The sequence below is a fragment of the Mixophyes fleayi genome, chromosome 3, assembly GCF_038048845.1.
Source record: "Mixophyes fleayi isolate aMixFle1 chromosome 3, aMixFle1.hap1, whole genome shotgun sequence".
Classification (NCBI taxonomy): Eukaryota; Metazoa; Chordata; class Amphibia; order Anura; family Limnodynastidae; genus Mixophyes; species Mixophyes fleayi.
The window spans coordinates 240770065-240842153 of NC_134404.1; the positions used below are offsets into that span (position 1 = coordinate 240770065).

General features: G+C 40.2%; 3 long non-coding RNA genes across 4 annotated transcripts; 2 read left to right on the forward strand and 1 right to left on the reverse strand.

Moving 5' to 3' along the window:
• Positions 1-30358: 30358 nt before the first annotated feature.
• Positions 30359-31317, forward strand: LOC142142916 (uncharacterized). Its single transcript, XR_012689397.1, has 4 exons — positions 30359-30423; positions 30718-30780; positions 30974-31042; positions 31225-31317. It is a non-coding gene; the product is annotated as an uncharacterized LOC142142916 (long non-coding RNA).
• On the reverse strand, positions 31255-35202 carry LOC142142917 (uncharacterized). Its single transcript, XR_012689398.1, has 3 exons — positions 34771-35202; positions 32193-32231; positions 31255-31862 (listed from the first exon to the last, which is right to left on the reverse strand). It is a non-coding gene; the product is annotated as an uncharacterized LOC142142917 (long non-coding RNA).
• On the forward strand, positions 31734-32819 carry LOC142142915 (uncharacterized). Of its 2 annotated transcripts, none has more exons than XR_012689395.1 (3): positions 31734-32244; positions 32438-32526; positions 32739-32819. It is a non-coding gene; the product is annotated as an uncharacterized LOC142142915 (long non-coding RNA). The 2 variants fall into 2 exon arrangements; XR_012689396.1 differs by having other exon boundaries at positions 32734-32803.
• Positions 35203-72089: the final 36887 nt, after the last annotated feature.

Here is a 72089-nt window from a genome sequence, read left to right on the forward strand (position 1 = left end):
TTTTTAAATGTGTTCCAAGAATATTAGGAAAGTTGTGCAAGGTTGGGACAAATGCTTTACAAATAAATGTAGTCTAGGATTCACAAAGGAATGTTTCTATTGTATTAAAGAATGTCAAGGAGAATAGAATATTTGTACCACAACTTAAATGAACATTTGATAGTTAGTTTTATAATAGAAGATGTTAATGTCTCTCTTTTTATATTTTTTTTTAGTTGATATGTTTTTTTTAGTTAAAGGTTATAGTGTGTGAATAGTTTTCACAAAGAGGGGAATGTAATGGAATAATTAATGGTACAAATATATGTTGGATAAAACAATGTTGATGTGTGTAAAATCTGTATGCTCAAATGGTTTCTTTCTATTTTCTGCGCAATGGGTTAAGTTCTTCTTTGTATGTTATACCTCACAATGAGCCACTATTAAAAGGATGTTAAAATAGTTAACAGTTGCCATGCTATATAGAGAGAAGAGTGTAAGAGGTCACATATGCCCCTTGACCTGCTTAGGCATAGAATTCTATGTACAATGATGAGGTTGTAAAAAATATATATAACCAACTTTGTCCTTATGAGGTATATTCTTTAGTATGTGAAGTGATTAGTGACGTATGTAAGAGTGGTGGGGTTATTTCTTTATAACCTGTGTCTTACATAGAGAAGATTGCCTGTTTCATGTTGAATACAAGCCATTGCATATGCAATTTGTAAGAATAAAGATAACCTTTGCTTTTTCAAATATTTATATAATTTTTTAATCATTTATACGTCAACAAAGCCTTATGTATCCCGACCAAGATGAGGAGGATCTAGCTATAGCAAGCCTGTTATTATCACACTTCAATGCTGGAAGTTGGAAATGACAGCTCTGGAGCCAGGGATATGATGAAAACATATAATATTTATTTGAACAGGTATGAACCAGAGAAAGCAGGAAATGATATGAACCGAGTATTGCAGACAATAAACAAGGATTTCTGGTGATGCTGAGAACTGATAACAAGGAATACAACTAGTACAGGTAAACTGGCTGAATGGAGATAAATTAGATACAGAGATGACGGCAGCAGCTTGCAGGAGTCCAGAGAACAGTAGAAACAGGAGAGCATAACAATGAGGAACAGCAACATAAACAACTATGACCAACAAAGGTAACTGGGAGAGGCAGGCTTAAATTGGAGACAATCAGGTGGGAATGATTAGCTTAGTGCAGCAAGTTAACCCCTGGGAGTGAGCAGAAAAACACGAGATAGCAGCACTTCTGGTGGTTCACAGGTACTGTAGGATAAACACAATAATAAAATCCAATATAGTCCCAGAGGCAGGAGTTGCTGAGATGAAGCAGCATCCTGAGGCGATGCTGCAGAGGAAGCGAGGCAGATCCTAACAGTCATCAGGAACTATGATTCCATTAGATGACATTGGTCCCCTGAAAGACTCTATGGATATAAAGATTAAGAGGTGTTTCAAAAAGTTTCACTTAAATGTAGCTCAAACTTCCTGATTACTGCTCCATTAAAGAGTTGTAAATCAGACAGGATGGGATGATTAGTTTCGACAAAGGGGTTTGCCCATTCCAAGGCCTCTACTCTAAAATTTGATAACAGAAACAATACCTGCCTCTTTGGGATGTTGACAAGGCTAGGTACGGAGGAAAAAAATGAAGCACAAAACCTTAGAAGGACACTAAGTTGAGAAACGATCCCATCAAAGGTAGGTGACAGTGGCAGGAGACGGCTTGGATGGGACACCCTTGGAAGGAGATGGCTCAGCTGGGCACCGTCAGCAGGAGACGGCTCGGCTGGGCACCCTCAGCAGGAAATGGCTGGGACTGTACACCCTCGGACACAGACGGCCCGGACTGGACCCGCTTGGAAGAAGGTCCGTACTGGGCACACTTGCAAGAAGGCCTGGACTGGGCACACTTGGAGGAAAGTCCGAACTGGGCACACTTGGTCTGGACAACACTGAGAGAAGCCTTGCACTGGACAGTACTGGGAGAAGCCTCAGACTGGAAAGCACTAAGAAAAGCCTCGGACCGGTCAGCACCAATTGTTAAGTAGGGCTGCACCACCTTAAGTGACGACTCGGGCTGAACTGTAACTAGTGACAACTGGTGCTGAACTGTAACTAGTGGTAACTTGGGCTGAACCGTATTAAGTGGCCATTTGGGATGAACCGCATGACTTGGCAACTTGGGCTGAACCGCATGGAGTGACAACCCGGACTGAACCGTATTAAGCTGCGGTGTCTCTGTAGCAGGCTGTAGGGACTGCACCATTTCTCGAGCAAGGGAAGTCACTGCAGCGGAGATGGAGGCTGGCAGCTTAGTACTGGAGATGGAGGCTGGCAGCTTGGAAGTGGAAACGGAGACTGGCAACTTAGAACTGGAGAGAGAGGCTGGCACTGGGAAGCTGGAGGCAGAGGCTGGCACCTCGAAACAGGAGGCAGAGGTTGGCGACTCGGAACAGGGGGTAGAGGCTGGCGACTCGGAACAGGAGGCAGAGTGTGCCGACTCAGAACAGGAGGCAGAGGCTGGGATCTCGGAGCATGAAGCAGAGGCTGGGACCTCAGAAAAAGGGGCATAGACAGGGCCCTCAGAACAGGAGGCAGGAGCTGGTGCCTCAGGACAGGCGATGCAGCAGAGGAAGCGAGGCAGTCATCAGGAACTCTAGAGAAAGAAAGATTGAGAGGTGTTTCAAACAGTTTCACTTAAATCTGAAATAGCAGTGGCCTAGGTCTTTAGAGCACTTTTATGGGCTAGTACCTTATAAATACAGAAATTGAAGAGAAGATCAGTAGGCAATATCTCCTGAAATGTGTAGAATGCTAAAAAGCATTGATTTTATTTTTTAAGCCTTGCTGGATACTATTGCATTCTCTACTAGGAACATGACTTCAGCAGTGGTAGCGAGAAGAACTCTTGGCTACATTCATGGACTGCAGACCTGCAACCAAAAAAATCATCTGGCTATGATTATGTTTTAAATTATATTTCTATTTGGTCAGATACTGGACTCCAAAAGACTGCTGGAGCTAGGTCTAATCATCTGCCTCAAGATAGAAGAGCAAGACGTTTTCCTTATTTTTCCACTAGACAGCAATTTAAGAAAGCTCACACTTATAGACATAGGAACAAAATGCTAGGCAGTTTGACTACTCAGCTAGACAGTTTTTTTGGGCCCTTTAAATCAAGAAGAGGCAGTCAAGGAGAACAAAGACCATAATAACTTACTTCAAGTCCAACTTCTGTTTGTTCCTGAAGGGGGCATATATGCATCCTTTGCAGAGGTTTGAAAACTCACCACTCAGGATCAGTGGGTAAAATAGTTTGTCAGCAAGGGCTACAGCATTCATTTAATTTTCTGTCCCAAGAGAATCATTTTATTATGTTCCAAAATCATCTTTATTCTTGGAGACACATGCTTTAAAAGAAAGCCTTCAGAACCCGTTGGAAGCTAAAGCCATCAAGGGATGACTCTTTGAAAGCCAGACTGGATGGTGCTTGCAACGTATTCAATTTCCATAGCTCATCTGGATACAAATATAATACAAGACATGTGGCTAAAAAAGAAAAGACATCCCCAAGGGAATGTTCTAGAAATAATAGCTTTTTGGCATGCAATTTAGCACATCCAGTTTTGTCTACAGCACAAGTATATTTTCCAACCACAGAACAATAGTTGGTTTCATAAAAAGTAAGGAGCACCTAGAGCTAGGCATGAAAGAGTTGACAGCTCTAATGTCATTCACAGAAGACAATCTGAAATCTCTTTCAGCCCTTCATGGTGCTGGGAAATACAATGTCATACCAGATATTATCAGCAGGTGTTAGATCTACCCAGGGGAATGGGCCTTACATGAAGTAGTCTTTTTTTCTGCTATGCCAAAAATTCAGGTTTCCCAATATATACCTTATGGTAGCAGTCCAAAATGCCAAGGTGCTCTAGTTGTGTTCCCATCACAGAATCAACTGGACACTTGGAATAGACATCCTATCAGTACCATGGAACTTTAAACTGGTATATGTGTTCCTTCCTTTTTCCATCATTTTACCATCATCACCTTTCTTTTTATCATTTTAACATTACCTATTAGATGTCTCATTTGCTGCTGATGCACAGTTTTCACATTCAATAAATAGCCCTCCTCCCTAATCTCAGCCCCACATTCAATTAATAGCCCCAAATCACCCCAGCATTAAATTAAAGGTCCTGTCACCCCATCTTAATTTAAAAGGCCCCACCAATAAATTAAATTGCCCCAACATCATCCCACAAAAAAATAGCACCCATTAAATAATTAGCCCCCACCTAAACGTCACCATTATATTAATAGCCTACCTCTCGCGGAAATGCTATTAAGACAGCCCCCCTTCCTTCCCTCATATCACACAATTTATTAATACCCCCAACTCCCTCACACATTATAGCAACATACACCCCTTATCTCCTATAGTTTTGTATGGCAGCCCCCTCCCTCACTAAAGTTTTTTATGACAGCCCTCACCTCTCTTCATTTAGTTTTGTATGACAGCTCCCACCTCTCTTCATTTAGTTTTGTATGACAGAACCCACCTCTCTCCCTATAGTTTTGTATGACAGCCCCCACTTCTCTCCCTATAGTTTTGTATGACAGCCCCCTCCCTATAGTTTAGTATAGGCAGCCCTCCTATTGCTTAATATAGGCAGCCCCATTCTATAGTTTAATATAGGCAGCCCCCTACAGTTTAGTATAGACAGACCCCCTATAATTTAGAATAGGCAGCCCCCCCATAGTTTAGAATAGGCACCTCCCCATAGTTTCATAGAGGCAGGCCCCCTTTGCTCACTTACCTTTAGTTGAGCTCATCTGCATCGTTTCTCACATCAGGCAGACAGGAAGTGAAGTGAGACTTCATGTCTGCCACATAGCACTCTGGGACCCTATACAGCAACAGGCAGCCTAGCAATTAGCTGCCTGTTGCTGTCCACTGACCACCAATGTTTTTGATCGCCCCCGCACCCCCTACCACCAACACCCCTTCACCCACGCCAGCCCTTGCGCTGACCCCTCCCACTGTTACCACGGGGAGAAAAATTAGAATAAGAAAAAACAGTGATATTCGAAGCGGCCTTGTTAGGCCACCGGCCTACCGGGAAACTTCCTGGTAAGGCCTATGCCCAATCCGCCCCTGGTGCAGAGTGATGAAAAGAGAGCAACCATAGACAATGTGGCAAATGTATCAAGCTGCGATTCTTGAAATCCTCTGGTTTTCGGCTGCTTTTCGAGTAGTTGGAAGCCGAAGATATATTAATGAGTGAACTGAGAGAAATTCACTGGAAAAATGTAGTTTTCAAATGCACCACAGTATAAATTGCTATCCCGACTTTTAGTCATGTTAAGAATACAAAGAATAAGATGTATCAAGCAGCGATTTTGCCAACCAGAATACGACAGAAATATCACCAGGTGGTTCAGAGAGGTGAGATTGATAAATATGCCAGCCAGCCAATGTCCTATGTAGGCCTATGATGCCTATAAAATGGCCTCAAACCTGTTTGATACTGTAGGTGTAACATCAAGGCTATTGTAGGAATTCTCTTTGAAGCTTTGGTTGTTGAGCAAATGTTGCTAAGCATTTGGAGGATGAGGAAGTTGTATCACTATCACCAGGGTCCGTGTATACTCCGCAACCATCTATTTGGACATGTACTTTGTTTTATATGCTTAACATGTGCTTACTAAAATATTTGTATAGTAAATATAAAGCTGAAGAATACATTTCATTATTTCTGATCTTTACGACTGAAACCAACTATTTCTGTGCAGAGTGATCTTGCTGATACGTTATTTATGCCTACAGAGAATTTTTAGTAAGCCATATTTTATTCCACTTTGTACCATATACTTATATGTTCTATGTATGCAGCCTTAATGTAAGTATTATTATCATGCACATATCTGTGTAATATTTGATGATGTTATTTGAATTATTTAGCGTTGTGAAGACTGCATGTCCTAGTGGATTCTTTCAAATCAAATAGGCAGATTGTTGCAATCAAAGCACAATTTATTCTGTAGATGGCAGTACAGACGTGAGAATATACAATCACCAGACAGATGCAATTATTTGCAGGTACAGCACACACATGTGACCAGGGCCTGATTAAGGGTTCTGGCCGCCCAAGGCTAATACGGCTGCAGTGCCCCCCCCCCCCCCCCCCCCGAATATATATAGGTGTATAGGAACACTCCTGAATATGAATGTTCAGGTGTATTTTCCAGCATTCAAATTTAGACAAATTGTGCCATTGTCTCTTACCTGTTCTTGCTCCTCTCTCTTGCAACTTTGTTATCTTCTCGCTGGCTTCTGGAAAGTTGGCGTCCTGTTTTGAAAATGCAAAAGTTTATTATAATGCAGAATGTTAACAAATCCTGAATGATTGGGCCCTTTAGTTAAAACAAAACACTCCATTATGGCCAGCTAAAAGTACACCATTGTACAGGCATATATAAGCAATATCTGAATATTTGTGGTCACTAATATTTAGTATTCTAGTGATTGCTGAGACCACAGAGAGCATCCATGTGACCACCACACAATCATGAGATTATGCCCCCCAAAGCTGCTCAATATTTTAAATATCCCCTGCAGCCATTTTCCTTAACCCCCCCGCAGCCATTTTCCTTAACCCCTACTGCAGCCATTTTCTTTAACCCCCCCTGCAGCCATTCTCCTTACCTTCCACCCTGCATCCATCCCCCCTGCAGCTATTTTCCTTTCCTCCACTCTGTAGCTATCCCCCCGTCACATCAAAACTCCCCCAGTCACATATATCAGCCCCCCTCCTCTGCCCTCCTTCACACATAACAACCTCTCTCCCTCCCTATAGATTTTCATGGCAGCCCGTCCCCCCTCCGACCCTATACATATGCATGAGTCCCCCCTCTCCCTCCCTATACATATGCATGGCAGTCCCCCCCCCTCCCCCTCCCTATAGATATGCATGGCAGTCCCCCCCTTCCCTTACCTGTAGTTGTGCTGGCCAGTGTCGCTCCTCGCTCCTCAGATCAGCAGACAGGAAGTAAAGACTGCTTCCTGTCTGCTGCACAGCAACAGGCAGCCTAGCGATTGGCTGCCTGTTGCTGACCGCTGACCACCAATGCTTTTGATCGTCGCCACCTCCACCCTCCGCCCCCCGCACGGTGACCATCTCTCCCCACCCCTGCGGCGACCCCCTTCCCCCACCCTGAAAAAAAAAATGAATGAAAAAAAAAAAACAGCGACGCCACGCCACCAGGGACCCTGATCAGCCTAGTGGTTGATCAGGCCCTGCATGTGACAGAAGCATAGTTTCTAGTCACCAATCCACAAACACTACAATACTCCCAAACACAGGTTGTGACACACTCCTGGTATTACAAACGGAACCCAATAGCCAGGTAGTACTGTAGTAAACAGGATTTATTTTGATACAGAGATAAATCTTAAATGTCCAGAAAGCAAGTCCAAAGTATCAACAGGATAAATATCCTGTAGAGGTACCAAGTAATTGCATTCCACATCACAAGGGAGCAAGGTTCTGTGGAAGCATCTGGTTCAGACACAAACACAATACTCGAGCAAAGGCTGCATAAAAGGAAGTGCCTTTTCTAGGCCCAAACAGGAAATGAGATCCAAGATGGAATCTTCCTGAGACAGTTCTGGCCATCTTGAATGAGGGCAAATCTAAGGGCAAGAACATAACAGGTTGTTTCCTCCTTAATATTCCCACTGTGGTTGAGCTAATGGTGGGCGCATTAGGATCGGTAACCAGATTGTGATAGGTGGGAAATGATAAGACTTAAACCTGAGTGTCCTCTTCTGTGGTGGTTTAATCGAGTGTGCAAGTATAACAATGACCTCGTTGGCTAAGCATGAAAAGTTTGATAGCATTATATCTGCATAATTGTTTAACCAAGACATCTTGTTCTCTATTATGCCTGATTAAACCCTCCTCCTGGTAATATTTAAGAATAACTTGTCTAAGTTATATATAACAATTAACATGATTACGCATGAAATTTAATAACACATGTTAACCAAACACATAGGAACTACAAATGACAATAAGCTGTAAGGCAGCGAGATGATGACAATTCAGATTACACAGAAGGGGTGATAGATATCTCTATGCTACAAGTCCAAAATTCGCACAGCATGGTTTCACAACCGTTACTTCAACAAAACACGCTCCTCTACATTCTCTACTCCTATAGTTCTGCATAACTGCATCAACTAATATAAGAAGGTAGCATGGATTTTATAGTGGTGGTCAGGTCAAAATTGTGCATGTTTACAGTCGATAAAAATCAGAAACATGATTACTTCAACTACTCCACTTTTCCCCTACACTGCCGCCGGTTTTGGGGTATGCAAATATTGCGGGCAGTTTGAATTTTGACACTCCAAAATGCTGGATAATACATCAGGTGATTTGGAGGTGAAAACTGATAGTTTCAAAATCATCAAAAAAACTTAGCTTGATACAATTCCTCCAATGAGTCTGTGATTAAATGTTTTTTTTTGTTGGATCCAACATTCATATCCATTTAGAGCAGGCATGTCCAACCTGCGGCCCTCCAGGTGTTGTGAAACTACAAGTCCCATCCAGGGCTGCCAAGAGGAATTCAGGGCCTCGGTACAACAAATTCATAAGGCCCCCCTTATAGTCAAGTATGCTAAAAAAAAATTGCGCCGCCTTACGGTAGTGCAAAATTTTTCGGAGGTGTGGTCATGCATTTGGGGGGCATGGCAAATGCGCCATTGGGGCGTGGCTAACACATAAAAATCACTAGGCTCTGAATTCGTCGGATCGTCACATATATCCAAGCAATCCTGACTTTCAGGACATCTAGCATCACAGTGTAGAATAGAAAGAATGCAGTGTGTACACAAAGAGTTTAATCTTGGCCTGCACCTTACATTGGGAAGAACAATCACCAAAAATTGGCATTGTCCCTACTAGAATCCCAACATTTCACATACTGTCCTGCTCTCTCCTACCTGTTCTTCTCACTTTCACCACCTGTGGCTGCAGGTTTCTTTAGTTGCGGCTTGTCTGGATCTTGGAATGCTGGGGGCCCTATTTGGAAAAAAATGGCTACATTTAGATAATTCCAAACAACCCTAGCGCTAAATTAATACCATCCACGATTAATATTTAGGCCTTCCTCCAGCTCCAACATTACAATAATGTGCCCCTTCATCATCGCCATGCCTTATGATCACACTGTGCCCTCCATGCTGCTTTTGCCCCCTTCACCTGGCTCCTCTTCATCACACTATACTATGCTGCTACCCCCCCGTTTTTTAACCCCTCTGTGCCATGCTGCCCCCCTGTTTTTTAACCCCACTGTGCCATGCTGCCCCCTGGCATGCCCGGGTAATTAGTATCTCGGCGGCCCTAGTCCCAGCATGCCCTTCCAGCTATCAACTGGTTGTCTACAGGCAAAGCATGCTGGGGCTTGTAGTTTTACAACACCTGGAGGGCCGCAGGTCGGACAGGCCTAATTTAGAGCATTGGACCTGATTTTTCTTGCTAAAGTTCTAGAAACAGGGAACTAGATGACAACCCCTGTTGTCTTGATATACACAAATTGGTCCAAAAGGAATGGTCACATATTAAAATAAAATCTTGATCTTCTGAAATGATCTAAACTTCATCAATTAGAATTTAATAAGGTTTTCTCTTTTTTCCCAAATGAATATCTCCCCAAAAATCATCTTTCATATATAGTACACACAATATTCCAAAATTATGTTGTTTACACAAATAAAAACATAAACCCAATGAGTAAGCAATGGTATAAAATGTAAAGTTTCACTGGTACATCACTTGCTTTCTCAGTGGTAATATACATGTATAAATGTAGAAAGGACATTTTTTATACATATTTGAGATGGTACTCTATTTTATTGTTTACTTATAATTTTTTGTATTTCATTAAAAATGTCTTTAATTATTCAGCACAGAATTTTTTAGCAGTTTGTTAAGAGTACTTTTACTCCCTAAATTGGGTTATTAAACCCCATTTGGATCCTGCTTTATCACCAAGCACCCCTAAGAGGAAAAAAGTTTGACAGGTACACTATTATGATAAGACAACCTTTACTATTGTGAGTATCATTTTCCTTTTTTACCCTCTGGTTCACCTGTGATAAGGGTCTTATTGCTACATTGTATAAATAGAAATTTTCTTCACATTCTGCCTATCCAATCCCAGGCGTCCTGCAAACAGTTTGCCTCTGCTGCTTGCCTATTGTTATCAAGCGTTTTATCATTTAAACATTTTAAGTATACTAAATCACCTTTATTCATAACAAATTTAAGACACCGTAATAACTTAATCTTTCCTCTGTAGACCTGATGCAGTCTTAGAAGTGTTTGAAGAAGCTCTAGTGGAACTTTCTAACCCCTTACACCATCCCATTACCCATCGGATACAACCATAAATATTTATCCACAAGACAATATTCTTTTACTATTAGGTTTTAGTTTAAAATAGAACTTTCTATTGATTCCATAAATAGGACTAATGCTATACTCAGTGTTCATTATCTCACATAAATTACTAATCATTTTATCTTACTTACTCCTATATAGCATATCTAATCTAAGTTTTTTTTTATATATAATTCCATTTTTGCTGTATTTGTTACCATTTACATTTAACTTCTGCTACCCACTTCTGATTCATGATATATTTTCCTGCCCTATTTCCACCCTGTTGACTCCCTCAACCTAAATTATAGAGCACTAGATAGTAATCGATAATAGAACCATCAGATTCAGTCAAAGTACCATAACTTCTGGCTTTGTTTTTCTTTTCCATTTTACCAAACAGCAGATTTTAAAGATTTCTGAATTTACTAATTCATCTACCAATGGTCAGGACTAAGCAAGCACAAATGAGCCTCAAAGCCTAACCAGTAAGCACATCACTTTCAATCCTGAAATTATGGATTTCATTGATCCACCAATGAAGAATTACAAGCAATGTAAAAATCTCATATGACTTCAGAGCATCAGAATTTATCTGGTGATTAATATTACAGCACTGCTGCTAAGAGCTCATTTGTGCCGTGTCTCCCGCGTGAGCAAAAGTTTATTCTTAAAGTGAAACTTCTTTTTTTCTGCACCTATTTAAAATATTTCATGGAAATTAAAATATGTAGCAAAAGTAAGGCAACCCAGCTCAGTTTGAAATCCTTACAGCCATCTGAACAGTCACACTGATAGATGTTGAGGTCTTTGCTTAAATCCTCCCTGGCTGAGGTGCCTGTGCTGTCTCCCCTCCTCACAACAGCCAGTGTATGCTTGAACACGACGGCAGACATGCTTGTGTAGGAAGAGCCAGATGCACCATAATCATCATCAGTGAGTCGCATGAGGGAAGCCAATCAGCCACTGGCAAAAGTGCTGTCTATGAGATAAGAATGCTAAGATTTTGCTGGTTAGGTACTGAGGCAAGACACACCTGGAAGGAGTGGGGAAAATGGCTACCACAGCAGCTGTCCCCTGACCACTCTGCTACCCCCAATGATTGCAAACGTCAGGGCCAGGAGTGGAGGGACAGGCCTGTATGTATGTGTCCGGAGGCCTGTTGGGAAGATGTCAGGGTCTGTTATGATGTAGAGCCTGGTCATTGTATCTGCCACACCACTGACCTTAGCAGTCATTGACCCCGCTCTGTGATTTTACGTGGTCTTCCACTTCGTGGTTGAGTTGCTGTTGTTCCTAAACGCTTCCACTTTCTAATAATATCACTTACAGTTGACCATGGAATATCCAGCAGGGATGATATTTCATGAACCATTCATTGCAAAGGTGGCATCCTATCCCAGCACCACGCTTGAAATCACTGAGCTCTTCAGAAAGACCCATTTTGTATCACAAATGTTTTGAAATGGAGTCTGCATGGCTAGGTGCTTGATTTTATACAGCTCTGGCAATGGGTCTGATTGAAACACCTCAATTTAATAATTAACAGGTGCAGCCAAATATTTTTGTCTATATAGTGTACCTGGGTCCACTTTCTCTTCATCTACCAGCTGGTGTACTACAAGCAGGGCCGGACAGGGACTAGAAATCAGCCCTGGCATTTAAAGCACACAGGCCCACCTCTGTTGACGAGCAGGAAAAAAAATGTGTTCCGCAGCGCATTTGTGGCGTAGCTACATTATGTTGGGGGCGTGGTCAAAATGCTGCGTTGGTACATTCATTATAAAAAACATTACATTTATCAGGCCCTCCCCATCCACATTACATCACCCCCCAGACACATTATGACACCCCTAGCCCATTGTACTTATCTATGCTTCTAATGCTGCTGACATCTCTGTAGAGTGAGCAGGGAAGCTCTTAGTCTCACGAGATTAATAAATCTCATGAAACTTAGAGCTCCTCGGCTTGCTCTGCAGTCTGTGCAGGACTGGGAGCACAGATTCCTCCTGCTGACCAGAACTGGATTAAGCCTCGTGGGAGCCCGGGCACTTAAGTCAGGAGGGCTCCTATGATGTAATTTGGCCATTAGACACATTTTTGACAAATACACAGGCAATACTGTGTGCACTACTGTTATGTGCACGCAGTTCTGCCTTAACAAGCAGTACAGTGTGAAGCAGCACATATCTCCCAACTGTTCTTGTAGTCAGACCAAATCCTGAATAAGCGGGATAGTCACCCACCAAATTCAGAGCAGTTGGCAGACTGTCCTGGTCTCTTCTACCTATCTTGTCATGGTCACCACTTTTGGCTGCTGGTGTCTTTATATCAGTTGCTGCTTGTCTGGATCCTGGAATGTTGGATGTCCTATTTGGAGAAAAAAAATTAATACATAAAATTTAGCCCCGGTGTTAAATCAATATAGCATCCACTTTTAAAATTAGGCCTCACTGCAGCCACAACATTAAATACTTGTATTCACATTTGATAAATACATCTATTTCCCTCCAACTAGCCCTGACTGTCACACACATACACACACTATAGTCATACCCTGTCGCACACCCAAAACATACGATAGATACCATGTCACACACACAAAACATACTATAGATACCATGTCACACACACAAAACATCAAAACATACTATAGATACTGTGTCACACACACAAAACATACTATACATACCCTGTCACACACACAAAACATACTATAGATACTGTGTCACACACACAAAACATACTATAGATACCATGTCACACACAAAAAACATACTATAGATACCGTGTCACACACACAAAACATACTATAGATACCGTGTCACACACACAAAACATACTATACATACCCTGTCAGACACACAAAACATACTATAGATACCATGTCACACACACAAAACATACTATAGATACCGTGTCACACACACAAAACATACTATACATACCCTGTCACACACACAAAACATACTATACATACACTGTCACACACACAAAACATACTATACATACCCTGTCACACAAACTACCCCCCTCCCCCTTACCTTGTGCGCTCCGCGGCGCGCTCTGTAGTCTTTTCTATCACATGGGACGGCTCCTATCACATGGTGCACGTCCCATGTGACACTCATAGGCAGAGCCATTCAGCTGAGGGGAGGAGGAGGGGACGCACGGCCACACCAGGAAGTAAGTGTTGGACCGACCCCATCGGTCAGCGCACAGACTGTCATGCCGAATTCCAGCATGACAGTCTGTGCGCTGAGCGTTGGGGCCAGCCAGCTAGCAACCGGCCTATCTGGCCATCGGCCCTTCTGGCATTTGCAAGAAGTGCCAGATGGCCAGTCCGGCCCTGACTACAAGGCTCTATCGTAGGAAAACTATTTAGCTACTTTGGATTTCAGTATCATCTCTTTGTGAATCACATCTCTATTTATCTATCCTCTTCTATTTATCACCATCTGTTTTGACACATGTTTCAAAGTCTTTTCGACATATCCTCCTGCCACTTCAACCTATATATTTCAAAAACTGAGCTAGTAATCTTTTCACCAGTCAACAGAAGCTATCTTCTCTATTTATGCTGACACAATAATAAACCATTTTCCCCAGTCAGATCTGTATCCAAATCCTGTCATATACATCTAAGAAACATTCCCACAATATGCACATATCACACACAAGACACTGAAAATCTTTAATTTATGCACTCATTAACTATTGCAATTCCCTTCTTCCTGGTCTTGCACTAACCAGACTTTCACCTCTACAATCTATTTTTGAATGCAACTGTTAGGATACAAGGCAATACCAGTTACAGATGACTAGTGGCAGTGCACTATCAACTGACAACGATAACACTGCAGCATCTGTACTCATAAAGTCCAATCAGAAACAAGAGTACTCACTCCTGACAAGTCTTGCATGAGCAATGTTTGGATTTGCATTTCTCTACTGGTGCTTTAAAGAGTCTTGTTTTATTTGCCTGCTCATCTACTTCAATATCTTCTCTTAATATTATATTTTCTCCGACCCATCTTCCTCAACCTCGTCCTTCAAAATTTTACCTTTTTAACCCATTGACTTCAGCTTTGTCTCTCAAAACCTGTTTCTTCAGTACTAAGAGGCTTGACCAGATGTAGTGTGTCTCTGAGAGCTTCCCAGCCAATTGGTTCTCTCCTTGGAGCAACCAGCACTGTGACAATAGTGGCAAGACTTATTTTCCTCTCAAAACATAATTTTTCTTCTGCTGCTCCATTCTTCCAGTCCCTACATTGGTTGCCTGTGTCTTACAAAAATAAAATACAAACATACAAAACTGTACCAACATACGTCTCTTGACTTACATGAAAATATCTCCCCACTTACCCCCTGCGCTCTGCTCAAGATCTGCATCTCTCATCGACATTCATTACTTGCCTCTATTTCTGGGAGTACTCATATTACTTTTTTTTGGACTACACCTACTCTGTAGGATTTCCTTACACTTGCAACAAGACTTTAACCTAAGCTTCAAACCATGGAGAGCATCATGAAAACTCTCCTCTTTTGTCAAGCTGAACCACCTTATTGACCTATTTAGCCTTTTCCACCTTGATTGACACAACTTTACATAGTTCAAGCAAAAATTACATTAATTCTCTTTCAAAACTAACTCTATTGATCTCCAAACCAATACTGCTGTGAACTTTTGCAGTTGCAATCTGACAGGACCAATATGCAATTTGTGGCACTTAGTCAGCACGACCCTCTCTGTCGGACAACATTACTGTGTTTGTTTCCAATTGTAAAGCACTGCTTAATATGCTGCCACTATATAAATCAATATTATTAAAATAACAAATGTTATTTCATGTTGGAATTACATTCCCGCATTGTAAGATTATTGACTGTTTTGTGATGCTATTATTGTAGAGGCCTTTTTAATAATATTTTCCATTCTATTACATCATTATTGCTACTTGAACTGATTGCTTGTTTATTTGATATCTAGTCAGCTCACTATTAATGTTCAATCATTATCATGAGACTTCTATTTGGTTTCTACTTATACCCCATTCACACTGCCTAAAAAACCCAGATTTTTGCCGGGGCGAGCTCCGACTCGGGTCGAGGCAGTGTCGGACTGGGGCATGAAGGGCCCACCGAGGGACTGCAACGCTAGGGGCCCACCAGAGGGGGTGTGGTCAACAATCATAGAGGCGAGACCAGACACTAGAGCGGGAGTGGTCAGCACACGAAGGACAGCTAGCATTATAGTGTAGTGTATAAAGAATGCAGTGTGTGTATAAAGAGTACACAGTCTTGACCTGCTCCTTTCAATATAACCCTCATCCTCACAAGTAGAAGAAACACTAGTTCCCATGCCTGGAATCTGTGCAGTTTGTCAGGTACACACTTCTGCAGGTGCCGTAATAGAAACTTATAGAAGAACACAAACACACAGCATTGAAAGTATCTCCTGAAATGCGGGGGTGGTACACATGGAACCCTTGTGCTGGAGAGAATGCTTATTATTAAAATCTTATATTTAGGTGAAATTCATCTTTAAGTTACAGTGGTGTTGAACACAGGGATTAATTAATTCCACCCTGCAATATAATCAATGTAATATAATAGAAATGATTTACAAAATAGACGCTTTTATATGCGATGATAATTAAATGCACATATGATAAGGAATATGTTTATACGGAATTTACATCTCACTATAAACCACAATCGGGTTTCTACGGGGTATGAATGTTCATTATTTACAGTGTTAAGATGTTACACTAAGTATTCTTCAGATTGTTTACATAATGCAAAGTGCACTTTCCATTAAAATGTAGAGTACTTAATCTCTTTTATCTATTAGGGATAATGCAGGCAGAAACTGTCACTAAAGATCCATTCTGCATATTCAGGCTGGTTTGGGAGCATACTCACTTACCTGTCTCCTCTGTCAGTGAAAAGCTCCGGCATCCTGCTCCTCTGGGCGGCTGCGGCTAGTGATGACAAGGCAGCAAGAACTCCTCCTCCCCTGCTGAAGTGTAAAACACAGTACCGGGCAGGTGCAGAGAGCCGTGTCTAGGCTCTCTGCACCTGCGCGGTAGTGTGTTTGTTACAGAAGTGTCGCCGCCGCAAGTCAGGTCTTCCCCATAAGCTCCGCCCTAACAGTGGAGGGGACGGGGCTTAATCGAGGCCGGGCCTACCAGTGAGTAGCCCGGCTGGCCGGCAGGCCAGTCCGAGGCTGGTCCGAGGCTCAGTGTGAAAGGAGGTCAGTGCAAAATCCCGGGACTGATGATCCGGGAATTAGACCCAGAACTTTTGGAGGGTTATTTCCATATCAGTCCCGGGTCACCTGCTGTATGAACGATGGGACATGGGTTTTTCATCCTGGGTCTCACATAAAGAAGCTGATTGGGGGATGGAGGATGACGTCATTTCAATGCAGCAGAGAAGAGGGAAAGGATCAAACATGACACACTGGCTAGATGACGAGGTACGAGAACTGTTGGCCGTTAGAGGAGATTATAAAACAGGTCACAGGCACTGTTAAGGATGCAACAGTTTTGCAATAACATTTTTAAAATAATAACACAGCGTGGGATAAAGCGCAGCCAGCAACAGGTGGTAAATAAATTGAAGTCACTTCACTTTGTCACCCCATTCACGGTCTTGGATTTCTGCCTCCTCATTTTTCAGCCAATCAAAACTCCTCTGACACTTATTTCCAGGGTAGACCCGGATTTAAAAAGAGAGGGAAATTATCCGCACTGGGTTAGGATATACCTCATTCCCATATCAAAACCGATATTAAGGTGAGGGGGTGCTCTTTCCATTCAAAAATATGAGAAAGGAGAAGAAGGAAAGCAAATTGTTGTTTTGGGTAAATACCTTTATTAGTAATGTTAAATTAAAAAACATATCTCTATAAGTAATGGTTAGGTCCTCCTTTATTTAGAAGCGAAATATTAAAAATAAAGAAAAGAAGAAAAGTGAATTAGACAAAAATCTGTGAAATAAAAGAATCAACCATGGAACAAATGGCCAGCAGAAAACATGGATGTATACATGGGCCAAATATGATCAAATTCTTGTTGAACCCTTTTAGTACAGAGGTCTATGATATCTCAAATAAAGAGTCAACAAAGTCTACACTGATGTAGGCGTAATAAAGATATCATATTTTATGTACATGTTTAAGGAAACATAGAAGGACATAATATCCCTTCTAAGCCAAAAGTAACAATAATGGAATATAAGTATCACCAGGGAATCATCCTTGGAAATCTACTAATATCCTATTTGTCTGCTTGTCCAGAAACTGTATTACATCTGCACTCATGGAGATCTCATAAAAATATATTGGAAGATGTGAGACTTCAAATCTATTTATGGTATAATGGTTGCAGACCCGGATTCAGTATGAACAGGGTCGATACGGGAAATTCCCGAGTCCAAGGTGCAGTGAGAATGGGGCCTCTGAGCTGGGATGCTCTGTGACTTGGCGAAAACCCGGCTTTAAAAACCTGAGATATTGCAAGGGCGGCAAAGTGAAAGTGGTATTAGTAGCACAAAGGCAGGTTACACTCACATTGGCTGTGTTCATTGATCATGTGGCTTAAGAGTTCAATGAAAAGTGTGGGTAAATTATTCGTTAAACCCTGTTTCTCTGATAATTGGCTTGGTCATGTGGAAACTATAGAAGTAGTCATACACCTTTTTAAAAGCATAATTTGCCTAAGCTATTAAGGAATCCACAAAAGTAATCTTATGAGGCTTATGCTTTCTACACATACAGCAAACTGAAATATGCAAGTGCAGGATAAAATCAAGATACATTCTTCTTCGGGGGCCTGGGATGGGCTCCCCAATTCCTCATGGGACTTCTCCTTGGCCTGCTGATATCTGTAGCGATGGCAGCATTCTGAAAAGAAATGTTATACATTATGATTTCCTCTCTCTATATATATAAGCTTTAATTTATTATCTGATATTTTTGATCACTATTAGTATTTAAAAAAAATTACTTTGGTTACACCCAGTTATGTTTCTATGTATGGTTACAAACAACCACCAAATATGGCGCATTATTCCACCATTTCACATTATTTTACAACCAATCTACTCCACTTGCGTTTCGACTTGACCTAGGAGGTGTTTTTAAAAATGAAGCCCTTAAGCTGAATGCAGATAAACGCAGCTGCTTGTCACGAAGCAGGCACTGACATTACAGGGTTAATTTTTGGAAGGTTGCTGCTCCCGGATATAGGGGGGTGGAGTGAAGTGGAGTGTTTATATATATATATATCACTGATGATGCAGTTAAACTTCCTCTAGTCATCAGGATTTCCTGCTGAACGGATCACTGTCAGGCTGAGTGGAGAAAGTTATTTAGTCTATCTGAATTACTGTCTGTATCTCAGGCTATTTTGCTCTCTAGTGTCTCTTCTTTTTCCCCCTGTGTTCTCCCCTTTTGCTATTTCTTTCTTAATTTAATTTTTCCCTGTTTGTGTTTTTATTTATTTTTCATTGTTTGACTTGTGTTATTTCAACTGTATATTTTCCCCCTTGTTGCTTGTTCATTAAAATTCCCCCCCCCCCTTAGTGGCCATGTCTCACCACAGGCGCCTGGTTAACCCCCCTGCCCGCTTTATTGAGGCCTCTGATGTCCCCTCCGGGAGGGATCTCCAGATGCAGTCTCCCTTAAATTCCCTCCCATCTGCTCTTGTTGTGCCAGCGGTACATGGTCCTTCTCCCACTGCGGCCGTGGATGGCCCGTCTAGCCTGGAGAGAGGGGCTGTTACTGACCGTTGGGGCCGCTCGCTGGCTCCGGGGGTTTCAGCCGGCAGACTGCGCGCGCTTTGCGCATGCACAGACACATGCCAGAAAGAGCTAACAAGCGGCAGGACAGAGGAAGAAAGAGAAATGCCAGACCTCAGGCGCATATAAATAGGAGAGAATCTCCTTCCCCTACTAGGTCACGCACCCTCCCTAGCCAGATTTCATGTTCCAGGTCTAGGTCACTGTCCCCCAACGCAGTGGGTCAGGGTGGGGGGGCTGTTCATAGGGTTTATGGTGGTAGTTTAGTCAGTAGGACAAAAGCAGGAATGAACCAATCTCCTGTCAGGGGTGCCAGGCAGCGTCGAAGAGGATTCAGTCCTCATACACCTCCCAACCCCAGGGTTAGAAGAGATATCTATCAAGATGATTTGTGGTATCAGGATACTAGGAATGATCGCCATCTAGGGGAGGACAGTCAGCATTTTTGTGAGTTTTTAAATTTACAGCCTTTCTATTCTCAAAGCAATAGGTTTTATGAGTATGAGGAGTACAGTATCAACGCACCAAATACGTTGGTTGCATTTCAACGACGTGGCCCTCCACAGTCAAGGGGGTACGGAAATGTCAGGAGGTTGCAGGCTTCGCATCCTCAGTCAGGGCATGCATCGTCATTAAACGTATCCCTTCCTTTCCCCCCAGAGGTTTTCAGGGAACAACCACATGGTTAAAGTGCGGTTAATAGGAATTTTAATCAGAATAGTTGTTGTAGCCACAGCTGTGCAGCTGCATCTTATATTCATGGTAGCTATGGCGGTTCCCTGCACGAGACTAGAAGAGTTTATGACCATAAAAGGCCCCCTGTTGAGACAGAAAGACAAGATAGGCACCTCAATCCTCAAGGTTAGACCCCCAGCAAAGGCGTTCACACACAGAGCATTACTCGCAGTCGGGTAATGTCAGGCAGGCACCGCTGCCAAACGCACAGGATCAGGTGCATGCTGTTAGACGGAATCGTGATACCCGTACTGATAGCTATTGTCTTCCAGAAACGCAGGGCAGTAGCAGGTTGGAGGTTGGTGACCCAGCGTACGTTCCGGTGTCAGCAAGGAGACGGCGTATATCACATACACAGTGTGCAGCATCGGTGGCTAGGACGTCTGGGTTCCAAGGGGTGGACAGCCCAGCGGGCTCATCTCAGGGTGAGTGTGTTCAAGATTGACTTTACACACAATCACATAGTCTGCTTATGTCATCGACAAGTAGTGGATCCTCTTCGGAACATGAAAGCGGTTCCCATAAATTATTGAGGATTTTGAATGAACATTTTAGTGGGAGTAAGAGTCAGAAGAGGCTAGCGCGTGCGGCAAATAGTTATAGTGCGGGCAGGGGCCCAGTGGTACATTGTGCATATACAGCACTGACAGCAGGAACTAGGAGTAGTTCAAGGGATAGGATTAAGAAAGGCGCTTATGTGGACATTTTCATAATAACAAAGGTGGGAAAGAAGGAATTGGCAAAGGTGAAGGAGAAAGGAGTGATAGGAGAGGAGGCTTATAAGTTGTTCCCTAATTGGGTGAAGGCTTTCAGTGTTTTTGCCTCAGTGTACTTGGAAACTAGGCCGGAGGCGTCAGTTGATGTCTGGCAATACTTGCATCTGATAACGAGAATTTATAAAAAAGATGGGGGTACTATTTGGCGCAAGTTTGACGAGAGCTTCCGCGAGAAGGTCAAAGAGAGACACATCATTCCGTTTGACTGCAAGGATGTGGAGACTTGAATGAAAATGATGCGTCCAAGGAAGACTGAGGGGCAGGATTTCAGGGTACAGAGGTTTCGCATGCAGGGGAGACTTAGTTCTCCCCCAGCACAGAATAGGAACAGGTGCTTTGCCTTTAACAGCGGCACATGCACTCGGGGGAGTACATGTAAGTACAGGCATGTCTGTGCCAAATGCCGGGGACCTCATCCAGCCCGAGAGCCATGCCGGGGGCTGGTAGAGGTAGGGGAGAGTCAGGGCCTACTCAGTAAGGCAGGATCGCCGGTCCAGACACAGCAGCTGGACAGGTGGCTTCGCTGGTTTCCGGATAGGAAACAAGCGGAATTCTTGAGTTCGGGTTTTAATAATGGTTTTCGCCTCCCCATAGTTGGAATGGTTAAGGCTAGTGCAAAAAAGAATTTGCGCTCAGCCTATGTTTTTCCGGAGGTCTTAGCAAAGAAAGTACAGAAAGAGGTGGACTTGGGCCGCATGGCGGGCCCCTTTTTATCTCCTCCAATATCGGATTTAGTTATCTCCCCAGTAGGGGTTGTAACTAAGAAAGCAGTGGGGAAATTTAGGCATATCCAACACCTTTCACACCCCCTTGGGCAATCGGTTAACGATGCTATAGCCCTAGAAGACAGCTCCGTGAATTATCAATCATTTGAGGAATCCTTAGACCTAGTCAGATCATTTGGATCAGGGGCCTTGTTGGCAAAGTTAGATATTGAATCTGCTTTTCGTTTACTTCACCTGCATCTGGAGTCGTTTAGGTTCATGGGTTTCCGTCTGCTAGATGGGTACTATGTGGACAAGTGTTTGCCGATGGGTTGTGTGGTGTCCTGTGTATATTTCGAGGTGTTCAGCTCCTTCCTGCACTGGTGTATACAGGCAGGAATGGGTCATGTGGGTATTGCTCACTATTTGGACGATTTCTTGATCATAGGAACAGCAGATTCATCAGAGTGCGCAGACATACTGTTTTCGGCTAAGTCTTTATTTTCTGTCTTGGGAGTGCCAGCGCACATGACAAGATGGAGGGTCCCTTAACTTGTTTGTCATTCTTAGGAATAGAGATTGACATGTTGGAAAGGTGTTGTAGGTTGCCCCAGGAGAAGGTGAGGAAGCTAGTAAGATTAATCGAACTTACATTGTCTTCAAGGTCTATTTCTTTGCTTCAGGCTCAATCATTGTTAGGCTCCTTCAATTTTTCATGCAGAATTATTCCCATGGGAAAGGTATTCTGTAGAAAGATGCAATTGGCTACAGCGTGTATGTCGCGCCTGCATGCGCGGATCACCCTGACTAAGGAGGTTAAAGGTGATTTACAAATGTGGTTGAGGTTCCTGGAGAACTTTAAAGGCATTCGTATTTGGCCGCCTCAACAAGTCTCTAGTAGTCAGCTTGAGTTAGCAACAGACGCTTCGGGGTCTGCGGGTTTTGGAGCCGACTTTAAGGGTAAGTGGTGCGCGGATCGATGGCCAGATTCATGGCGTTCCAGGGGGTTGCTAGGCAACCTGCTGGTGCTGGAATTGTTCCCCATTGTAGTGGCGGTGGAACTCTGGGCGTCGCTGTTAAAAGGACAGCAAGTAATATTCTGGTGTGACAACCTGGGTGTTGTGCAGTGCATTAACAAACAGAGTGCATCCTCTATTCCAGCTATCAAATTGTTGAGACATCTGGGGATAAATGTATCAATCTCCAGTTTTGTCAACTCGCGGGAGTTCGGGCGAGATTACAGCTTAAATTTAAAGCGGAGCTGCCTTGTAAAGGGAAGTTTCCATTTACAAGGCAGCACCGCTTTAAATTTAAGCTGTCATCTCGCCGAACTCCTGCGAGTTGACAAAACCGGAGATTGATACATTTACCCCCTAGTTTTGAGCTGTTTGGAGCATGATATTACATTCAGGGCGACACATGTCCCTGGTGTGGAGAATGAGGTGGCTGACGCTTTATCTCGGGAGAAATTGGGACGTTTTAGAAAATTGGCTCCGCAGGCTGACATTATGGGTACGCCATGTACCCCTTTTGTTTGGCAGGTAGTCGAGCAGATATTGTAAGATTGGCGGAAACATCGCTGGCTCCTTCCACCAGAAGAGTATATCGAGCTGCCTGGCTTCAATGGCGACAATACTTACAGTTGCGCGGTCGGTTCCATTCAGGTCAGAGCGCTGACATGTTGGATTTTATTTGGGATAAATATCAGAAGGGAATTTCTAAAACTTCAATGGCTGCCATGTTGGCATTTCATTTATGGCCACACTTCATGGTTGCTCTGACTTTACGAAAGGGTTTTTAATATCTAAAGCTCTAAAGGGCTGGTCGCGAATTAAACCAGGAAAGGAGGATGTGAGAAAGCCGGTTGATAAGAGCATTCTAAGGAAACTTATGCCTGCGCTGGCGTATATCGATGATAGTCATTATGAGGTCCTGCTTTTTCACTCAGCTTTTTCGCTTGTTTTCTCTGGCGCGTTCAGGGTGAGTGAGTTAGTGGCGCAGTGGAAGCATGATTTGGGGAACGCTTTGTCGGCTAGGCATATGTTTTTGAATGTTAACCAGCTTTCTTGTCACATCCTTAGATTCAAAACAGATCAATCGACTCGTGGTCATTGGATTTCCATCTCGGCACAAGAGGATAGTGATATCTGTCCTGTGGCATTGTGCAATAAATTTCAAGGAATTAGACCACGAGATGCTAAACCCTGGTTAATTCATGCTGACAGGTCTCCGCTGTTGAAATTTCAGTTCACGGCCATATTTAAGCGTGCGTTAGTGCACGTGGGTTTAGACCAGTCACTCTTTGGCACTCACTCCTTCAGGATTGGGTCGGCTACAGCTGCTGCTGAGGGTTGCTGTTCCGTCAGCACCATTAAAGCATTAGATCAGGGGAAATCAGATGCGTACAAAACGTATATCAGACCAAACAGGTAATTTGGTACGCAGTAGGTCATGCCCTCTCTTGTGTTAACCCTGGGCTTCTCCACTCGCCGTTGTTTTATACGTGGGCATGAAGGGATTTTCTCCATTTTTTCCTCTGAAAAAGGACTGATTAGTGGTGTGCCTCTGGGGTTATGGTTTTTACCTTCATTTGGGTTAACACTCCCCCTTTTAATATCCCTTAAACATCATTTAACCTTCCCATACTACATAGAGTTGTGTTACAAATATCACCTGATGGAGCAAGGATTATCGGTATATGGGGGATGAGTCCAACCTGGTAGTGATGGATCCTATTATCTGTGTTATAGGTTGCTCAACTCGTAGGTAAGTCATTGGACTTGAATATTGCCATTAGAGAGGATCTGAGGAGCATTAAGAGGCAATGGCCTTCAGTAACAGTTTGCTGGTCCAATATAATTTCCCGAATTAACTGGTGGGCAGGGATAGCTTTTCGCAAAATAAAGACTATGGTATCTGAGTTAAATAGAGTGACAAAGAGAACAAATTTAGAATTGGGAGGGATAGTGGTAGATCACCCCTTGATAAGATTGGAGTTGGGACACCTGTATAGAAATGATGGGGTTCACCTATCGGAAGAAGGTAATTGGATCTTTGTAGAGCAACTTTTTTGGAGAGTAGGTAGGTTAGTGAGGTTGATGGGCGGTGGGCTGGGTGTCCGTTAAAGTACTCCAGCGTGGCAGGAGAGCTTTCACAATCAGCGGCTAATTCATATGGTGCTACCGCTGATTGGCCGCACGTCACTGCTCCTTTCGAAGCACCCTGGCTCTTGGTACCTCTGTGCGAGGACCCCTTGACTTGCACTGTGGGCGTACATCTTGGGGTCCCCAGAGGGGAGTGGTCATGATGATGCCAGATTTAGCACCGGCCGATAGTAAAGGACTGGGTGGTTCTGGGACCAGTGGTTAGTGTCTGTGGGCCATACAATGTTCGGTTTCGCTATTAATCGTTAGCTGATTGGATCGCTCCCTGCCGCCATCCTTTATAAGTTAATAATAAATAAATAAAAAAGAGTTAATAAATAAAAAGTATACCTTTATTTGCCACTACAAAGTTGTCTGTGTTTTTATTTGTAGATAAGAATTTTAGAGTGTTAAGATTAACTTTATTAAGGTATGGTGTAATGTTGAGGGAATCAGCAGTGTGCAGTTTATAAAAATTATATATCTTAAATTGAATGTAATCACACAGGTAACCCTTTTACTGCCACATCACTATTACATAGCATGTGTTGTATCTTGTTGTGTGAAGGGTATTACATGCTACATCATTCTATATAATACTTTATCTTCTACCCTGGGATAACCACTTGGTGCAGATAAAACTCTAATCATAGGTATTTATTTCTAATAGTAAACTTACTGTGACAAAGTGCCTCCTAATCTCCGTAAGGAGTTCCAGCTGTTTCCTGCAGAGGTAATTCCAGCGGTGCTGAAGTTGTATAAAAGAGTGCCTAATACCCACTCTGTGGTGCAAATACTGTTTTGCAGCCCTATAGGATTGGTATGTATAGTGGAGCTAGACCCAAGAAATGATCCATAAATTTAGTTAGTGTCCTCAGTTTCTGTCCAACCTGTGGCTCTCCAGGTGTTCTGAACCTAAAAGCCCCAGCATGCTTTGTCGGTAAATTGCCAGCTGATAGCTGGAAGGATATGCTGGGATTTGTAGTTTCACAACAACTGGAGAGCCACAGGTTGGCCAGGTCAGAGCTAGCAAACCGCATGTTTCAAAGTGAATGTGGCTTTTCAACATGACTGGTGGATCCCATATTTAAAATGGCAGATATATTTTCATTTTGTTTATCCTTACTGTCATATCCCCTTTGATGATGATAATGCAAAGCATTAGCAACCCAACTAAAGTCATCAGGAACTTGAACTGCTAGATAAGACGCACCACACTACCTGGCAGCTTTCCGCAGGGGCTATACCGTGCATTTGGGAAGGAATAACCAAGCAGGTCAATGCTGTGACTCCCATACTCAGATTTATGACCATAATAAAAAAAAGGTGAGTGAACTAATATGGGCAAAATAAACTGTATGGTCATATTACTTTGGAGGCAATGGCCACTGTCATTCAATATTTTTATACACACAAATGTTGCCTTAACTATGTAATTTTTGTATTTTCATAGGCTTTCTTCTTTAGAAATAATAACCACGGGCCCGATTTATCAAAGTTCGCAAACGCATACGCATCTGCATTGCATACTTTGAGTGATGTAAACCGAAATAAGCACCTCAAACAGCAAAAACACACCCCCATGTGGTCTAAGTGACGGAAATAAGCAGTGCAAACGTTAGAAAACACACCCACCTGCGGATCTATAAACATGCTACAAGCACAAGCGACGGACGGTACTCAACTGATTGACGACAAGCCAAGCAATGCAAACCTCACGCCCACTGTGGGAGGGGCCAACAGTTTGTTTACACACAACACAACACAAATGCCTGGGGCTTATTTTTAGGAGATAGCTCTTACTCATTAATCACTGACAAATAACAATGATGTGCAACACTCTGAACGGTTGTTTTTCCTTTGCTACTAATTAGCGTAATACACACTTGTAACAAACACATTGCTCACGATCTTTCTGTGTTTAGGATTTCAAGTCGCTGTATAGTATGCAAAATGGATGGAAATGGCTACATTAAAAACACATGAATAACGAATGTATCAAAATGTATGTGCTGTAAATACATCTTTTGCCTTTTCAGCAAAATGCATTGCATACTCTTTCATAAAGGATACACACAATAGTGTATACAACCTCCACATAGAGGAAGGGTTTCTGTCTGGATTAGAACTCAGGAATTACTGTATGCAAAGTGGGACAGCTACCCACTACCCCAACCTGAGACATGAAAATATACAGACAACACCAAAATTACAGCATGCGTGCTACACAGGTAACTCACACTTAATACTACTCCTCATCATTCACACAAATTACTTGCAAAATACCAAGCTCACAGGTAGCTCACTGGTTAGCACTTTGGACTCACAGCAGACATGAGTTCAAATACTAAGCATACCCATAACTAATGTGTGGACTGGAATCATTATCCTAACAAGAACAAACAGGAATGTGTCACAATGGTTTCATTCTTTATTTTGGATTTGTTATATACGCTCAACCATATTGTAAAATATGCCCTCTGATTTTTCCTGTTTTGAAAGAAAATCTTTATTTGGAGGGAAAATCCCAGAAGCCTCACGGCCTACAATTCACATGCACATTATTCGGTGCATGCTGACATTGATTATTCAGAATGGACTAAGAGGGGGCGGGGGGTTGTAGGGGACAGCTTCCTTGGAGTTAAATGCAATATTGTCAGCAAATAGACTTTCATCTGGATCCACGGCATACACGTTATGTCATGTACTCAGCTTTATCCAAACAGGCCGCTCTCCACACTCCAGTACATGGTCCTTTGCCTCGCTTGCACTTCTGCCTTACACCATTGACGCCCCTTCTGGGTACACTTTAGAGCAGGCCTGTCCAACCTGCGGACCCCCAGATGTTGTGAAACTACAAGCCCCAGCATGCTTTGCCAGTAGACAACCTGTTGATAGATGGAAGGGCATGCTGGGACTTGTACTTTCACAACATCTGGAGGGCCGCAGGTTGGACAGGCCTGCTTTAGAGGTTCTCTTCAATGTGTGACTGGCTTTGCTCTGATACTTGAACGTTACCTTGGACTATCACGACAATGACATATGTATTTGGGGGAATTGGTAACTAGCTAGGGCGTTTGACCTTTTTGGAATGTTTCTTGCACACAGGGCCTACAGATGCAATACCTCTTATAGGGGTGGCTTGTTCGTGGAGGGCACATGTTTATTTTTGATTACATGCAAAGAGCAAATCACAATCTTTTCTGCTAGCGAAATCATGATGGACTTCAAAACAATCCATCTTATTTAAATGTTAATCTTTTTGGATTCTTATATACAATTTCTTTTGTCCTTACACCCACATGTAGGAGAATTAGATGAATAAAGACACACACACCAAGGATGCTTTTTCAAAACTGTATAAAAATTTGCATATAATAAAAAAAAAAAATTGTCTAACCCTTTCTTAAACATATCTATTGAATCTGCCATCACAACCTTCCCTGGCAATGAATTCCATATCTTGACTGCCCTTACTGTAAAGAACCCCTTCCTTTGCTGGTTGTGAAATTTCCTCTCCTCTAACCTTAGGGGATGACCACGTGTCCTGTGTGTGGTCCTTGGGGTAAAAAGTTCCCATGAAAGCTCTCTGTATTAACCCCTAATGTATTTGTACATAGTAATCATATCTCCCCTTAGACGCCTCTTTTCTAAAGTAAACAAAGTTCAGTATTAAAAAGTAATGCAGCCATCAGCAAACTGTCATTTGCTGACTGTCGTTGACTGTCGTTGCTCTAATCTTCGAAATTGGATTAGTGAGTTGACTCTACACTGCACTATTACACATAAAACTAACTTTTATAAAAAAGTACATTTTTAAATTATATTTTTTTCAATACTGACCAATACACACAACAATATACTACAGACATACCACACTTATTAAATTGCACCCACCACACACACATATATCTACATATATCTACATATATATTTATTTACACACATACACACACAAAAATATATTTGTACTTGTGTAAAGTATTGTTTTGTTTTTTTTCCTGTATTTTCACAATTGCAGTATTGTCCTTTTTTGATAAATCAAATTAGTTAGCATTTACTACTTAATTGTAGTTTATATTGATGTATTGAACCTACTTTGGTCCCTTAAAAATTATGTAATAAATTATTTTAAATACAACTGCCTAAATTTTCATTAGTGTTAGATTATTTTTTTCCTGTATTTCTACAATTGCATTATTGTCCTTTTTTTCTTGAATAAATGTAATTAGTTAGCATTAACTTTTTTGTAGTTTACATAAATTGTATTGAACCTAGTTCGGTCCCTTAAAAATTATATTATATATTTTTTTCAATACAACTGCATATTCTTGTGTCGTTAAATAGTGTATTATAGTAGTAGTATATTTATAACATACTAGTGTAACCTTAGGCAAGTGTTGTCAATAGTTTTTATTTGTTTTAGCAAGTAAAATTTATTAGAGTAGCCATGTCTAGGGAGCGTAGGGATTCTTCTTCTTCTACTTCTACACAGGGAACCCAAGAAGAAATTGTCAGCAGTGGCGAGGAATGGAGAGACAGACCTGAGGAGCGGCAAGAAGAAAGAAGGCGGCAGCAGTTTGTGAGCAGCGTGCAAGCCAGCACAAGCACCCAGCAGCAACATCTTACAGAGAGTGGATCTGATGATGAAGAAGGACCATCTGTAACACGATCCAGGCGCTTCACACTTGAGGAGAATGAAGTCCTTGTCGCTGGGGTACTGCAACATTACGAGACACTGAAGGGTGCCCAATCGCTGAACGCGTTCTTCAAGCATAAGCAGAAGATTTGGTCCCAGACTGCCTCTGCTGTGTCCGCAGTAGGTGTTCGAGTCAGATCAGTTGCGGTTTGCATGAAACACTTTCGGGACTGCAAGCGCACCACGAAGGCGAAGATGGCAGCTGTTGCCCGTCATTCCAGGGGAACCGGTGGTGGCAAGCCACTGCGCCTACAATTTAAGCCTTGGGAGAAGAAGATGCGGCAAATTCTCAGTGCTGATCTTGTGGAAGGAGTGGAAGGGACAGTGGACACCCTTGATCCATCCACCTTCCAGCCACGAGGTATGTATAATTGTCAAAAGTAATGATGTGATTTAAATTGTAAAAAATTTCTAAACTTTTTTTTACAATTTTGCAGAACAAGATGCAGCACAAAGGAGAAGACATGAAAGTGAAGCAGTACCCCGGAAGAGAAAATCCAAATCAGGAGGTAAAAGGCAAATGTATACTAATGAATAAATGTTTTCTTTTTCTTTATTTTTTCTTGCCTTGCTAAAATCTTATATACAGATGTACTAAAAAATGTTTCTTTGCATGTATTTTAGATTTGGTTTATTCTCAAGGACACAAGGGCCAGAGGAGTGTAGAAGGAGAAGGTATGATATTAAAGATGCACACATGCATGTATACATGCTCCATATATTATATACTTTACACTACACATTACACCCAGATAACACTTTAGTGCTAGATTTACTAAGCTGCGGCTTTGCAAAAGTGTGGATGTTGCCTATAGCAACCAATTAGAAAAAACTAAAATGTAATGTTATTGCTTCTATATAAATAACAAGAAATTTTATTTTTATTATAGGTGTGACATTGCTTATGCCAAGACAAGTCGCAGTGGAAGTAGCGAGAACGGCTTCCAATCAAGGTATAAATTGTGATCAAGTTGATATAATATATTTTAAATATCGTACTTTTTGTAAAGCTTATTAAAATTATTTCTTACAGAAAATTTAAGCCGTTTAACCAAGCCTACTCATCCTGCCAAAAGTGTGGAACCAATTAAAAAAGGTAATTATATTTGCATTGTAAAACAATATGCATATATCTCCATCTCTCTCTTTTACTATAACTCTCTCTCTTGTTATATCACTGTCGCTCTTAGGTCTATCAATGTCTCTCTCTTTCACTCTCTCTCTTCCACTGTCACTCTCCCTCTTTTTATCTTAATATTGCTTTATCTCTCTCTATCCATCCCTTTCACTATCACACTCTCTCACTCACTATTCCTGTGTGTCACTCTTAATCACTATTTCAATCCTGTCCAAAAATAGCATCTAATAGTATTTTAACATTAACTTACAGCTCACAAGAGAAGAAGAGTGACTGAGGTACACGTCTCGGAACCTGTTGCTGATGTACAACAAGGTAATGTTTACACAAAATCAATTTTTTGTTTGGTCTCAGGAAACTTTTTTTTTTATGTGTCATTTTTTTTATCTATATACCTATCTATCTCTCTCTCTGTGTGTATATATATATATATATATATATATATATATATATATATATATATATATATATATATATATAATTTTATCTAATTTATTATTATGTATAGAAGCCAGACCCGTTGAAGAGATGCGTGAAGAAGGGGGAACATCAATAACCCTTGCTCATAGTCCAGAAGGTATGAAGATGTGAAAAATTGTGTGTACATAACTATCTAGCAATATATTATCATTATTTTTTTACAATCCATAGGAATATACATATTTTTTTTTTACACATGTATAATTTTATAGAATGAAATGTCTCACGTTATATTTAATTGGCAATATAATTTTTTTATTTTATTATTGTATGTTTTAGAATCCATCATCCCAAGGAAACAGGTGGTAACACCAGTATCCACCTTTTATTCTCAAGCTGCCATGGAAGAAATAGCATCTCCTGTCGGCTCAGTAACCGGTAAATAATTATTTTTTATACTTGTTTTAACAGAATACATGCATTTCTCAAATAATTTTTAACATGAAAATATAATGTAATATCTGAATAATTGATGTAGGAATTTTTTTTTTGTTTTACAGAGCGATTAAAACATGACTGTGAATCACTGACATTTTCTCCAGCTGACAGTTTGGTCCACGAAGATGCTGCAACAAGATTTGAGATGCTACATCAAGCCTTCCCCAACCTTCAAGTTCCAACCACTGAAGGGGAAGGTCCATCTCAAGCAAGGGTACCCTCCACAGGCACCAGTCTTCCAACACAACTGGTGCACAGTCTGCCCGAACAAGGCACTCAGTTTCATTCCATCACAGACTTTGCCAGAAAGATGGAAGGAAGGCAGGAAACATCTCGCTGAAATATGGAAGACAGAGTACAAAGAATTGGTGACTCGGTAGACCGTTTGACGTCTGTTGTGGAAGAGGTACGAAGCTCCCGTAATACCACCAATTCGTTACTGGAGCGACTCATCACAGTCCACAGTGAAATATCTGCATCTATTCAAGAAAATAATAACATTCAAGCGCAAATGGCTGTTGCAATGGAGCAGAATACAGCAGTGTAATACCAGATGAATCAATCCATGGCACAGATGCTTATGCAACAACAACAACAGTCAATGCATCTGCAAATGCTGTCAATGCATGTCATGAATATTGGTGAAGAGCTGAGAGTCCGGCGAACACAGGGTAATGTTTCACTCCCATTACCCGATTGGAACATTTCTGGATTTGTTCCAGCAACACCCCAGCAGAGGATGTCATCTGCACTCCACACCCCCGTGGTTGAAGTAAGAAGACTGGAGTCAGCAAGGAGAAGATTGTTACCGAAAGATCCAGAAGCGGAAATCATCAACCCCGTCTCATCTGAGGAAGAAGGGTAAGAAAGTAATTTTAAAAAAAAAGCGTATATAAGTGATAATAGGTTAGTGACATTAACATAAATATGTCATATGTACAGTAATGTCTACTTTTCAGGATTAAAAATGCATATTTGTGAGAAATGTTCCTTTTTATATTACTTATATGAATGTAAATCTATCCAAATTTCTATGTTTTACGTTCAAATCTAGGTAAGCCAGAAGCATCGTGGATCAAAATGCGTAGGAAGTGAAAGCAAGAGGATACCATCATCCAAAGCATTACGTTACAAAGTTCTTTGGTATTTATTTATTTCTCTATAGGATGTATGCCTGTAATGTCTGAGTCTCCGTTTGTTTGTGTCTCCCCGTGTGTGTGTGTGTGTGTGTGTGAGTCTCCGTGTGTGTGTGTGTGTATATATATATATATATATATATATATATATATTTATTTTATCCGTTAGTAGATTTACGTTTTTAAATAATATTTTACTCTTTTGTCATGATAGCACAGAAAAAAGTGAAATGTAAAGACCTTCCAACAACAGGAATGAGCAGCAATGTTAAATATTTGGTGAGTTTGTTTCAGTTTATTTGTTGTAATATTTGTAATGTAACCTTATTTTTCTTTCCAGATTGTAAGGGATATCATGTGACATGGACAATTAAATATACATTTTATATTCCAGTCCATACTGATCCTTCCTTGTTTTAAAAGTTATGTTTTTATTTTGTATTAAAATACCGGTTTCACATACACGTCTTTATTTTTAAATTTTTTAAGATTGCACCCAAATATTGGCTGGATACAACTTTCACGAATATGGAATCGAAAATTGCAGCCATAACTAGACTTTTCAGGTAATAAACTACAGAATTATTGACTTATACATACATTGTTAAGGCAGTCAAAAACGTGAATGTATACATATAATAGTTTGTCTCCTTTTCAATATTACAACAATAGGATATGTTGTCTCCTTATCAACATTAGCACTATCAATGTTCCAGTATTTTGATGTGAAATGGAATAGTAATTTCACAGATAAGCTTTTAATAATTTTTTTTTCTTACAGATGTTCGGATGGAATTGAAGGATGTCATTTGAAAGAAACAGCTTGAAAATCCAAGGGACTGACTGAACTGTAGAAAAATGTCTTAATTTTTATTATGTATTTTGTACAATAAAATTTAACTTTTGAATTTATTTTTTCTTTGTTTATTAGATAGATACACCTTCCTCAAATTCAGTTACATACACTATATTTATTGGGTATAGTTTTTCCAACATTTTAGGATGTTGGACACTTGTTGACTATGTATTATTGGAATATTTTTTTTTAATAAATAAATGCTGCTCATGACAATAGAGAATAGACAATAAATTTTTGCATGTACCCTAAACTTTTGGATACATGTATGAAGGGTGTAATTGGTCCTACTCTGATATATACTCATTAGAGGTTAAATTTGTATACATAATAATAACTTTATTACATGCCAAAAAAAAAAAAGTCCTTAGGTAAAACATAGTATAATTTAATTAATTTTTAAGGAAAGAGTTGAATGTTTAACACTGCAGATAGTAATTTGAGATAATTTTCAATGGTATTAAAATAATTAGAGGGTTTTCTATAAAAAGGTATTGATACAACAGGGTGTATTATAGCTTCTGTTTGTATAAACACATCACTGATTTGTGGAACTACAGCTCCCAGCCAGCCGTGTGTGTAAGAGCATGAAGGCACCTGTGGTTCTGCAAGTGCCAACATTCCTTGGGTACCATGGGTACCCTGCCGCTAATATTTTTTTTTTTTCTAAAAACAAAATCCCCATTTATTACACTGATAATAGCCACAGGCCAGGGGTATTAGGAAGAGCCCTAGTGCTATCAGCACTGGGCTGGGTGTCCCTAGGGGGGGACCCTTACATTTTTCAGGGGACACCACTCACTAGGGAATCAAGGGCAGCACTGAACAGTCTGTGGTTGTTTAATAATTATGCGAGTGGGACCCAAACTGCGTTTCTCTTCCCCTGCCATAGTGCCTATTAGTAAAACAAAATAAAAACTAAAACATTTTTATTATTGATAACAAAAAAAAAAGGGAAACCAGATTTCAAACCTAAGTCACTTTTGCTGAATGATTATTCTGAAAGGTATTGCAGTGATCACTTTTTGAAACTTATATATGAATACATTTTCGAATAGGTAGTTTTTATTTCATTGTGTATTGTCATAGGAAAAAAAAATATTCTAGTGGACACCACACTGCTTCTCGCTGCATAATATTTTTCAGTCCAATATCCAAATGATCCATGTTGCTCTGTTTGTAGGAGATCTTAGAAAAGAAAAAATTAGGTCAGTATATCAGTCTATTAAGAAAAATAAATTTGGTTTGCATTTCAAAATTTTTTTATTAAGGGTCAGCAATATTGTCAAAAGATTTGAGTTATCAATTGACATATCCAATCACATCACTCCCTTACATATAAATGCAATACAACAAATACAATTGTGTAAAGTATTAAAAAAACATTATACTCACCATGATTTCATTTTTCACTTCCTTACCCATTTTCTGAAATGCTAGATAATATCCTCATTTGGGGCCAGGTACACAGTTTGCCATCATTCCTGTATATATAATAGGACAAGGACATCATTTTTTTATTTGAATACACACATCATTTTTAACCTTTGTAAAATAAATAATACTTACATGAAAAGAAATCTTCTATAACACGTTGACGAACATGAGTTCCTAACTCCTCCATCTGACCAAGCTCAGAAGAAAGGTCCAAATCCAAACTAATGTCTGGATCTATTTCCACCTCCAATTGGTTTGCAATACAAATATTGTGGAGAATACAACAACCAATAATTATATCACAAACTTTTGAGGGTGAATATAAAAGCACACCGCCGGACCTGTCTAAACAGCGAAACCGGCTTTTAAGTGCACCAAAGGTTCTTTCTATTACACCCCTGGTAGGAATGTGTGCTGATTGGTACCTTTTTTCAGAGGAAGATACAGGGTTGCTTAAAGGAGTCAGCAACCAGGAACGATTGCCATATCCACCGTCACCTTACACAAAAAAAAAATTGAAGCATTTTTAAAAACAGTGACACAACATTAGATTTTTTAAAGGGTTTACAACTACACTTGTAATACACAGTTAACACAAAAAAAAAAAAAAACATTACTAAGCAGCCATCCATCTGGAAAGGAACTTGCTTCGAAATTCCGGAACAAGGACGACTGTTGCAAGATGAAGGAGTCATGGGATGAACCTGGGAAACCAACAACAACATTGGTGATTTTTTGTTTTGCATCACAAACCATCTGAACATTAATGGAATGGAAGTGTTTTCGATTACGAAAACATTCTTCCATTCGACGGGGTGGTGTAAGGGCAATGTGGGTGCAATCAATTGCACCCAGCACATTGGGCATTTGAGACAAAGCATAAAATTTAGCTTTGACCTCACGCCACTCATTGGCAGACTGCGGGAAATTAATAAACGTTGCAGTGTGCTTTTTGAGGGCATTTAGGACCTGGAACAGGATCCTAGAAAAAGTGGGCTGGGAAAATCCGGCAATAACTGCCAAGGTGGGCTGAAATGTTCCTGAGGCAAGAAAATGCAAAGCACCAAGCAGTTTGGCAAGTCCAGGGACTGCACGGTTACTAGGGTAACGGGGTTCCAGGTCCTGTTTTACAATCTCATACAGATTGTAAATTGCAGAGGATGATAGGTGATATAGTCTTCTCACCTCGTCCTCGTCCAATCCATCAAGCAAACGCCTGTTGCGGTACAGACGCGGCCTGGGGATTCTAGTCCTACTTGCCGCACTGGACAATGCAGCCATTGCCTGTCCACCATTCTCTCCCACAGCCTCTCCCTCTTCCATACTCACATTCACATCACATACATCTACATTCTCTCCAGCCACTCCCACATTTGCAGCACCTTGCATTTCATCCAAAGCAGTCTCCTCCATACATGCAGCATACATGTACATCCACACTGTGTCCACGAATGGCTCCATTGAAAATGAGACAATAATTACAAGGGGTGAATTTGAAACTAAAGTATTTAACTTTTTTTAAAAAAAATTGTAGGGAAAAGGAATGTTTGTGCAGGGGATTAATGGACCTGTGAGAAGCACTATTTTTAGATGATATTAAATTTGGTGTAAGTGATTAATTTATATGTTAATTTAGCTAATTTTACAGACAGACAACACCAAACACAAATACAATACGATACTTATCTTTAGGAAATCCTGGATAATCCACCAACGAACAGTACTGGAAAATGCTTTGAAAGATTGGTATGCACAAAAAAAAACACTGAGGCAACAGTCACTTCTCCACAGAGCTGCTCAACACAACTGTACACTCAAGTGTTTGGAATGAAAAAAAAAAAAAATGAGTTTAAATAAATTAGGACTGCACCACTGATGGATTTTTTTTTAAAGGGGGAACTTTGAAAAAATATTTCATTATTTACACTGTATTTTTGTTTAAAAAAAGGTTCTTTTCAGTTTTCTGGTTATTTTAATTAACTTTTACACCGATTATTCAGTTTAATTTCTTTTTTTATTAACTTACAAGAAATTTTTTTCTCTTTGAGCAGACCAAGGAGGTGCGAGATGAAACAGCAGATTTGCCTGTTTCACACTGAGCGTTAAAAAACAATTGAATAGCTTTTTCCGCTAAGAGTTCGCAGCCAGCCTACATTGACAAACGCTTGGAGCGTGACAACACCGTTTCGGTAAAAAAAAAAAAAAAAAAAAGATTAGAATTGGGGGAGAAGTTTTCGCGCTCGAAAATAGGGAAAAATAGCAGAAAAATGACTTAACGCGCTCGAACTTCCAAACTCGCTAACAATTGAATACCCCCCCTAATGTAGCAAACTGTTTGCTAAGAAATATGTGTGGCCGGACTGTAAATAAACTGCTATGGAAATGGGCCTTGGCCTCACATTTAACATGGAAAGTTTGCAATAGTAGACTACAGTATGCTAAGTTCTTTTTAACCTTATCCATGTTCAACACACTAATAACTAGCTCATTGCATTGATGGACACATGGGTCCAAATGTATACACTTATTTTGGCACATACCTCCCAAATTGCATTTGGAGTACACACTTAAGTGTGTTGCTGGCTGATTTGTAACCAAATATTAATATTAATTACACAATATAGGGTTTGCAACTGAGTGATATCCTTCATTTTGGTGTGTTGCTAACCTGTAAACCAATGTTATGGTTTGAAAAGTGATGAGTAGTAGTAATAGGAGAATGCTGCAATAGTATTAGACAAATATGTCTGTCAAAATGCAGTGGCCAAACTCAATGCTCATTAAATAGACAAGCCACAATGTTTATTATAATAAGGGGCATGTGTTTTAGACATAGTTAGAAGTTTGTGAAATGGTACCTTATGTAGGGGCTGGATGTGCTTAGATTCTGTATCACCACCTGACTGTGTGCATTGCCTATAAAGACACAACTTATCTTTGAAATAGGAATATGTCTGATGCTAGGCCAAGTAATGTGCAGGCACCAGGGCTGCCAATTAGGCGTAAAAACAATTTCATAGAGGAGGAGCTGGAGGTGCTGGTAGAAGAGGTTCTGGCGAGGTTTCACAGTGGCAACCGGCAAATAACCGGACGCGAGCGCCAAACGCATTGGCAAGAAATCACACGGCTCATCAATGAAATATCTCCGTATGAGCGTACAAAGGTTGAAGTACAGAAAAGGTACTAATCCAATTTAAAAATAATAGCCCTATTTAACTTTTCTGACTGTGTCTTTTTGTCAAATAATATATATAGATATCGCTATAGATAAATATGGATATTGTGACATAGTAGCATTAGTCACCTGTGAGGTGAAACCACCTTGTGTCTCCAATGCATTTGTTGATCAGGCCCTTTGTTTCCAGAAACTAACAGCATGGCCCTTGGTCACATTGACATAATATGTTTACCACATTATCCGTGCTTCAAAAGAGCAAAATCTGTATTACTGTATGTGAAGGTTAAATTGGTGTGATTAGCAAACGTGCAATGTATTTTATTGAAAAATGTCTCATTTTGAGTTGAAGCTATTATGTGAGGCAATAATGTTTGTCTATTCCACAGATGGGCAGACTATAAAGGACGCCTGAAAGGGAAGCTGGTTGAGATTCACAGGCATGCTCAAGGCACTGGTGGGGGGCCTCCACTACGTACTATTTTAACACCCCTTGAGGAGCGGGCGAGGGCTGCAATAGCCCTGGTGGAGATAGTTGGGGTGGGCGACATAGACACTGGCTCTAGCCCACCCCGAACAGGAGAGGCCGCTCCACTAGGTACATAACGAGTTTGCTTACTTAATGTCTGTAAAGCTTTGTATCTGTCTGAGTAAAAGTGTCAACTCTCAGGATGTGTGTGTGAAGGTAAACTTCAATTGCACAATGTGTTTGCCTATCACATAGTAGGAAATTAAATTTACACACTGAAGACAAATGGTCTCAATATGTAGGGCTCATCCTAAAATGTCAGACCATAAGTGGCAATGTATGTATTTGGGGACCGGCAAGGGCTGCTAGCACATTCAAGGGAAGCTGACACTTTACCAATGCTACATCACGCGTTGTAAGATGTTTTTGCAAATATAATATCGCACCTTACTCTTTGATTCTAATTACTTTATTTTACTTATTATCTCTACATAATGTGAGCAGCAGCCGCCTGCTTCACCAGTGCATGAGGAAGTTGCCCGTGATGTGGAGGAGGCTCAGCTGGCTCCAGCTAAATATGTAAGGCAGCGGGCACTCACACACGCAGCCCAAAATCTTAAAAACGCCACTGATGCACAGAATGTTCACCTGTCACAAATATTGAGCACTGTCCAACACACGGATCAGCAAATCACCAGTCTCACTAACACACTATCCGTTTTCATGAGCACACACACCTCTTTACTGACGACACTCGCCACCAAAATGGATAATTTAAATACTTCAGTGACAAATATTGCAACACTCCTGGGTGATATCTTGCATGCCCACTCCCAACGCACCTGCGGCACAATCCCTTCACCCAGCTCAGATTATTTGTTAGCCATACCCAGTTGTCTGTTGCCTCCAACCTCCATGTTGAGTCTGACTCCTCCCTCCCTGGTGTGTCTGTCGCGTCCACCCTCCCTGGTGTGTCTGTCGCTTCCTCCCTCCCTGACCCCCAACTATGTCGTCTTATGTGTTTAGCCTTTGTCCGTGGCTTTGGCCAATCCCCTGTTGTGCCCAATTCCCCCTCGCCTGTCGTGGCCCCATCCCCATCCCCCGACCCTGCACTTTCACCTCGTCGGACACAACCCGCTTGCCTTGCCCCATTGCTTGGTTCCTCTGACTCCTCTACATCACGGGTGACAAGAAGTCGGAGTAGGGGAGCCTCCCTTGCAACCCCCTTCAAAAAGGCTCGGAAAAAATAATTTGTATTGTTTTAACCTAAAAATATGATTTAATATATGGCAAAAATATGTATAGTTTTTGTTTGGAATAAAACATTTCCTACTACTGAAATGTGTCTTTATTTGGTAAGGCATATTCCATTATGCTTTTTTAATAACAATACTTGTTATCAACTCTAACCAAAGTATCATCTCCGAACACACGGCCTGATTCATTAACGTATTCAAAGAAATATGTATCTAATATCAGTGTGCTGACCAAAACTATGGCCCGGATTGAGTAATGAACCTAGATGCCAAGGATACATATTTCTGTATGCTGCTCAAAAGCCTTTTAAAATGCAAGTGATGCAAATTAGCAATAGGTTTAGGGCCCAAATATATGTCTGTATCCTAATGTACCGCAGAAATACTTGATAGCTTATTTGTACACTGAAATGTTCATGTCAGCTCAGGGCCATCTTAACAACATTATGGGCCCCCGGGCAAAGCAGTGCACCGGGGCCCCTATATATATATATATATATATATATATATATATATATATATATATATATATATATATAGAGAGATAGAGATATAGATATAGATATAGATATATAGAGATAGAGACAGATAGATGTACTTGCTCAGTGACCCTTGAAGGTTTTTTTTGCAGGTTTTTTTTTTTGCAGGATTATATATTCTAATTAAGAGCCCTGCCTATGGGGCCCCCTTGCCCGTAGGGCCCCCGGGCACCTGCCCATCGTGCCCAATGGAAAAGAAGGCCCTGTGTCAGCTAGGACCTCTCCTACCCCAAAATTAGATCTCCAATGACATTTTTGGTTTACATCCCCCTCAAAACTCACATGCTTTGGCCTTGCTTAGTTACTTTGCCTTACCTTTCCAGAATGATTCAGGGCCATGGTTTGCTGAAGAAGACTTAAACAAGAAGTGTATCAAGGTAAGCTTCTTAATGATTTTGCCACAGTGTTTCTTTATTTGCCTGAGTAAATTATTTCAAACAAAGCGTGCAACTACAGTGCCCCTTTAGAGGTAGGGCAAATCATCCTGTAAAGGAAGTATTGCATTTGCAAACTGTAACCTGACACAAAGGAGCCACAAAAGACAGGTGTTAATGTAACCAAATGAGTAAAAAAATATTTGAACATTATGCCACAGGACAATTATTGTTAACTACTAATTTGTACAGGTAAGATTCTGTGCAAATTCTAAATATCTAATAAGGGATTTGTATTTAAGAATAGTGCTAATGCACAGTGTGTGGTACACTGGACGCCCTTTAGCATAACACTTGTTTAAATGAAACCTCATGACCTTATTGCACTAAGCACATATAGGTTGGGTCTCACATTTGGATCTTAGCCGCACTTACCCCATCAGCCGCTGTCATATCACGGCTACCTGGGTCCCTTCTGGTCGTCAGCAACATTCCCGTCCTCCACAGCTCCGTTTGTAATCAAACACACACTGTTTGTTCAGCTACATGTGCACAGGCATCTTGGATGCAGTCAGGAGACCCTTTCAGACCAACCAGATTCAGCACCTGTGATCCCATGAAGTGATCAGCCAATAGTTGCTTGCGACAACCTATTTAAACCTGCTGCTGTGATCTGTTCATTGCCTGAACAACACACTTCTCTCCAGAGGATAGTTATTGGCTCCAGTGCTTTTGGCTGCATTCCCAATTAGTGTTTCTGTCCACATTTTCAGACTGCTCATTCACCTGCTAGATTGGACAATCAGCAAGAACATGAGCAGGAAGATCATCCAGGCTGCTCTGTTCAGATTCAATCCTGCTCCAGCTAGTCCCAAGGATCATTATTCGGGTCAAGAAATACAGACTAACGTGACAGTTTGACACAATATAAGGGTGTATGTAGTGCTCTGTGTCTGACTAATCATGTAAGAAGCAAATGAAAAACCTTGCAGTATAGATATGGTTTGCTCAGGCAAAGAAGCACACTCTGTAATACAAGTAAGTAGACTCCAATAGGTAGTTTGTCCACCAAAACACCTCTATCCTGTAGTGACTTTTCTAAACTCTATAATCTGATCCCCCCAATCCATGATAGTTTAAACTAATCTGGAACTTAAATACATTATTAAAACAAACTGACCTTAGAGTTTCTTACGTTATGTTCACTGATTCATTCATTGTTAGAGTGGGCACGTCACTTGGATTTTGCTCCCTTCCAGTTTTGGAAAACATTTAAGCAAGGCCAAGCTATTTTATATAACGGGCAACATATTATAATTTGAAGCTTGGTATGTTGTGATTTATTGCCAATAGAGACACTGGTACCCATTGCACACGTTCACCATCTATAAGCCAAATAAAGTGGATGCCTCACCTAACAATGTAAACATCAACAATATCTACCAAACATTAAACCCTCAAATGACTGTGTGCTCGGCCCAACACTCTTGGATTAGATGGTGGTAAAGGAATTTGAACATGGACCCATCATCCTAAAGGCAGGAAACATAGCTGGAATGTGAATTTGTCACTACTTTCCACTTTCAGAGGGCAATCTACCTGAAAATGGTATTGAGAAACAATTACACATTTATACACCACAATAACATTGGAGACCTACATTGTCAGGTTCAGCAAACATGTCAAGTGACTGCTGCCTAACAATGTGTGTAATCAGACTAAAGTAACTAGTTCTCATGTGGAGTATCTGTGTTGGCTGTAAGTTCAAATATAGGTGGCTTGACCAATTAGCAAACTAGGGGCCTGATTCATTAAGGATCTTATCTGTCATTTTTTGCTTATCTTAAGCAAATCCACTCTGTTCATGCTCAGAAAAGGGAGATAAGAAACAAAATCCACTGCATAAGTGAAGAATTTCTTAGGTTGCGATGAAAATCCATCTTTGCTTCACTCTTATCTCCCCGTTTCTTCTTAAAAATAAGCATCTTACCTTTTGCACAAGATAAGAAGATCACTAATGAATCAGGCCCTAGGTGAGGTATTACATAACCCAGCAAATAAACATTGTAAAAACACCAAGAAAAGGGTGGAGACTGGAATATTTGCTACACCAAAGGTGGCTAACACATATTGGTATTATGGTCTTGTAGCAAGACTCCACTAGCTTAGTGCCCTAATGCATTCCCCATAATTGTTAGTGTGGGGTTTGTGTCTGGCATGTGGGTGTTGGACCACTTTGAAACAAAGTGCCACTAGCACAAGAAAAGAAGATTGTTATCCTGTTTGGCCAAGGGCCAAAAGTTGGTAGTGTTTGACCTGACACTGCTAACATTTTTGCTTTATTTCTATACGTTTACCTGTAATGGAATGCCTGTATTGCTAGTTACATCCCATGTTTCCTCTAAAAAGCTTCAAATGTACAATAATTTTACTACAAAGCAACCAAACACATACAAACCTCCACACTATGGACATTTTCTAAAACTGAACATTAACCCCATTGATCGTGTTTGTAGGCTATGGTGTATCTGTGGCAAAGGACTAAAGAACCACAAATAGATTTAATATATTTTCAAAAAAAACCTGTTCCACAATAGTTTGGAAAGCACTACACATGGATTTATGGGTATTAAAAGATTAATCACTGCACTGTAGTAATGGTACAAAATGGCATGACAACTGATTGCGGAGACATTTGCAGCATAGGCTAGATTTATTACATATATGTATCCAAACATGCTAACAAAAACAAAGCAAACAAGTTAATGGTCTGTGTGTGTCAAAGTTCCTTGGATGAAGAGATGACAATCTGGGCAGACTGAAGAGACATAAGCAGGCTTGGAGAAATTCAACAACATGTAGTGAGACACGAATTGAACAACTCCAAAATCCACGGCAACGCACCCTGTTGAATGAGAATCAACAATTTAATATTGCAATATTAGCTCACACGTAATTTGCATTTTGATATCAAGAGGTTGACCACTGTATTGGCATGTGTAAAAAAGGTGGTAGTATTATAGTGTATAATAATGGCTTGTGTGTTTGGACTATACCTAGGATTCTGAATGCACTATTTTACTTAATTAGAAACACCAAACCCATATGTTACATAGCTAGCATCTGGCCATATGTTTTGTTTGTGCAACCACACATTGCTGGCTTAGTAACGATATTATTGTATGGAGCACACTCACTGGCCAGTCACATTTTAGTGCAGATAGCACTATACTACTTACATTTGTCAACACCCTTCACCATGGCAACATCCACCAACTCCAAAGGGAAGTGCAATGGCAGAAAAGCCAGCACTGCAGGCCAAGTGTAATCTAAAGGCTGTAGATATAAGAAAAACAAATAAAGTGTGAAAAATGTGCACTTCTCAACACTATATGTGCTGATCAATAAACTGTAGAAAACCAAACGTCAATTATGTTGCCACATCAGCCTGTAGATTTAAACTACCCCATTAACGTGCATTTAGCAAAAGACATTAAGGCTAAACTTAGAGGCATGAAGCTATACTTTCTACACACATTAAGGTAAAATACAGGTTGCCATGGTTTTTCCCCTATTATTACACATATTAACCATTTCACTAACACACCATGTCTATTCATATTCCTATTTTGAATTACCATACCTTAGATAATCAACCCTTGACTAAGCTTGAACATGATTTGACCACAGATCTTTGAAATGTGAAGATATTTATCTTTTGTTCCAAAAAAAGTAACAAATGTGCACCCCTTACATTGTAACATGGTTTGTCCACTAGAACATTTACTTATTTTTGATCCTTTGCTCTCCTTAATGACTCAGGCACAGAGTGTTAATGTGTCTTTAAGATAGGGTCCAAAAAACAACACTTCAAATAAAGTTATTAGAAAAAAAAAAAAATTAAAATAGAACAGCATGGACATTCCTAATGCAAAGTGTTTTAACAAGGGGTATGTAATAAAATAATATCTGGTTTCTACTTACCACACACACAGACAAATGTGGAATGTCAAAAAGCAATCACTAGACACCCAAAAAACACAATCCAGGACCAAGGTCTGGGGGGAGGGTAAACAGGTAACAAATAAATAAATATAGATGGATAATATTTGTGTGTCACTACATTCGAGAGGTCTCTATGCAGAGGCACATCCCAAGTCTACACAGTTGCCTCAATATTCAAACTCTGCAGCTAATTAAAGACTTTTCCACTAACCTTCAACATAAAATTCATTAGGACCTTTCAGCATCATTTTCTATCTCTAGCTCACCAATACCTTTTCCAAAAATAAAACATGAGTGTTGAGCAAGGTACATCAATAAATAGCAGAGATTATGAAACATTTCACCATTAAGGGCTACTTACCCAGAACTGTGAATCTCCCAACAACACAGAAGTACAAGCAAGGTATTTTTAAGTAGCACTCTAATTAGTGAATTAAATGCAGGTAAGTAGGCCGGAGAGTATGCCGGACACGTCATTAGGAGCACCCAGGTGCGTTCTAATTATCCAAGTGTGTTTTTGTGTAAAAGTGACCTGACATGTTAGCAACGTTTATTTTCTGTAGGGTAAGTAGAGATTATAACGATTATTCATACTTGCCAACTCTCCCGGATTGTCCGGGAGACTCCCGCATTTTGCGAGAGTCTCCCGGACGAGTGTGGCAATCTCCCTGATAGGAAGTGGGAAAAATTCAGTTTAAACGCCGCGATTCACCCGGATTTGCGTCATTCCGTCATGGGGGCGGGGCCAAAATGACGTGATTTCGCCGCCCCGCCCCCTGCACGCCCACGTCCCAGCCGGCATCTCCCGGAAAAAGAAAAAGAAATGTTGGCAAGTATGCGATTATTACAGATGTCATTAATGAGCTAAGCTGTTAGTGTTGTGGCAATAGTATGGGTAAAATAGTTTTAAGTACAATTATATGGCGTACAAATCATTTGCATGTGGTAAATGTACATGTGGCAAATTTACATGTGGCATGATAGTGTAGTGGTTAGGTATTCCACCCACCAATACGAAGTGCAGAAGTTCAAGGCCCTAGGTCAACCCTAAGCACCAAGTGAGTTATTAGACAATATTATTAATGTTGTATTGTACAAATGCTTGTATTTAGCGTAAGATTCACAAACACACTCATTCCTTGCTTTTTGGTGAAGTTTTTGCAGCTCCTGCTGCTTTAGTAAAACAGTGTTTTTAATTTATGTGTGTGTTTATCTAGGGTTAATATTTTAATACCACGTTATCCATCATGCTGTTCATATTAATTGCAATATGCCCGATTTATCAGGTCTAAGACAGCCATTCAGCTGTGCAAAATAGTTAATGTGCAGTTTGGTGTTGGTGTTTCAATGTGAAGTATACCTCAGTGAATAAAGAAATGAGCTTGCAACAACAAGGTAATGAGTTTGAACCCCAAATGATGCGTGTATGTGGCTAACCTTGGTATATTTACAAGTTTGAGGGTATTTATTCCACTCTGTGACTTATCTAAGAGTGACTTAGTATATGTTTTGGTGTGTAAGGTGGCTATATGTCATGTTGAACAGTGTTATCAGCTACAACACAGCAAAGCAGTTGTTGGCAAAGACTTGATTTCAAAGACATAGGAATTCTGTAATGGCAACAGTGGAAAAAGCTAAGTGCTCGACCAAATCAAATATTAGAAATGGGAGCAATAAATGTTATATTTTTGGTTTGCATTTATCAAAATGGATATATTTCGATATGCATAAATTTGGACTCTGCATGCACCAAATCTTTCTGGGTATAATATTTCCAAGTATTGGCATTTTTCCCCATGTTTTAAGGAAAACAACTTATGCTAGAAGTTGCTGGTCATCTTTAATTTGTATTCTATTCCCTTGACATCACCACTTGTACAGTGGTGTAGCAGTTAGGCAATCCACCTTGCAAGCTTGCTACGTGGGTTCGAGTCCTCACCAATTCTCTTAGCTCTTAAGGATCATTAATATCCTTACACTATTCGTGTTGCTGTTAAAAGTGTCCCTGTGGTAATAGTACACTTGTTTTAAATTTGCATAAATCATGTGTGTAAAACCCTAAAATATAGTTTAGAGTTATTGTATGTCTATTATTATTATTTGTTATTGCAAACGCACCATCACCAACTGTCAAATCAGGCATGTAACATATTGAGACTAATGATATTGTTAATTGTTGAGAATGGTTGGAGATTTATAATAAATATTTATGGCAAAGTCTATTGTTTGGGCAACATTTTAAATAAAATAAAATAATTATCCATGCAGTGTGTACACCATTCCGGCAGTGGAATGAATGTGGAATGCACTGAGGCAACCATTCCGGCATTGGAATGAATGTGGAATGCACTGAGGCAACCATTCCGGCATTGGAATGAATGTGGAATGCACTGAGGCAACCATTCCGGCAGTGGAATGAATGTGGAATGCACTGAGGCAACCATTCCGGCAGTGGAATGAATGTGGAATGCACTGAGGCAACCATTCCGGCATTGGAATGAATGTGGAATGCACTGAGGCAACCATTCCGGCATTGGAATGAATGTGGAATGCACTGAGGCAACCATTCCGGCATTGGAATGAATGTGGAATGCACTGAGGCAACCATTCCGGCATTGGAATGAATGTGGAATGCACTGAGGCTACCATTCCGGCATTGGAATGAATGTGGAATGCACTGAGGCAACCATTCCGGCAGTGGAATGAATGGGGAATGCACTGAGGCAACCATTCCGGCAGCCGGAATGCACTGAGGCAACCATTCCGGCAGCTGGAATGCACTGTGACCTGGATTCTCCCCATAATGCTGAGAAGATATGTGGCTAGCAGTGTACAGGCCTATAAAAGCCAGTCCTCTTTACTGAAGAGGCAGTAAGCAGCAGAGGGCGCTATTTCCAGCTAACTAATTCCGGCATTCCGGCAGTTCCGGATTGAGGCCAAAGTGCCAAAATAACATCAAACATGTTGCACTTGCGAATTGCATTGATTAGAAAGGGGTATGTAAAGAAAAAAGGCTTAATTTACACAAACATACTAATGGAACATTTGTAAGATATCTAAAATCCCAATAAATATTTTAAAAAAAAAAATGGCACAAGCAGTCTGTATTGATATGTATGTATGTTGTGCATATTTTGTTTTGCATTTTAAATGCAAGAGATGCTCCTAAAGGCGTTTAATAGTGGTTTTAGCTAGCTGTATTGGAGTTAAACATGACCCTGGCCTTCCTTAACTTTTGTGAAAGATTTGAGACAGGAGTGACGTCAGTTTCACTCATCTGGCCAGAGGGAATGCCTACTATTCTCAAGTGAAAAAGCATAACGCCTACTTTACTCAAGTATTATCTCATCTCCGCCCAGTCCGCGCCTACTCTCCGCCCATTCCCACCCATTTGTTCTCAAGTGGTCAGCAGTCATCTCAAATCTATTTGTGTTGGAGTTTGAGATTGAGTTGCCTTTTGAGAGCTGTATCTGCCGTGCTTGAGTAGCGTATGTAGTGTTTTGCGCAGCTTAAGTGTTGTTTCGCGCATGCGCAGAGCCATTTAGCAGATGCGTATGCGTTTGCGAACTTTGATGAATCGGGCCCCACATAACAAGTCCAAAAGCTAGCATTTTTTGTTATTTTAATCAGTTCCTCATTTATATGTTAGTTTATGCCAGTGTATCTAGATTTATCTATTGTGTGATTTTAAGCCAACAAATAATTAAACATATCTATATGTATGTATGCACCAATATTTTTTTATATATATACTATATATTCAAAACAACCTTTAAAAATTTGAACATTTCACACGGGTCCCAGGATTTTCAACGACTACTTAAAGATAAAATCTGTGAAAAACAGAGATATGTACAGAGAGAAAACCCTCAGCACACTGCTATAACCAGTAAAGGAGTAATTATTTCTACTTGTATATAAAAATGCAGAATTCTCATTTACACACATTTGCACCCGCACAATCAAGGCACTTCTGCTAATAGGTTGGTCCTAACTCTAAACAATGACAGTCCCTATAACCGGAGACATGAAGATGGCGGACCCATGACATTGCTGGACCTCAGGGGTGGACTGGCCTGGGGGGCAGGGGGGCCGCTCGGTCAGACCGCTACTCGGGCTAGAGGGGGAAGGCCGGCCGGCGGCCCCCCGGGTTGCAAAATTCAACACTTTCAGTTGCGGCCGCGTCAGCGCACAGGTGGCCGCATCACATGACAGGGGATGCGGCCGCGTCATCAATGACGCGGCCGCAATCTCTGTCATGTGATGCGGCCGCCTGTGTGCCCCCCAGGCTTCCCTCTCCCAGCCCGTGCCTGCTGGACCTGATACATCTGGAGTGCACAGCATTGGTCTGCATTGCTGAACAACTAGTGCAGGGTGTGTACTGTATTGACACCCGTGGCAGTACTCCAGAAACCACACAACAATCATAATTAGATAAATATCATAAATATCATAAGAAATGCATTATTTTTTTCAAATACTTTAATGGTTTGATTAAATAAATGTAGCTACACTAGTAAACCCTTGTTCAAATGTGTAATACAGTTTGATACAATCAAGCGATCAGACATTGAAAACTCATGATTTTTAAATAAAGATAAGAAAGTAACATAGCCATGTATTCATTTTAGAAACACACCATGCAGTCATGTAGTTATTTTGCATTATATAAAATACTGTCAAGTTGACTCATACTTACCTACTTTCTTCAGCTCCCTTCCGGGAGCCAGCCAGTGGAGGGGGGCGTGAGGGGGCGGGTCGGCCAAAAACGCGATTCATCGGGAATCACAGCGTTTGGGATCTAATTCTGTCCACTTCCTAGTGAAGTGGGCAGAATTCGGGAGATTGCCACACTCGCCCGGGAGTCCGGGAGACTCTCGCAAAATGCGGGAATCTCCCGGACATTCCGGGAGAGTTGGCAAGTATGAGTTTACTATGTATTTTCTGTGATTATCCCTTGAAAAATAAAGAATTAAAATGGCTGCATATATACAGTTGCCACAGAGACACAAAATGATAATTTGTACTTAATGGATATTGTAAATCTATTTTATTTTTGCTGTTTTTAAAATGACCCTACATGCAGCTGGGTCCAGAAATATTTGCACAGTGACACAATTTCCATATTTTTTTCTCTTTTGACCAACACAATGAATTTAAAACTCAACAATTTAGATGCAATTGAAGTGCAGTCTTTGGCTTTAATTCAAGGGGTTGAGCAAAAGCATCATGTGACAAAAAGAGTGTGATACGCTAATCATTCTGTTTCTCCTTTCTCACATAATGTGGATTATAGCTAGGGATGTGCACCGGCGACTTTTGGTGTCTCGTGTTTTGTGTTTTGGATTCGGATTTGCTTGAGGTTTTGGGTTCGGATTTGTATCGCAAAACACCTGCCGAAAGGCTTTGGTTCGGATTTAAGGTTTTTGATTCCGATTGTTTTTGAAAAAAGCTTAAAAAGTTCAAAAATCAAGTTTTTGGGCTTATTTTCACTCCTACGCTATTATTAACCTAAATAACATTCAATAACAATCATTTCCACTAATTTACAGTGTATTCTGAACACCTCACAATATAGTTATTAGTCCAAAACGTTGCAACGAGGTATCTTTCTGGACTGCGTAGTGGAGTGGTCCCCACAATATAATAAGAAAACCATCAACTGGTCTTAATTACACCAAAAATTGTACCTGGACTGCGTAGAGGAGTGGTCCCCACAATATAATAAGAAAACCGGCATCAACTGGTCTTAATTACACCAAAAATTGTATCTGGACTGCGTAGAGGAGTGGTCCCCACAATATAATAAGAAAACCGGCATCAACAGGTCTTAATTACACCAAAAATTATATCTGGACTGCGTAGAGGAGTGGTCACCACAATATAATAAGAAAACCATCAACTGCTCTTAATTACACCAAAAATTGTACCTGGACTGCGTAGAGTAGTGGTCACAACAATATAATTTAAAAACCCTCAAATGGTCTGAATCCCACCAAAAATTGTACTTGGACTGAGTAGAGGAGTGGTCCACACAATATAATAAGAAAACCGGCATCAACTGGTCTTAATTACACCAAAAAATGTATCTGGACTGCGTAGAGGAGTGGTCCCCACAATATAATAAGAAAACCGGCATTAACTGGTCTTAATTACACCAAAAATTGTATCTGGACTGCGTAGAGGAGTGGTCACCACAATATAATAAGAAAACCATCAACTGCTCTTAATTAAACCAAAAATTGTACCTGGACTGCGTAGAGGAGTGGTCACAACAATATAATTTAAAAACCCTCAAATGGTCTGAATCCCACCAAAAATTGTACCTTGACTGAGTAGAGGAGTGGTCCACACAATATAATAAGAAAACCGGCATCAACTGGTCTTAATTACACCAAAAATTGTATGTGGACTGCGTAGAGGAGTGGTCCCCACAATATAATAAGAAAACCGGCATCAACTGGTCTTAATTACACCAAAAATTGTACCTGGACTGCGTAGAGGAGTGGTCACCACAATATAATAAGAAAACCATCAACTGCTCTTAATTACACCAAAAATTGTACCTGGACTGCGTAGAGTAGTGGTCACAACAATATAATTTAAAAAACCTCAAATGGTCTGAATCCCACCAAAAATTGTACCTGGACTGAGTAGAGGAGTTGTCCACACAATATAATAAGAAAACCGGCATCAACTGGTCTTAATTACACCAAAAATTGTACCTGGACTGCGTAGAGGAGAGTGGTCACCACAATATAATAAGAAAACCATCAACTGCTCTTAATTACACCAAAAATTGTACCTGGACTGCGTATGGTAGTGGTCACAACATTATAATTTAAAAACCCTCAAATGGTCTGAATCCCACCAAAAATTGTACCTGGACTGAGTAGAGGAGTGGTCCCCACAATATAATAAGAAAACCGGCATCAACTGGTCTTAATTACACCAAAAATTGTATCTGGACTGTGTAGAGGAGTGGTCCCTACAATATAATAAGAAAACCATCAACTGGTCTTAATTACACAAAAAATTGTACCTGGACTGTGTAGAGGAGTGGTTACCACAATATAATAAGAAAACCATCAACTGCTCTTAATTACACCAAAAATTATACCTGGACTGCGTAGAGGAGTGGTCACAACAATATAAATTAAAAACCCTCAAATGGTCTGAATCCCACCAAAATTGTACCTGGACTGCGTAGAGGAGTGGTCCCCACAATATAATAAGAAAACCCTCAAATGGTCTGAATCCCACCAAAACTTGTACCTGGACTGCGTAGAGGAGTGGTCTCCACAAAATAATAAGAAAACCGGCATCAAATGGTCTTAATTACACCAAAAATTGTATCTGGACTGCGTAGAGGAGTGGTCCCTACAATATAATAAGAAAACCATCAACTGGTCTTAATTACACCAAAAATTGTACCTGGAATGCGTAGAGGAGTGGTCACCACAATATAATAAGAAAACCCTCAAATGGTCTGAATCCCACCAAAAATTGTACCTGGACTGCGTAGAGGAGTGGTCCCTACAATATAATAAGAAAACCGGCATCAACTGCTCTTAATTACACCAAAAATTGTACCTGGACTGCGTAGAGGAGTGGTCACCACAATATAATAAGAAAACCATCAACTGCTCTTAATTACACCAAAAATTGTACCTGGACTGCGTAGAGGAGTGGTCACCACAATATATTTTAAAAACCCTCAAATGGTCTGAATCCCACCAAAAATTGTACCTGGACTGCGTAGAGGAGTGGCCCCCACAATATAATAAGAGAACCGGCATCAACTGGTCTTAATTACACCAAAAATTGTATCTGGACTGCGTAGAGGAATGGTCCCTACAATATAATAAGAAAACCATCAACTGCTCTTAATTACACAAAAAATTGTACCTGGACTGCGTAGAGGAGTGGTCACCACAATATAATAAGAAAACCATCAACTGCTCTTAATTACACCAAAAATTGTACCTGGACTGCGTAGAGGAGTGGTCACCACAATATAATTTAAAAACCATTAAATGGTCAGAATCCCACCAAAAATTGTACCTGGACTGCTTAGAGGAGTGGTCCCCACAATATAATAAGAAAACCCTCAAATGGTCTGAATCCCACCAAAAATTGTATCTGGACTGCATAGAGGAGTGGTCACAACAATATAATAAGAAAACCGGCATCAACTGGTCTTAGTCACACCAAAAATTGTACCTGGACTGCGTAGAGGAGTTTTCACAACAATATAATTTAAAAACCCTCAAATGGTCTGAATCCCACCAAAAATTGTACCTGGACTGAGTAGAGGAGTGGTCCACACAATATAATAAGAAAACCGGACTTAATTACTCCAAAAATTGTACCTGGACTGCGTAGAGGAGTGGTCCCCACAATATAATAAGATAACCGGCATTAACTGGTCTTAATTACACCAAAAATTGTATCTGGACTGCGTAGAGGAGTGGTCCCTACAATATAATAAGAAAACGATCAACTGGTCTTAATTACTCCAAAAATTGTACCTGGACTGCGTAGAGGAGTGGTCACCACAATATAATAAGAAAACCATCAACTCCTCTTAATTACACCAAAAATTGTACCTGGACTGCGTAGAGTAGTGGTCACAACAATATAATTTAAAAACCCTCAAATGGTCTGAATCCCACCAAAAATTGTACCTGGACTGAGTAGAGGAGTGGTCCACACAATATAATAAGAAAACCGGCATCAACTGGTCTTAATTACACCAAAAATTGTACCTGGACTGCGTAGAAGAGTGGTCCCCACAATATAATAAGAAAACCGGCATTAACTGGTCTTAATTACACCACAAATTGTATCTGGACTGCGTAGAAGAGTGGTCCCTACAATATAATAAGAAAACCATCAACTGGTCTTAATTACACCAAAAATTGTACCTGGACTGCGTAGAGGAGTAGTCACCACAATATAATAAGAAAACCATCAACTGCTCTTAATTACACCAAAAATTGTACCTGGACTGCGTATGGTAGTGGTCACAACAATATAATTTAAAAACCCTCAAATGGTCTGAATCCCACCAAAAATTGTACCTGGACTGAGTAGAGGCGTGGTCCCCACAATATAATAAGAAAACCGGCATCAAGTGGTCTTAATTACACCAAAAATTGTATCTGGACTGTGTAGAGGAGTGGTCCCTACAATATAATAAGAAAACCCTCAAATGGTCTTAATTACACCAAAAATTGTATCTGGACTGCGTAGAGGAGTGGTCCCTACAATATAATAAGAAAACCATCAACTGGTCTTAATTACACCAAAAATTGTACCTGGACTGCGTAGAGGGGTCACCACAATATAATAAGAAAACTATCAACTGCTCTTAATTACACCAAAAATTGTACCTGGACTGCGTAGAGGAGTGGTCACAATAATATAAATTAAAAACCCTCAAATGGTCTGAATCCCACCAAAAATTGTACCTGGACTGCGTAGAGGAGTGGTCCCCACAATATAATAAGAAAACCCTCAAATGGTCTTAATGACACCAAAAATTGTATCTGGACTGCGTAGAGGAGTGGTCCCTACAATATAATAAGAAAACCATCAACTGGTCTTAACTACACCAAATATTGTACCTGGAATGCGTAGAGGAGTGGTCACCACAATATAATAAGAAAACCCTCAAATGGTCTGAATCCCACCAAAATTGTACCTGGACTGCGTAGAGGAGTGGTCCCTACAATATAATAAGAAAACCGGCATCAACTGGTCTTAATTACACCAAAAATTGTACCTGGACTGCGTAGAGGAGTGGTCACCACAATATAATAAGAAAACCATCAACTGCTCTTAATTACACCAAAAAATTTACCTGGACTGCATAGAGGAGTGGTCACCACAATATAATTTAAAAACCCTCAAATGGTCTGAATCCCACCAAAAATTGTACCTGGACTGCGTAGAGGAGTGGTCCCCACAATATAATAGGAAAACCGGCATCAACTGGTCTTAATTACACCAAAAATTATATCTGGACTGCGTAGAGGAATGGTCCCTACAATATAATAAGAAAACCATCAACTGCTCTTAATTACACCAAAAATTGTACCTGGACTGCGTAGAAGAGTGGTCACCACAATATATTAAGAAAACCATCAACTGCTCTTAATTACACCAAAAATTGTACCTGGACTGCGTAGAGGAGTGGTCACCACAATATAATTTAAAAACCATCAAATGGTCAGAATCCCACCAAAAATTGTACCTGGACTGCGTAGAGGAGTGGTCCCCACAATATAATAAGAAAACCCTCAAATGGTCTGAATCCCACCAAAAATTGTATCTGGACTGCGTAGAGGAGTGGTCACCACAATATAATAAGAAAACCGGCATCAACTGGTCTTAGTTACACCAAAAATTGTACCTGGACTGCGTATAGGAGTGGTCACCACAATATAATTTAAAAACCCTCAAATGGTCTGAATCCCACCAAAAATTGTACCTGGACTGCTTAGAGGAGTGGTCCCCACAATATAATAAGAAAACCGGCATCAACTGGTCTTAATTACACCAAAAATTGTATCTGGACTGCGTAGAGGAATGGTCCCTACAATATAATAAGAAAACCATCAACTGCTCTTATTTACACCAAAAATTGTACCTGGACTGCGTAGAGGAGTGGTCACCACAATATAATAAGAAAACCATCAGCTGCTCTTAATTACACCAAAAATTGTACCTGGACTGCGTAGAGGAGTGGTCACCACAATATAATTTAAAAACCATCAAATGGTCAGAATCCCACCAAAAATTGTACCTGGACTGCGTAGAGGAGTGGTCCCCACAATATAATAATAAAACCCTTAAATGGTCTGAATCCCACCAAAAATTGTATCTGGACTGCGTAGAGGAGTGGTCACCGCAATATAATAAGAAAACCGGCATCAACTGGTCTTAGTTACACTAAAAATTGTACCTGGACTGCGTAGAGGAGTGGTCACCACAATATAATTTAAAAACCCTCAAATGGTCTGAATCCCACCAAAAATTGTACCTGGACTGACTAGAGGAGTGGTCCACACAATATAATAAGAAAACCGGCATCAACTGGTCTTAATTACACCAAAAATTGTACCTGGACTGCGTAGTGGAGTGGTCCCCACAATATAATAAGAAAACCGGCATTAACTGGTCTTAATTACACCAAAAATTGTATCTGGACTGCGTAGAGGAGTGGTCCCTACAATATAATAAGAAAACCATCAACTGGTCTTAATTACACCAAAAATTGTACCTGGACTGCATAGAGGAGTGGTCACCACAATATAATAAGAAAACCATCAACTGCTCTTAATTACACCAAACATTGTACCTGGACTGCGTAGAGTATTGGTCACAACAATATAATTTAAAAACCCTCAAATGGTCTGAATCCCACCAAAAATTGTACCTGGACTGAGTAGAGGCGTGGTCCACACAATAAAATAAGAAAACCGGCATCAACTGGTCTTAATTACACCAAAAATTGTACCTGTACTGCGTAGAGGAGTGGTCACCACAATATAATAAGAAAACCATCAACTACTCTTAATTACACCAAAAATTGTACCTGGACTGCATAGAGTAGTGGTCACAACAATATAATTTAAAAACCCTCAAATGGTCTGAATCCCACCAATAATTGTACCTGGACTGAGTAGAGGAGTGGTCCCCACAATATAATAAGAAAACCGGCATCAACTGGTCTTAATTACACCAAAAATTGTATATGGACTGCGTAGAGGAGTGGTCCCCACAATATAATAAGAAAACCGGCATTAACTGGTCTTAATTACACCAAAAATTGTATCTGGACTGCGTAGAGGAGTGGTCCCTACAATATAATAAGAAAACCATCAACTGGTCTTAATTACACCAAAAATTGTACCTGGACTGCATAGAGGAGTGGTCACCACAATATAATAAGAAAACCATCAACTGCTCTTAATTACACCAAAAATTGTACCTGGACTGTGTAGAGGAGTGGCCACAACAATATAATTTAAAAACCCTCAAATGGTCTGAATCCCACCAAAAATTGTACCTTGACTGAGTAGAGGAGTGGTCCACACAATATAATAAGAAAACCGTCATCAAATGGTCTTAATTACACCAAAAATTGTATCTGGACTGCGTAGAGGAGTGGTCCCCACAATATAATAAGAAAACCGGCATCAACTGGTCTTAATTACACCAAAAATTATATCTGGACTGTGTAGAGGAGTGGTCCCTACAATATAATAAGAAAACCATCAACTGGTCTTAATTACACCAAAAATTGTACCTGGACTGCGTAGAGGAGTGGTCACCACAATATAATAAGAAAACTATCAACTGCTCTTAATTACACCAAAAATTGTACCTGGACTGCGTAGAGGAGTGGTCACAACAATATAAATTAAAAACCCTCAATTGGTCTGAATCCCACCAAAAATTGTACCTGGACTGCGTAGAGGAGTGGTCCCCACAATATAATAAGAAAACCCTCAAATGGTCTGAATCCCACCAAAAATTGTACCTGGACTGCGTAGAGGAGTGGTCTCCACAATATAATAAGAAAACCGGCATCAACTGGTCTTAATTACACCAAAAATTGTATCTGGACTGCGTAGAGGAGTGGTCACCACAATGTAATAAGAAAACCATCAACTGGTCTTAATTACACCAAAAATTGTACCTGGAATGCGTAGAGGAGTGGTCACCACAATATAATAAGAAAACCCTCAAATGGCCTGAATCCCACCAAAAATTGTACCTGGACTGCGTAGAGGAGTGGTCCCTACAATATAATAAGAAAACCGGCATCAACTGGTCTTAATTACACCAAAAATTGTATCTGGACTGCGTAGAGGAGTGGTCCCTTCAATATAATAAGAAAACCATCAACTGGTCTTAATTACACCAAAAATTGTACCTGGACTGCGTAGAGGAGTGGTCACCACAATATAATAAGAAAACCATCAACTGCTCTTAATTACACCAAAAATTGTACCTGGACTGCGAAGAGGAGTGCTCACCACAATATAATTTAAAAACCCTCAAATGGTCTGAATCCCACCAAAAATTGTACCTGGACTGCGTAGAGGAGTGGTCCCCACAATATAATAAGAAAACCGGCATCAACTGGTCTTAATTACACCAAAAATTGTATCTGGACTGCGTAGAGGAATGGTCCCTACAATATAATAAGAAAACCATCAACTGCTCTTAATTACACCAAAAATTTTACCTGGACTGCGAAGAGGAGTGCTCACCACAATATAATTTAAAAACAATCAAATGGTCAGAATCCCACCAAAAAATGTACCTGGACTGTTTAGAGGTGTGGTCCCCACAATATAATAAGAAAACCCTCAAATGGTCTGAATCCCACCAAAAATTGTATCTGGACTGCGTAGAGGAGTGGTCCCCACAATATAATAAGATAACCGGCATTAACTGGTCTTAATTACACCAAAAATTGTATCTGGACTGCGTAGAGGAGTGGTCCCTACAATATAATAAGAAAACGATCAACTGGTCTTAATTACTCCAAAAATTGTACCTGGACTGCGTAGAGGAGTGGTCACCACAATATAATAAGAAAACCATCAACTCCTCTTAATTACACCAAAAATTGTACCTGGACTGCGTAGAGTAGTGGTCACAACAATATAATTTAAAAACCCTCAAATGGTCTGAATCCCACCAAAAATTGTACCTGGACTGAGTAGAGGAGTGGTCCACACAATATAATAAGAAAACCGGCATCAACTGGTCTTAATTACACCAAAAATTGTACCTGGACTGCGTAGAAGAGTGGTCCCCACAATATAATAAGAAAACCGGCATTAACTGGTCTTAATTACACCACAAATTGTATCTGGACTGCGTAGAAGAGTGGTCCCTACAATATAATAAGAAAACCATCAACTGGTCTTAATTACACCAAAAATTGTACCTGGACTGCGTAGAGGAGTAGTCACCACAATATAATAAGAAAACCATCAACTGCTCTTAATTACACCAAAAATTGTACCTGGACTGCGTATGGTAGTGGTCACAACAATATAATTTAAAAACCCTCAAATGGTCTGAATCCCACCAAAAATTGTACCTGGACTGAGTAGAGGCGTGGTCCCCACAATATAATAAGAAAACCGGCATCAACTGGTCTTAATTACACCAAAAATTGTATCTGGACTGTGTAGAGGAGTGGTCCCTACAATATAATAAGAAAACCCTCAAATGGTCTTAATTACACCAAAAATTGTATCTGGACTGCGTAGAGGAGTGGTCCCTACAATATAATAAGAAAACCATCAACTGGTCTTAATTACACCAAAAATTGTACCTGGACTGCGTAGAGGGGTCACCACAATATAATAAGAAAACTATCAACTGCTCTTAATTACACCAAAAATTGTACCTGGACTGCGTAGAGGAGTGGTCACAATAATATAAATTAAAAACCCTCAAATGGTCTGAATCCCACCAAAAATTGTACCTGGACTGCGTAGAGGAGTGGTCCCCACAATATAATAAGAAAACCCTCAAATGGTCTTAATGACACCAAAAATTGTATCTGGACTGCGTAGAGGAGTGGTCCCTACAATATAATAAGAAAACCATCAACTGGTCTTAACTACACCAAATATTGTACCTGGAATGCGTAGAGGAGTGGTCACCACAATATAATAAGAAAACCCTCAAATGGTCTGAATCCCACCAAAATTGTACCTGGACTGCGTAGAGGAGTGGTCCCTACAATATAATAAGAAAACCGGCATCAACTGGTCTTAATTACACCAAAAATTGTACCTGGACTGCGTAGAGGAGTGGTCACCACAATATAATAAGAAAACCATCAACTGCTCTTAATTACACCAAAAAATTTACCTGGACTGCATAGAGGAGTGGTCACCACAATATAATTTAAAAACCCTCAAATGGTCTGAATCCCACCAAAAATTGTACCTGGACTGCGTAGAGGAGTGGTCCCCACAATATAATAGGAAAACCGGCATCAACTGGTCTTAATTACACCAAAAATTATATCTGGACTGCGTAGAGGAATGGTCCCTACAATATAATAAGAAAACCATCAACTGCTCTTAATTACACCAAAAATTGTACCTGGACTGCGTAGAAGAGTGGTCACCACAATATATTAAGAAAACCATCAACTGCTCTTAATTACACCAAAAATTGTACCTGGACTGCGTAGAGGAGTGGTCACCACAATATAATTTAAAAACCATCAAATGGTCAGAATCCCACCAAAAATTGTACCTGGACTGCGTAGAGGAGTGGTCCCCACAATATAATAAGAAAACCCTCAAATGGTCTGAATCCCACCAAAAATTGTATCTGGACTGCGTAGAGGAGTGGTCACCACAATATAATAAGAAAACCGGCATCAACTGGTCTTAGTTACACCAAAAATTGTACCTGGACTGCGTATAGGAGTGGTCACCACAATATAATTTAAAAACCCTCAAATGGTCTGAATCCCACCAAAAATTGTACCTGGACTGCTTAGAGGAGTGGTCCCCACAATATAATAAGAAAACCGGCATCAACTGGTCTTAATTACACCAAAAATTGTATCTGGACTGCGTAGAGGAATGGTCCCTACAATATAATAAGAAAACCATCAACTGCTCTTATTTACACCAAAAATTGTACCTGGACTGCGTAGAGGAGTGGTCACCACAATATAATAAGAAAACCATCAGCTGCTCTTAATTACACCAAAAATTGTACCTGGACTGCGTAGAGGAGTGGTCACCACAATATAATTTAAAAACCATCAAATGGTCAGAATCCCACCAAAAATTGTACCTGGACTGCGTAGAGGAGTGGTCCCCACAATATAATAATAAAACCCTTAAATGGTCTGAATCCCACCAAAAATTGTATCTGGACTGCGTAGAGGAGTGGTCACCGCAATATAATAAGAAAACCGGCATCAACTGGTCTTAGTTACACTAAAAATTGTACCTGGACTGCGTAGAGGAGTGGTCACCACAATATAATTTAAAAACCCTCAAATGGTCTGAATCCCACCAAAAATTGTACCTGGACTGACTAGAGGAGTGGTCCACACAATATAATAAGAAAACCGGCATCAACTGGTCTTAATTACACCAAAAATTGTACCTGGACTGCGTAGTGGAGTGGTCCCCACAATATAATAAGAAAACCGGCATTAACTGGTCTTAATTACACCAAAAATTGTATCTGGACTGCGTAGAGGAGTGGTCCCTACAATATAATAAGAAAACCATCAACTGGTCTTAATTACACCAAAAATTGTACCTGGACTGCATAGAGGAGTGGTCACCACAATATAATAAGAAAACCATCAACTGCTCTTAATTACACCAAACATTGTACCTGGACTGCGTAGAGTATTGGTCACAACAATATAATTTAAAAACCCTCAAATGGTCTGAATCCCACCAAAAATTGTACCTGGACTGAGTAGAGGCGTGGTCCACACAATATAATAAGAAAACCGGCATCAACTGGTCTTAATTACACCAAAAATTGTACCTGTACTGCGTAGAGGAGTGGTCACCACAATATAATAAGAAAACCATCAACTACTCTTAATTACACCAAAAATTGTACCTGGACTGCATAGAGTAGTGGTCACAACAATATAATTTAAAAACCCTCAAATGGTCTGAATCCCACCAATAATTGTACCTGGACTGAGTAGAGGAGTGGTCCCCACAATATAATAAGAAAACCGGCATCAACTGGTCTTAATTACACCAAAAATTGTATATGGACTGCGTAGAGGAGTGGTCCCCACAATATAATAAGAAAACCGGCATTAACTGGTCTTAATTACACCAAAAATTGTATCTGGACTGCGTAGAGGAGTGGTCCCTACAATATAATAAGAAAACCATCAACTGGTCTTAATTACACCAAAAATTGTACCTGGACTGCATAGAGGAGTGGTCACCACAATATAATAAGAAAACCATCAACTGCTCTTAATTACACCAAAAATTGTACCTGGACTGTGTAGAGGAGTGGCCACAACAATATAATTTAAAAACCCTCAAATGGTCTGAATCCCACCAAAAATTGTACCTTGACTGAGTAGAGGAGTGGTCCACACAATATAATAAGAAAACCGTCATCAAATGGTCTTAATTACACCAAAAATTGTATCTGGACTGCGTAGAGGAGTGGTCCCCACAATATAATAAGAAAACCGGCATCAACTGGTCTTAATTACACCAAAAATTATATCTGGACTGTGTAGAGGAGTGGTCCCTACAATATAATAAGAAAACCATCAACTGGTCTTAATTACACCAAAAATTGTACCTGGACTGCGTAGAGGAGTGGTCACCACAATATAATAAGAAAACTATCAACTGCTCTTAATTACACCAAAAATTGTACCTGGACTGCGTAGAGGAGTGGTCACAACAATATAAATTAAAAACCCTCAATTGGTCTGAATCCCACCAAAAATTGTACCTGGACTGCGTAGAGGAGTGGTCCCCACAATATAATAAGAAAACCCTCAAATGGTCTGAATCCCACCAAAAATTGTACCTGGACTGCGTAGAGGAGTGGTCTCCACAATATAATAAGAAAACCGGCATCAACTGGTCTTAATTACACCAAAAATTGTATCTGGACTGCGTAGAGGAGTGGTCACCACAATGTAATAAGAAAACCATCAACTGGTCTTAATTACACCAAAAATTGTACCTGGAATGCGTAGAGGAGTGGTCACCACAATATAATAAGAAAACCCTCAAATGGCCTGAATCCCACCAAAAATTGTACCTGGACTGCGTAGAGGAGTGGTCCCTACAATATAATAAGAAAACCGGCATCAACTGGTCTTAATTACACCAAAAATTGTATCTGGACTGCGTAGAGGAGTGGTCCCTTCAATATAATAAGAAAACCATCAACTGGTCTTAATTACACCAAAAATTGTACCTGGACTGCGTAGAGGAGTGGTCACCACAATATAATAAGAAAACCATCAACTGCTCTTAATTACACCAAAAATTGTACCTGGACTGCGAAGAGGAGTGCTCACCACAATATAATTTAAAAACCCTCAAATGGTCTGAATCCCACCAAAAATTGTACCTGGACTGCGTAGAGGAGTGGTCCCCACAATATAATAAGAAAACCGGCATCAACTGGTCTTAATTACACCAAAAATTGTATCTGGACTGCGTAGAGGAATGGTCCCTACAATATAATAAGAAAACCATCAACTGCTCTTAATTACACCAAAAATTTTACCTGGACTGCGAAGAGGAGTGCTCACCACAATATAATTTAAAAACAATCAAATGGTCAGAATCCCACCAAAAAATGTACCTGGACTGTTTAGAGGTGTGGTCCCCACAATATAATAAGAAAACCCTCAAATGGTCTGAATCCCACCAAAAATTGTATCTGGACTGCGTAGAGGAGTGGTCACCACAATATAATAAGAAAACCGGCAACAACTGGTCTTAGTTACACCAAAAATTGTACCTGGACTGCGTAGAGGAGTGATCACCACAATATAATTTAAAAACCCTCAAATGGTCTGAATCCCACCAAAAATTGTACCTGGACTGAGTAGAGGAGTGGTCCACAAAATATAATAAGAAAACGGCATCAACTGGTCTTAATTAAACCAAAAATTTTACCTGGACTGCGTAGAGGAGTGGTCCCCACAATATAATAAGAAAACCGGCTTTAACTGGTCTTAATTACACCAAAAATTGTATCTGGACTGCGTAGAGGAGTGGTCCCTACAATATAATAAGAAAACCATCAACTGGTCTTAATTACACCAAAAATTGTACCTGAACTGCATAGAGGAGTGGTCACCACAATATAATAAGAAAACTATCAACTGCTCTTAATTACACCAAAGATTGTACCTGGACTGCGTAGAGGAGTGGTCACAACAATATAAATTAAAAACCCTCAATTGGTCTGAATCCCACCAAAAATTGTACCTGGACTGCGTAGAGGAGTGGTCCCCACAATATAATAAGAAAACCCTCAAATGGTCTGAATCCCACCAAAAATTGTACCTGGACTGCGTAGAGGAGTGGTCTCCACAATATAATAAGAAAACCGGCATCAACTGGTCTTAATTACACCAAAAATTGTATCTGGACTGCGTAGAGGAGTGGTCACCACAATATAATAAGAAAACCATCAACTTGTCTTAATTACACCAAAAATTGTACCTGGAATGCGTAGAGGAGTGGTCACCACAATATAATTTAAAAACCCTCAAATGGTCTGAATCCCACCAAAAATTGTACCTGGACTGCGTAGAGGAGTGGTCCCCACAATATAATAAGAAAACCGGCATCAACTGGTCTTAATTACACCAAAAACTGTATCTGGACTGCGTAGAGGAATGGTCCTTACAATATAATAAGAAAACCATCAACTGCTCTTAATTACACCAAAAATTGTACCTGGACTGCGTAGAGGAGTGGTCACCACAATATAATTTAAAAACAATCAAATGGTCAGAATCCCACCAAAAATTGTACCTGGACTGTTTAGAGGTGTGGTCCCCACAATATAATAAGAAAACCCTCAAATGGTCTGAATCCCACCAAAAATTGTATCTGGACTGCGTAGAGGAGTGGTCACCACAATATAATAAGAAAACCGGCATCAACTGGTCTTAGTTACACCAAAAATTGTACCTGGACTGCGTAGAGGAGTGATCCCCACAATATAATTTAAAAACCCTCAAATGGTCTGAATCCCACCAAAAATTGTACCTGGACTGAGTAGAGGAGTGGTCCACAAAATATAATAAGAAAACCGGCATCAACTGGTCTTAATTAAACCAAAAATTGTACCTGGACTGCGTAAAGGAGTGGTCCCCACAATATAATAAGAAAACCGGCATTAACTGGTCTTAATTACACCAAAAATTGTATCTGGACTGCGTAGAGGAGTGGTCCCTACAATATAATAAGAAAACCATCAACTGGTCTTAATTACACCAAAAATTGTACCTGGACTGCGTAGAGGAGTGGTCACCACAATATAATAAGAAAACCATCAACTGCTCTTAATTACACCAAAAATTGTACCTGGACTGCGAAGAGTAGTCGTCACAACAATATAATTTTAAAACCCTCAAATGGTCTGAATCCCACCAAAAATTATACCTGGACTGAGTAGAGGAGTGGTCCCCACAATATAATAAGAAAACCGGCATTAACTGGTCTTAATTACACCAAAAATTGTATCTGGACTGCGTAGAGGAGTGGTCCCCACAATATAATAAGAAAACCATCAGCTGGTCTTAATTACAACAAAAATTATACCTGGACTGCGTAGAGGAGTGGTCACCACAATATAATAAGAAAACCATCAACTGCTCAACCATCAACTGCTCTTAATTACACCAAAAATTGTACCTGGACTGCGTAGAGTAGTGGTCACAACAATATAATTTAAAAACCCTCAAATGGTCTGAATCCCACCAAAAATTGTACCTGGACTGAGTAGAGGAGTGGTCCACACAATATAATAAGAAAACTGGCATCAACTGGTCTTAATTACACCAAAAATTGTATCTGGACTGTGTAGAGGAGTGGTCCCTACAATATAATAAGAAAACCATCAACTGGTATTAATTACACCAAAAATTGTACCTGGACTGCGTAGAGGAGTGGTCACCACAATATAATAAGAAAACCATCAACTGCTCTTAATTACACCAAAAATTGTACCTGGACTGCGTAGAGGAGTGGTCACAACAATATAAATTAAAAACCCTCAAATGGCCTGAATCCCACCAAAAATTGTACCTGGACTGCATAGAGGAGTGGTCCCCACAATATAATAAGAAAACCCTCAAATGGTCTGAATCCCACCAAAAATTGTACCTGGACTGCGTAGAGGAGTGGTCTCCACAATATAATAAGAAAACCTGCATCAAATGGTCTTAATTACACCAAAAAATTGTATCTGGACTGCGTAGAGGAGTGGTCCCTACAATATAATAAGAAAACCATCAACTGGTCTTAATTACACCAAAAATTGTACCTGGAGTGCGTAGAGGAGTGGTCACCACAATATAATAAGAAAAACCCTCAAATGGTCTGAATCCCACCAAAAATTGTACCTGGACTGCGTAGAGGAGTGGTCCCTACAATATAATAATAAAACCGGCATCAACTGGTCCTTAATTACACCATAAATTGTACCTGGACTGCGTAGAGGAGTGGTCACCACAATATAATAAGAAAAACCATCAACTGCTCTTAATTACACCAAAAATTTTACCTAGACTGCGTAGAGGATTGGTCACCACAATATAATAAGAAAACCATCAACTGCTCTTAATTACACCAAAAAATTGTACCTGGACTGCGTAGAGGAGTGGTCACCACAATATAATTTAAAAACCATCAAATGGTCAGAATCCCACCAAAAATTGTACCTGGACTGCGTAGAGGAGTGGTCCCCACAATATAATAAGAAAAACCCTTAAATGGTCTGAATCCCACCAAAAATTGTATCTGGACTGCGTAGAGGAGTGGTCACCACAATATAATAAGAAAACCGGCATCAACTGGTCTTAGTTACACCAAAACTTTTACCTGGACTGCGTAGAGGAGTGGTCACCACAATATAATTTAAAAACCCTCAATGGTGTGAATCCCACCAAAAATTGTACCTGACTGCGTAGAGGAGTGGGTCCCCACCAATATAATAAGAAAACCCTCAAATGGTCTGAATCCCACCAAAAATTGTATCTGGACTGCGTAGAGGAGTGGTCACCACAATATAATAAGAAAACCGGCATCAACTGGTCTTAGTTACACCAAAAATTGTACCTGGACTGCGTAGAGGAGTGATCCCCACAATATAATTTAAAAACCCTCAAATGGTCTGAATCCCACCAAAAATTGTACCTGGACTGAGTAGAGGAGTGGTCCCACAAAATATAATAAGAAAACCGGCATCAACTGGTCTTAATTAAACCAAAAATTGTACCTGGACTGCGTAAAGGAGTGGTCCCCACAATATAATAAGAAAACCGGCATTAACTGGTCTTAATTACACCAAAAATTGTATCTGGACTGCGTAGAGGAGTGGTCCCTACAATATAATAAGAAAAACCATCAACTGGTCTTAATTACACCAAAAATTGTACCTGGACTGCGTAGAGGAGTGGTCACCACAATATAATAAGAAAACCATCAACTGCTCTTAATTACACCAAAAATTGTACCTGGACTGCGTAGAGTAGTCGTCACAACAATATAATTTTAAAACCCTCAAAATGGTCTGAATCCCACCAAAAATTATACCTGGACTGAGTAGAGGAGTGGTCCCCACAATATAATAAGAAAACCGGCATTAACTGGTCTTAATTACACCAAAAATTGTATCTGGACTGCGTAGAGGAGTGGTCCCCACAATATAATAAGAAAACCATCAGCTGGTCTTAATTTACAACAAAAATTATACCTGGACTGCGTAGAGGAGTGGTCACCACAATATAATAAGAAAAACCATCAACTGCTCTTAATTACACCAAAAATTGTACCTGGACTGCGTAGAGAGAGTGGTCACAACAATATAATTTAAAAACCCTCAAATGGTCTGAATCCCACCAAAAATTGTACCTGGACTGAGTAGAGGAGTGGTCCACACAATATAATAAGAAAACTGGCATCAACTGGTCTTAATTACACCAAAAAATTGTATCTGGACTGTGTAGAGGAGTGGTCCCTACAATATAATAAGAAAACCATCAACTGGTATTAATTACACCAAAAAATTGTACCTGGACTGCGTAGAGGAGTGGTCACCACAATATAATAAGAAAACCATCAACTGCTCTTAATTACACCAAAAATTGTACCTGGACTGCGTAGAGGAGTGGTCACAACAATATAAATTAAAAACCCTCAAATGGCCTGAATCCCACCAAAAATTGTACCTGGACTGCATAGAGGAGTGGTCCCCACAATATAATAAGAAAACCCTCAAATGGTCTGAATCCCACCAAAAATTGTACCTGGACTGCGTAGAGGAGTGGTCTCCACAATATAATAAGAAAACCTGCATCAAATGGTCTTAATTACACCAAAAATTGTATCTGGACTGCGTAGAGGAGTGGTCCCTACAATATAATAAGAAAACCATCAACTGGTCTTAATTACACCAAAAATTGTACCTGGAGTGCGTAGAGGAGTGGTCACCACAATATAATAAGAAAACCCTCAAATGGTCTGAATCCCACCAAAAATTGTACCTGGACTGCGTAGAGGAGTGGTCCCTACAATATAATAATAAAACCGGCATCAACTGGTCTTAATTACACCATAAATTGTACCTGGACTGCGTAGAGGAGTGGTCACCACAATATAATAAGAAAACCATCAACTGCTCTTAATTACACCAAAAATTTTACCTAGGACTGCGTAGAGGATTGGTCACCACATATAATAAGAAAAACCATCAACTGCTCTTAATTACACCAAAAATTGTACCTGGACTGCGTAGAGGAGTGGTCACCACAATATAATTTAAAAACCATCAAATGGTCAGAATCCCACCAAAAATTGTACCTGGACTGCGTAGAGGAGTGGTCCCCACAATATAATAAGAAAACCCTCAAATGGTCTGAATCCCACCAAAAATTGTATCTGGACTGCGTAGAGGAGTGGTCCACCACAATATAATAAGAAAACCGGCATCAACTGGTCTTAGTTACACCAAAACTTTTACCTGGACTGCGTAGAGGAGTGGTCACCACAATATAATTTAAAAACCCTCAAATGGTCTGAATCCCACCAAAAAATTGTACCTGGACTGCGTAGAGGAGTGGTCCCCCACAATATAATAAGAAAACCCTCAAATGGTCTGAATCCCACCAAAAAATTGTACCTGGACTGCGTAGAGGAGTAATCTCCACAATATAATAAGAAAACCCGGCATCAAATGGTCTTAATTACACCAAAAAATTGTATCTGGACTGCGTAGAGGAGTGGGTCCCTACAATATAATAAGAAAACCATCAACTGGTCTTAATTACACCAAAAATTGTACCTGGAATGCGTAGAGGAGTGGTCACCACAATATAATAAGAAAACCCTCAAATGGTCTGAATCCCACCAAAAAATTGTACCTGGACTGCGTAGAGGAGTGGTCCCTACAATATAATAAGAAAACCGGCATCAACTGGTCTTAATTACACCATAAATTGTACCTGGACTGCGTAGAGGAGTGGTCACCACAATATAATAAGAAAACCATCAACTGCTCTTAATTACACCAAAAATTTTTACCTGGACTGCGTAGAGGAGTGGTCACCACAATATAATTTAAAAACCCTCAAATGGTCTGAATCCCACCAAAAATTGTACCTGGACTGCGTAGAGGAGTGGTCCCCACAATATAATAAGAAAACCGGCATCAACTGGTCTTAATTACACCAAAAATTGTATCTGGACTGCGTAGAGGAATGGTCCCTACAATATAATAAGAAAACCATCAACTGCTCTTATTTACACCAAAAATTTTACCTGGACTGCGTAGAGGAGTGGTCACCACAATATAATAAGAAAACCATCAACTGCTCTTAATTTACACCAAAAATTGTACCTGGGACTGCGTAGAGGAGTGGTCACCACAATATAATTTAAAAACCATCAAATGGTCAGAATCCCACCAAAAAATTGTATCTGGACTGCGTAGAGGAGTCGTCCCCACAATATAATAAGAAAACCGGCATTAACTGGTCTTAATTACACCAAAAATTGTATCTGGACTGCGTAGAGGAGTGGTCACCACAATATAATAAGAAAACCGGCATCAACTGGTCTTAGTTACACCAAAAAATTTTACCTGGACTGCGTAGAGGAGTGGTCACCACAATATAATTTAAAAACCCTCAAAATGGTCTGAATCCCACCAAAAATTGTACCTGGACTGCGTAGAGGAGTGGTCCCCACAATATAATAAGAAAACCCTCAAATGATCTGAATCCCACCAAAAAATTGTACCTGGACTGCGTAGAGGAGTGGTCTCCACAATATAATAAGAAAAACCGGCATCAAATGGTCCTTAATTACACCAAAAATTGTATCTGGACTGCGTAGAGGAGTGGTCCCTACAATATAATAAGAAAACCATCAACTGGTCTTAATTACACCAAAAATTGTACCTGGAATGCGTAGAGGAGTGGGTCACCACAATATAATAAGAAAACCCTCAAATGGTCTGAATCCCACCAAAAATTGTACCTGGACTGCGTAGAGGAGTGGTCCCTACAATAATAATAAGAAAACCAGCATCAACTGGTCTTAATTACACCAAAAATTGTATCTGGACTGCGTAGAGGAATCGTCCCTACAATATAATAAGAAAACCATCAACTGCTCTTATTTACACCAAAAATTTTACCTGGACTGCGTAGAGGAGTGGTCACCACAATATAATAAGAAAACCATCAACTGCTCTTAATTACACCAAAAATTGTACCTGGACTGCGTAGAGGAGTGGTCACCACAATATAATTTAAAAAACCATCAAATGGTCAGAATCCCACCAAAAATTGTATCTGGACCTGCGTAGAGGAGTCGTCCCCACAATATAATAAGAAAACCGGCATTAACTGGTCTTAATTACACCAAAAAATTGTATCTGGACTGCGTAGAGGAGTGGTCCCTACAATATAATAAGAAAACCAGCATCAACTGGTCTTAATTACACCAAAAATTGTATCTGGACTGCGTTAGAGGAATCGTCCCTACAATATAATAAGAAAACCCATCAACTGCTCTTATTTACACCAAAAATTTTACCTGGACTGCGTAGAGGAGTGGTCACCACAATATAATAAGAAAACCATCAACTGCTCTTAATTACACCAAAAATTGTACCTGGACTGCGTAGAGGAGTGGTCACCACAATATAATTTAAAAACCATCAAATGGTCAGAATCCCACCAAAAATTGTATCTGGACTGCGTAGAGGGAGTCGTCCCCACAATATAATAAGAAAACCGGCATTAACTGGTCTTAATTACACCAAAAATTGTATCTGGACTGCGTAGAGGAGTGGTCCCTACAATATAATAAGAAAACCATCAACTGGTCTTAATTACACCAAAAATTGTACCTGGACTGCATAGAGGAGTGGTCACCACAATATAATAAGAAAACCATCAACTGCTCTTAATTACACCAAAAATTGTACCTGGACTGCGTTAGAGCAGTGGTCACAACAATATAATTTAAAAACCCTCAAATGGTCTGAATCCCACTAAAAATTGTACCTTGACTGAGTAGAGGAGTGGTCCACACAATATAATAAGAAAACCGGCATCAAGTGGTCTTAATTACACCAAAAATTGTATCTGGACTGCGTAGAGGAGTGGTCCCCCCAATATAATAAGAAAACCGGCATCAACTGGTCTTAATTACACCAAAAATTGTATCTGGACTGTGTAGAGGAGTGGTCCCTACAATATAATAAGAAAACCATCAACTGGTCTTAATTACACCAAAAATTGTACCTGGACTGCGTAGAGGAGTGGTCACAACAATATAAATTAAAAACCCTCAATTGGTCTGAATCCCACCAAAAATTGTACCTGGACTGCGTAGAGGAGTGGTCCCCCACAATATAATAAGAAAACCCTCAAATGGTCTGAATCCCACCAAAAATTGTACCTGGACTGCGTAGAGGAGTGGTCTCCACAATATAATAAGAAAACCGGCATCAACTGGTCTTAATTACACCAAAAATTGTATCTGGACTGCGTAGAGGAGTGGTCCCTACCATACAATAAGAAAACCATCAACTGGTCTTAATTACACCAAAAATTGTACCTGGAATGCGTAGAGGAGTGGTCACCACAATATAATAAGAAAAACCAACAAATGGCCTGAATCCCACCAAAAATTGTACCTGGACTGCGTAGAGGAGTGGTCTCCACAATATAATAAGAAAACCGTTATCAACTGGTCTTAATTACACCATAAATTGTACCTGGACTGTGTAGAGGAGTGGTCACCACAATATAATAAGAAAACCATCAACTGCTCTTAATTACACCAAAAATTTTACCTGGACTGCGTAGAGGAGTGGTCACCACAATATAATTTAAAAACCATCAAATGGTCTGAATCCCACCAAAAATTGTACCTGGACTGCGTAGAGGAGTGGTCCCCACAATATAATAAGAAAAACCGGCATCAACTGGTCTTAATTACACCAAAAATTGTATCTGGACTGCGTAGAGGAATGGTCCCTACAATATAATAAGAAAAACCATCAACTGCTCTTATTTACACCAAAAATTTTACCTGGACTGCGTAGAGGAGTGGTCACCACAATATAATAAGAAAACCATCAACTGCTCTTAATTACACCAAAAATTTTACCTGGACTGCGTAGAGG